The sequence below is a fragment of the Ranitomeya variabilis genome, chromosome 3 (genome assembly GCF_051348905.1).
Source record: "Ranitomeya variabilis isolate aRanVar5 chromosome 3, aRanVar5.hap1, whole genome shotgun sequence".
Classification (NCBI taxonomy): Eukaryota; Metazoa; Chordata; class Amphibia; order Anura; family Dendrobatidae; genus Ranitomeya; species Ranitomeya variabilis.
This window is the reverse complement of record NC_135234.1, coordinates 172,120,910-172,192,998: the sequence shown is the minus strand read 5'-3', so window position 1 is coordinate 172,192,998 and position 72,089 is coordinate 172,120,910. Positions and strand designations below refer to the sequence as shown.

General features: G+C 43.1%; 1 protein-coding gene across 1 annotated transcript; it reads right to left on the bottom strand.

The window, feature by feature from the left end:
• Nucleotides 1–23,631: 23,631 nt before the first annotated feature.
• On the bottom strand, nt 23,632–50,188 carry LOC143815557 (uncharacterized). Its single transcript, XM_077294873.1, has 3 exons — nt 50,034–50,188; nt 32,459–32,989; nt 23,632–27,951 (listed from the first exon to the last, which is right to left on the bottom strand). The coding sequence occupies exons 2-3, from the start codon at nt 32,982–32,984 to the stop codon at nt 27,890–27,892; spliced, it is 588 nt and encodes a 195-aa protein (XP_077150988.1). The 5' UTR covers nt 32,985–32,989; nt 50,034–50,188; the 3' UTR covers nt 23,632–27,889.
• Between the last annotated feature and the right edge of the window lie 21,901 nt (nt 50,189–72,089).

Sequence of the window (72,089 nt, the reverse complement as noted above, 5' to 3'; positions counted from 1 at the left end):
CGTTAGGAGTAGATATATGGTCAACCCAGTTACCACTGCCCTATGAGCTGGATTTTTGTACTTCGCAGACTTACCTATTTCTCTGAGACCCTCGCCATTGGGGTCATAACAGTTTGCCAGGCCAGTATTAAATGTTATATGCATTGCAGAAGCGGGATTATAGGAAAGAAAATTCTGAGTTTTTTTATTTCTCTCTCTCATTTTTTTTTTCTTTTCCCCTTTACCTCTGAGTGGCTCAAGCTTGCTGCAGACATGAATGTCCAGACCTTGATTACAAGTGTGGACCAGCTTGCTGCTCGTGTGCAGGGCATACAAGATTATGTTACCAGAAATCCTATGTCAGAACCTAAGATACCGATTCCTGAATTGTTTTTCGGAGACCGATTTAAGTTTAGAAATTTCAGGAATAATTGTAAATTATTTTTGTCCCTGAGACCCTGTTCATCTGGAGACTCCGCTCAGCAAGTGAAAATTGTTATTTCTTTTTTACGGGGCGACCCTCAGGATTGGGCCTTCTCGCTGGCGCCAGGAGATCCGGCATTGGCGGATATTGATGCGTTTTTTCTGGCGCTCGGTTTACTTTATGAGGAACCCAATCTTGAGATTCAGGCAGAAAAAGCCTTGCTGGCTATGTCTCAGGGCCAGGACGAGGCTGAAGTGTATTGCCAAAAATTTCTGAAATGGTCCGTGCTGACTCAGTGGAACGAGTGTGCACTGGCCGCAAATTTTAGAAATGGCCTTTCTGAAGCCTTTAAGAATGTGATGGTGGGTTTCCCTATTCCCACAGGTCTAAATGATTCCATGGCCCTGGCTATTCAAATTGACCGGCGGTTGCGGGAGCGCAAAACCGCAAATTCCCTTATGGTGTTGTCTGAACAGGCACCTGATTTAAGGCAATGTGATAGAAAAACCGCAAATTCACCTATGGTGCTGTCTGAACAAACACCTGATTTAATGCAATGTGATAGAATCCTGACTAGAAATGAGCGGAAAATTCATAGACGCCAGAATGGCTTGTGTTACTACTGTGGTGATTCTACACATGTTATCTCAGCATGCTCTAAACGTCTAACTAAGGTTGTTAGTCCTGTCACCGTTGGTAATTTGCAACCTAAATTTATTCTATCTGTAACTTTGATTTGTTCACTGTCAACTTATCCTGCCATGGCGTTTGTAGATTCAGGTGCTGCCCTGAGTCTTATGGATCTGTCATTTGCCAAGCGCTGTGGTTTTGTTCTTGAGCCATTAGAAAATCCTATCCCTCTTAGGGGTATTGATGCTACGCCGTTGGCAGAAAATAAACCGCAGTTTTGGACACAGGTTACCATGTGTATGACTCCTGAACATCGGGAGGTTATACGTTTTCTTGTTTTGCATAAAATGCATGATTTGGTTGTTTTGGGGTTGCCATGGTTGCAGACCCATAATCCAGTCTTGGATTGGAAGGCCATGTCAGTGTCAAGTTGGGGATGCCGTGGAAATCATGGGGATTCCCTGCCCGTGTCTATTGCTTCTTCTACGCCTTCGGAAGTTCCGGAGTATTTGTCTGATTATCAGGATGTTTTCAGCGAGTCCAGGTCCAGTGCACTGCCTCCTCATAGGGAGTGTGACTGCGCAATAGAGTTGATTCCAGGCAGTAAGTTTCCTAAGGGAAGATTATTTAACCTGTCGGTACCTGAACATACCGCTATGCGTTCATATATTAGAGAGTCTCTGGAGAAGGGGCATATCCGTCCTTCTTCTTCCCCTCTTGGTGCGGGATTCTTTTTTGTGGCCAAAAAGGACGGATCTTTGAGGCCTTGTATTGACTATCGGCTCTTAAATAAGATCACTGTCAAATTTCAGTATCCTTTGCCACTGTTGTCAGACTTGTTTGCCCGGATTAAAGGTGCCAAGTGGTTCACCAAGATAGATCTTCGTGGTGCGTACAACCTTGTGCGCATTAAGCAGGGAGATGAATGGAAAACCGCATTCAATACGCCCGAAGGTCATTTTGAGTACTTGGTGATGCCTTTTGGGCTCTCTAATGCGCCTTCAGTTTTTCAGTCCTTTATGCATGACATTTTCCGGAAGTATCTGGATAAATTTTTGATCGTTTATCTGGACGATATTCTGGTTTTTTCTGATGATTGGGACTCGCATGTAGAACAGGTCAGGATGGTTTTCAAGATTTTGCGTGAAAATTCTTTGTTTGTTAAAGGCTCAAAGTGTCTCTTTGGTGTACAGAAGGTTCCCTTTTTAGGGTTCATTTTTTCCCCTTCTGCTGTGGAGATGGACCCAGTCAAGGTCCGAGCTATTCATGATTGGACTCAGCCCTCGTCAGTTAAGAGTCTTCAGAAGTTCTTGGGTTTTGCTAACTTTTACCGTCGTTTTATCGCTAATTTTTCTAGCGTTGTTAAACCTTTGACGGATATGACCAAGAAAGGCTCTGATGTAGCTAACTGGGCTCCTGCTGCCGTGGAGGCTTTCCAGGAGTTGAAACGCCGGTTTACTTCGGCGCCTGTTTTGTGCCAGCCTGATGTCTCACTGCCCTTTCAGGTTGAGGTGGATGCTTCGGAGATTGGGGCAGGGGCCGTTTTGTCTCAGAGAGGTCCTGGTTGCTCTACTATGAGACCTTGTGCCTTTTTCTCTAGGAAGTTTTCGCCTGCAGAGCGAAATTATGATGTGGGCAATCGGGAGTTGTTGGCCATGAAGTGGGCATTTGAGGAGTGGCGTCATTGGCTTGAGGGTGCTAAGCATCGTGTGGTGGTTTTGACTGATCACAAAAATCTGATGTATCTCGAGTCTGCTAAACGCCTGAATCCTAGACAGGCCCGCTGGTCATTGTTTTTCTCCCGTTTTGACTTTGTGGTCTTGTATTTACCAGGTTCGAAGAATGTGAAGGCCGATGCTCTGTCTAGGAGCTTTGTGCCTGATGCTCCTGGAGTCGCTGAACCTGTGGGTATTCTTAAGGAAGGAGTTATCTTGTCAGCTATTTCTCCGGATCTGCGACGTGTGTTGCAGAGATTTCAGGCTGGTAGGCCTGACTCTTGTCCACCTGACAGATTGTTTGTACCTGCTAGGTGGACCAGTAGAGTCATTTCCGAGGTTCATTCCTCGGTGTTGGCAGGGCACCCGGGAATTTTTGGCACCAGGGATCTGGTGGCCAGGTCCTTTTGGTGGCCGTCCTTGTCAAGGGATGTGCGGTCTTTTGTGCAGTCCTGTGGGACTTGTGCTCGAGCTAAGCCTTGCTGTTCTCGTGCCAGCGGGTTGCTCTTGCCCTTGCCTGTCCCGAAGAGACCTTGGACACACATCTCTATGGATTTCATTTCTGATCTTCCGGTGTCTCGAGGCATGTCTGTCATCTGGGTGATATGTGATCGTTTCTCCAAGATGGTCCATTTGGTTCCTTTGCCTAAGCTGCCTTCCTCTTCCGATCTGGTTCCTGTGTTCTTCCAGAACGTGGTCCGTTTACACGGCATTCCTGAGAATATTGTGTCGGACAGAGGATCCCAGTTTGTTTCCAGGTTCTGGCGATCCTTTTGTGGTAGGATGGGCATTGATTTGTCGTTTTCGTCCGCTTTTCATCCGCAGACTAATGGACAAACGGAGCGAACTAATCAGACTCTGGAGGCTTATTTGAGGTGTTTTGTCTCTTCTGATCAGGATTATTGGGTGACCTTCTTGCCGTTGGCTGAATTTGCCCTTAATAATCGGGCTAGTTCCGCCACCTTGGTTTCGCCATTTTTCTGCAACTCTGGTTTCCATCCTCGTTTTTCCTCGGGACATGTGGAGCCTTCTGACTGTCCTGGGGTGGATTCTGTGGTATATAGGTTGCAGCAGATCTGGAATCATGTGGTGGACAACTTGAAGTTGTCACAGGAGAAGGCTCAGCGTTTTGCCAACCGCCGCCGCGGTGTGGGTCCCCGACTTCGTGTTGGGGATTTGGTATGGCTGTCTTCTCGATTTGTTCCTATGAAGGTCTCCTCTCCCAAATTTAAGCCTCGCTTCATTGGTCCGTACAAGATATTGGAAATCCTTAATCCTGTGTCCTTTCGCCTGGATCTTCCGGTGTCGTTCGCCATTCACAACGTATTTCATAGGTCCTTGATGCGGCGGTATGTTGTGCCTGTGGTTCCTTCTGCTGAGCCTCCTGCTCCGGTGTTGGTTGAGGGCGAGTTGGAGTACGTGGTGGAGAAGATCTTAGATTCTCGTCTCTCCAGGCGGAGGCTTCAGTACCTGGTCAAGTGGAAGGGCTATGGTCAGGAGGATAATTCCTGGGTGGTCGCCTCTGATGTGCATGCGGCCGATTTAGTTCGGGCCTTTCACGCCGCTCATCCTGATCGCCCTGGTGGTCTTGGTGAGGGTTCGGTGACCCCTCACTAAGGGGGGGTACTGTTGTGAATTTGCTTTTTGGCTCCCTCTAGTGGTTACTTGTGATTTGACTCTGGGTATGTCAGTCATCCCTTGTATGCTCACCTGGGCCGTTAGTTCAGGGGTGTTGCTATATAAGCTCCCTGGACCTTCAGTTCAATGCCTGGCAACGTTGTAATCAGAGCTAATCTGTTGTGCTCTTGTCTACTGATCCTGGTTCCTGCTAGATTAAGCTAAGTCTGCTTTCTTGCTTTTTGCTATTTGTTTTTGTTTGTATTTTTGTCCAGCTTGTACTTAATCTGTATCCTGTCCTTGCTGGAAGCTCTAGGGAGCTGGTGTTCTCCCTCCGGGCCGTTAGACGGTTCGGGGGTTCTTGAATTTCCAGCGTGGATGTTTGATAGGGTTTTTGTTGACCATATAAGTTATCTTACTACATTCTGCTATTAGTAAGCGGGCCTCTCTTTGCTAAACCTAGTTCATTTCTATGTTTGTCATTTCCTCTTACCTCACCGTTATTATTTGTGGGGGGCTTGTATCCTACTTTTGGGGTCCTTTCTCTGGAGGCAAGAGAGGTCTTTGTTTTCCTCTTCTAGGGGTAGTTAGTTCTCCGGCTGGCGCGAGACATCTAGCGACCAACGTAGGCATGTTCCCCGGCTACTTCTAGTGTTGGCGTTAGGAGTAGATATATGGTCAACTGTTGTGAATTCTGTTTGTGGGCTCCCCCGGTGGTGTTTTATGGTAGTGCCACTTATTTGCCTTCTTCTATCCTTGATCACCTGTTGACACCCATTAGGGGAGTTTCCTATTTAAGGCTGCTTGGCTGCTGGTCTGATGCCGGCCAACAATGTATCAGTAGCATTCTGTTGCATTCTCCTGCCTCAAGATCCTGTTCAGCTAAGTTGAATTTTGTTTCTAGTTTATGCTATTTTTGTCCAGCTATTTGCAATGTGACTCTCTGTAACTGGAAGCTCTCGTGGACTGAAATTGCCACTCCAGTGGCATGAGTTGTCACTGGAGTTTTAAAGTAATTTCAGGATGGTGTTTTTGAGTAGTGTTTTGAAGTTGACCGTGAAGTGACTCTTTCCTGTACTTCTGCTATCTAGTAAGCGGACCTCACTGTGCTAAATCTGCTGTTCATCCTACGTATGTCTTTTCCTCTTGACTCACCGTCAATATCTGTGGGGGGCTGCTATCTTCTTTTGGGGTTCATCTCTGGAGGTAAGGTAGGTCTGTATATTCCTCTGATAGGGGTAGTTAGATCTCCGGCTGGCGCGTGGTGTCTAGGGCATCGTAGGAAACACTCCCCGGCTACTTCCAGTGTTGTGTCAGGTTCAGGTCACGGTCACTTTAGTTCCCATCACCCGAGAGCTAGTCCGTTGTTATTTTGATTTCCCTGCCATTGGGAAAATCATAACAGTTTGGCCGGCCAACATGTGTTAAAACTATGCACTAAATCAGGAAAGGATATGAAAAGGTTTTTTTTTTCCTTCTGTGTTTGGAAAGTGCACCTTAGTGCTTATTTGTACTCCTTGCTTAAACTGCAGTCTTCAGCCTTTTTTTTTTTTCCTCTCCTCTTAATCTCTGAATGGCTTTGGTTACACCTGTTTGAATCATGGATCCACAGAGTTTGGTTGCAGGTCTGAATAACCTGGCTACAAAGGTCCAGAACTTACAAGATTTTGTTATACGTGCTCCAATGTCTGAACCTAAGATCCCTATGCCTGAATTTTTTACCGGAGACAGATCCCGTTTTTTGAATTTCAGAGACAATTGTAAATTGTTTTTGTCTCTGAAATCTCACTCTGCTGGTGATCCTGCGCAACAGGTTAAAATTGTTATTTCTCTATTGCGGGGTGACCCACAAAGTTGGGCATTTGCATTGTCGCCAGGGGATCCTGCGTTATTAAATGTAGATGCGTTTTTTCTGGCTTTGGGGTTGCTTTATGAAGAACCTAATTTAGAGATTTTGGCTGAGAAAGCCTTGATAGCTCTTTCCCAAGGGCAAGATGAAGCTGAGATATACTGCCAAAGATTTCGTAAGTGGTCGGTGCTTACTAAATGGAATGAGTGCGCTCTGGCAGCTAATTTCAGAGAAGGTCTCTCTGATGCCGTGAAGGATGTCATGGTGGGGTTCCCTGTGCCTACAGGTCTGAATGATGCCATGAAATTGGCTATCCAGATTGATCGGCGTTTACGGGAGCGCAAATCTGTGCACCATATGGCGGTATCTTCTGAGCAAAAATCTGTGCACCATATGGCGGTATCTTTTGAGCAAAAACCTGTGCACCATATGGCGGTATCTTCTGAGCAAAAACCTGTGCACCATATGGCGGTATCTTTTGAGCAAAAACCTGTGCATCATTTGGCGGTGACCTCTGAAGAGGCACCAGAGCATATGCAATGCGATAGTGTATTGTCTAGAGGCGAACGACAGAATTACAGGCGCAAAAATGGGTTGTGCTTCTATTGTGGAGATCCAGCTCATGTTATATCAGCATGCTCTAAACGCATAAAGAAGGTTGATAAAAAGGTTGATAAATCTTTTTCTATGGGTACCTTGCAGTCTAAATTTCTTTTGTCCGTGACATTGATTTGTACTTTATCATCTGTTACTGTGGATGCTTATGTGGATTCTGGCGCCGCTCTGAGTCTCATGGATTGGTCCTTTGCCAAGCGTTGTGGGTTTGATTTAGAGCCTCTGGAGGTTTCTATTCCCTTAAAGGGTATTGATTCTACACCTTTGGCTAGCAATAAACCACAATATTGGACACAAGTGACTATGCATCTTTCCCCAGACCATCAGGAGATTATTCGTTTCCTTGTGTTATATAATCTACATGACGTATTAGTACTTGGATTACCATGGTTACAAATTCATAATCCAGTCTTGGACTGGAGATCAATGTCTGTGCTGAGCTGGGGATGTCGGGGGATTCATGGGGATGCACCTTTGGTTCCCATTTCTTCATCTACTCCCTCTGAGATCCCAGCATTTCTGTCAGATTTTTATGATGTCTTTCAGGAGCCTAAAACTGATTCTCTCCCCCCTCACAGAGAGTGTGACTGCGCTATTGAGTTGATTCCCGGTAGTAAATTTCCTAAGGGTCGCTTGTTTAATTTGTCTGTACCTGAACATACTGCTATGCGGCAGTATATCAGAGAATCTTTGGAAAAGGGTCATATTCGCCCCTCTTTGTCTCCACTGGGGGCAGGGTTTTTCTTTGTGGGTAAAAAGGATGGTTCATTGAGACCTTGTATCGACTATCGACTTCTGAATAAGATTACAGTTAAATACCAGTACCCGTTACCTTTACTGACTGATCTTTTTGCTCGCATAAAGGGGGCGAAGTGGTTCACTAAGATCGATCTACGTGGTGCGTATAATTTGGTGCAGATTAAGCAGGGGGATGAGTGGAAGACCGCATTTAATACGCCTGAAGGCCATTTTGAGTATTTGGTAATGCCTTTCGGTCTCGCGAATGCCCCTTCCGTTTTTCAGTCCTTTATGCACGATATTTTCCGTGAATATCTGGATAAATTTATGATTGTGTATTTGGATGATATTTTGATTTTTTCGGAGGACTGGGAATCTCATGTTCAACAGGTCAGGAGAGTTTTTCAGGTTTTACGAGCTAATTCTCTATTTGTGAAGGGCTCAAAGTGTATTTTTGGGGTTCAGAGAATTTCCTTTTTGGGATATATTTTTTCCCCTTCATCTATGGAGATGGACCCTGTTAAGGTTCAGGCTATTTGTGATTGGATACAACCTACTTCTCTAAAGAGTCTTCAGAAATTCTTGGGATTTGCTAATTTCTATCGCCGATTCATAGCGGGTTTTTCTGCCATTGCTAAACCTTTGACTGATTTGACCAAGAAGGGTGCTGATGTTGCTAATTGGTCCTCTGCGGCTGTGGAGGCCTTTCGGGAGCTTAAGCGCCGTTTTTCTTCTGCTCCTGTGTTGCGCCAGCCTGCTGTTTCGCTCCCGTTCCAGGTTGAAGTAGATGCTTCCGAGATCGGAGCAGGTGCAGTTTTGTCGCAGAAAGGTCCTGACTGCTCAGTGATGAGACCATGTGCGTTTTTCTCTCGAAAGTTTTCGCCCGCTGAGCGAAATTATGATGTTGGAAATCGGGAGCTCTTGGCCATGAAGTGGGCATTTGAGGAGTGGCGTCATTGGCTTGAGGGTGCTAGACACCAGGTGGTGGTCTTGACTGACCACAAAAATCTAATTTATCTTGAGTCAGCCAGGCGTCTGAATCCTAGACAGGCGCGCTGGTCGTTGTTTTTCTCTCGATTTAACTTTGTGGTTTCATATCTGCCTGGGTCTAAGAATGTGAGGGCGGATGCCCTCTCTAGGAGTTTTGAGCCTGACTCGCCTGGTGATTCCGAACCTACTGGCATCCTGAAGGATGGGGTGATATTGTCAGCTGTCTCCCCAGACCTGCGGCGCTCTTTGCAGGAGTTTCAGGTGGATAGGCCTGATCGCTGTCCGCCTGGTAGACTGTTTGTCCCTGATGACTGGACCAGTAGAGTTATTTCGGAGGTTCACTCTTCCGCGTTGGCAGGTCATCCTGGAATTTTTGGCACCAGGGATCTGGTGTCTAGGTCCTTCTGGTGGCCTTCCTTGTCTCGAGATGTACGTATTTTTGTGCAGTCTTGTGATGTTTGTGCTCGGGCTAAGCCCTGCTGTTCCCGGGCCAGCGGGTTGTTGTTGCCCTTGCCTATTCCTAAGAGGCCTTGGACGCACATCTCTATGGACTTTATTTCTGACCTTCCTGTTTCTCGTAGGATGTCCGTCATCTGGGTGGTGTGTGACCGTTTTTCCAAGATGGTTCACTTGGTACCTTTGCCCAAATTGCCCTCCTCCTCTGAGCTGGTCCCTCTATTTTTTCAGAATGTTGTGCGTTTGCATGGTATTCCTGAGAATATAGTGTCTGACAGGGGTACTCAGTTTGTGTCTAGATTTTGGCGGGCGTTCTGTGCCAGGATGGGCATCGACTTGTCTTTTTCGTCTGCATTCCATCCTCAGACTAATGGCCAGACTGAGCGTACTAATCAGACCTTGGAGACTTACTTGAGGTGTTTTGTGTCCGCTGATCAGGACGATTGGCTTGATTTTTTGCCATTGGCAGAGTTTGCCCTTAACAATCGGGCCAGTTCTGCCACTTTGGTTTCTCCATTTTTTTTGTAATTCAGGGTTTCACCCTCGCTTTTCGTCTGGTCAATTGGAGTCTTCGGATTGTCCTGGAGTAGATGCTGTGGTTGATAGAATGCATCAGATTTGGGGACAGGTTGTGGACAATCTGAAGTTGTCCCAGGAGAAGACTCAACAGTTCACTAATCGTCATCGGCGTGTCGGTCCTCGTCTTTGTGTTGGGGACCTGGTTTGGTTGTCTTCTCGATTTGTTCCTATGAAGGTCTCGTCTCCTAAGTTTAAGCCTCGGTTTATCGGCCCTTATAGGATTCTGGAGGTTCTCAATCCTGTGTCCTTTCGTTTGGACCTCCCAGCATCTTTTACTATTCATAATGTTTTTCATCGGTCATTGTTGCGGAGGTATGAGGTGCCGGTTGTTCCGTCTGCTGATCCTCCTGCTCCTGTGCTGGTTGAGGGTGAGTTGGAGTATGTGGTGGAAAAGATCTTGGACTCCCGTGTTTCCAGACGGAAACTTCAGTATCTGGTTAAGTGGAAAGGCTATGGTCAGGAGGATAATTCTTGGGTGACAGCATCTGATGTTCATGCTCCTGATTTGGTTCGTGCATTTCATAGTGCTCATCCAGATCGCCCTGGTGGTTCTGGTGAGGGTTCGGTGCCCCCTCCTTAAGGGGGGGGGTACTGTTGTGAATTCTGTTTGTGGGCTCCCCCGGTGGTGTTTTATGGTAGTGCCACTTATTTGCCTTCTTCTATCCTTGATCACCTGTTGACACCCATTAGGGGAGTTTCCTATTTAAGGCTGCTTGGCTGCTGGTCTGATGCCGGCCAACAATGTATCAGTAGCATTCTGTTGCATTCTCCTGCCTCAAGATCCTGTTCAGCTAAGTTGAATTTTGTTTCTAGTTTATGCTATTTTTGTCCAGCTATTTGCAATGTGACTCTCTGTAACTGGAAGCTCTCGTGGACTGAAATTGCCACTCCAGTGGCATGAGTTGTCACTGGAGTTTTAAAGTAATTTCAGGATGGTGTTTTTGAGTAGTGTTTTGAAGTTGACCGTGAAGTGACTCTTTCCTGTACTTCTGCTATCTAGTAAGCGGACCTCACTGTGCTAAATCTGCTGTTCATCCTACGTATGTCTTTTCCTCTTGACTCACCGTCAATATCTGTGGGGGGCTGCTATCTTCTTTTGGGGTTCATCTCTGGAGGTAAGGTAGGCCTGTATATTCCTCTGATAGGGGTAGTTAGATCTCCGGCTGGCGCGTGGTGTCTAGGGCATCGTAGGAAACACTCCCCGGCTACTTCCAGTGTTGTGTCAGGTTCAGGTCACGGTCACTTTAGTTCCCATCACCCGAGAGCTAGTCCGTTGTTATTTTGATTTCCCTGCCATTGGGAAAATCATAACAGTCAACCCAGTTACCACTGCCCTATGAGCTGGATTTTTGTACTTCGCAGACTTACCTATTTCTCTGAGACCCTCGCCATTGGGGTCATAACACATCTAGATGCATGTCACATCTATATAGCAGCAGGACCCTGGACACAAAGACACTGCAAGAATGCTGTCTCACAAAGGTATTCCTAGCCCAAAACCCAGGAACTCCCCCTGCAGTGACATCACTTAGGGGCTGAAACCTCCCCTTTTCTTAGAATATGAAAACTATTTTTACGCATATCTCGCTGTATGAATCTCGTATATGAACTACACCAGGTTCCCAAGGTGCACCATGTCGGGGTGATTCGTTTAACTTTAACCACGGCACAACTACATGAACCATTTAAGGAGAAATCCACGCTTTGCCCTCGTTGTGTTTAGCTGCTAGCGCTTTCGGTGAGTGATAGATCTATCGATGGACATCCGGAATATATCATTCTTATATCCCTAGCCCGCATCGGTGCCCATATATCACACTAATGGAACAAAGAATCTCAACAAAGAAAGTACCAGTTTTGGCCAGTAGTTGATGGGAGGAGGGAGTGAGTAGTTTTTGGGAGATTTTTCTGCTGCAGTTAAAAGCAATACAAATTCTTCTGAGAGGGGGAAATGAGGGGTTTAGGATTCGCACACACACACACACAGCAGGCAGAGTGAGAAGAGGGGGGGTCGGAATGGCCCGCAGCGTGTCTTGTAAAGTTAGGTAGATACTCAAACATGGCTTATTTACATTATTGTGACACTGTCCCCCTATGTGGCTTCCATATCGTAATAATGTCCCCCAATTCTGGCCAATAAATTAACAATGCTCAATTATATGGCCCCAATATACTAGTAATTTTCTCCAATTCTGGTCCCCATAAATTATGTCCACAATTCTGACTCCCTCATATGGTAGTAATGTCCCCAAATTCTAGCCTTCATACGTTACGCCCATATACATAGCCTCCATGTTGTAATAATGTCCCACATTTGTAGCGACCATGCATTTTTTGGCCCCTCTAGTGCTCTACAACTCAATCTCTCACCTGCCCATGCTCCGAAACAGAACATGTCATCTTCTTACTATTTCTCTTGATTCTTCAGTTGTAGACCTATCAAAGGCCCACAGCTGCCGACGTCACATCGCAGGTGGCATAATGAAATCAGTCAGCGACATGTTGCAGACCCTGTCTAATCCCATTTTTCTGGATTACTCTGCATCTGTGTACCACCGATAGGCCTGCATATAGAATAAGGGCAGACCAGAATGCCAGTGGCTCTCTCTGCTCTACAATACTTTTCAGCTGGAGGTACAACTGAGGATTACCCATGGGTCCACCCGGGACAACCCTAGTGCCACCCTTTGCATTCAAAACAGCAAATTGTGCATCAATTCCTCTGGGTACACTTGCACATAGTTTTTGAAGGAACTTGACAAGGATATAGTTCCAAATATCTTGGAGAACTGTCTGCAGATCTTCTTTGGATGTAGGCTTGTAAATATCCTTCTGTTTCTTCATGTATTCCAGGACAGAGTCAATGATGTTGAGATCAGGGCTCTACTTTTGAAAGCATCCTTACTTTGCATCATTTTGTCACACACCTGCCTTAAACTACTGCAAAGTACCATATCTGTTTGTTAAAATGGTTGTCCATTACTTTTATATTGATGTTCCATGTTTAGGATAGGTTATTAGTTATAGAATGGTGGGGAGGGGTGACACCCCACACCCCTGTCGAACAGTTGCTCCTGATATTTATCTTCTCTTTTTCTTCTGCTATGTTTTCCTCCTTTCAAAACACACGGTCATAAAAAGAAAAACAAACTATTCCTTAACCTAAAACTGCTAACTATAGACCTATTAGTAATCCCCCTTTGATTCTTAGGCTATGTCCACGCATTGCGTTTTTGAAACGTTTTTGTCTGCAAATTTGTACCCTGACAAAAGTGCTGCAAAAAAGCAGAAAAATGCAGCAAAAACTAAGCAAAACCTGCCTTTGTGAGGCAAGTTTCTTACTGCCAAGAGAGCAGGTTTTGTCTTAGGAAAAAAATGCATCAAAAACGCAACATGTGAACATAGCCTTAAACTCCTGGAATGCTTGGTCTACTCTGTCTAATCCATTATCTTTCAGGTAACCATTAGATTAGGTAAATCTAATGGTCAGTAATATTTTCTGATTCTTCTGGATCTCTCTTCTATGTTAGACACTGTGGATTAACAACTCCTCACTAAATTGCCTTTTATTTGACTTAACTCCTTCCTGACATATGCCGTACATATACTGCTCTGTGTGATCCGTTCTCGCAAAAAGCAGTATATGTACGGCAGCACAATCGCGCATGCTCACACTGAGCGCCACAGCAATTGAGTGAATGTATCAGCTCTGTGTGAGAGCTGACAGCCCGCAATAACACCCACAATTGGTGCTAACACCAATCGTGGGTATTCAACCCCTTTGACGCCGCTGTCAATAGTGAGAGCGGCATAGAGGAGCATCGCGGAGGGGGAGGGAATCACTTCCCTGCGCGCTTCCATCAGGACAACGCAATGTGGTCGCGTTGTCCTGATATTCTTCATGGAGACTCCCAGCCCCAAGATGGCCACGGGGTCCTTCCAGGTCCTGCAGGAAAGGTGGCTTGTGAGCGTCTGCTAGGAGAAGGCCCCGGCATGCCTCCTTCACTGCCTGTCAGATCCTGATGTTATACTCTGCAGTGCAGAATATCAGATCAGTGATCTGATACTGTAGAGTGATGTCCCATCCTGAGACAATGTAAAAAAGTTTAAAAAAAATTAAAAGTGTAAAAATATTTTTTATAAAATCCCTAAAAAATAAATATTTTTTCAATAAATACATTTATTTATGTAAATAAAAAAACAGTAAATGTACACATATTTGGTATTGCCGCATTCATAACGACCCACTCTATAAAACTGTTCCACTAGTTAACCCCTTCAGGGAACACCGTTAAAAAATAAAAAATAAAAAATGAGGCAAAAAACAATGCTTTATCTTACCTCCAAACAAAAGGTGCAATAAAACATGATCAAAAAGACAGATGTACATACAAATGGTACCAGTGAAAACGTCATCTTGTCCTGCAAAAAACAAGCTACCATCAGCATAAAAATAAAAAAGTTATAGCTCTCAGAATAAAGCGATGCAAAAATAATATTTTTTCTATAAAATAGTTATTATTGTGTAAAAGTGGCAAAACATAACCAAACTATATAAATGAGGTATCGCTGTAATCGTACTGACCATAAAAATCAAGCTGCCTTACCAATTTTACCACACCCGGAACGGTATAAAAAAACAAAAAGCAATTCCTGAATTGATGGCTTTTGTTCATTCTGTCTCACAAAAATCAGAATAGAAAGTGATCAAAAATGTTATGTGCCAAAAAATGGTACCAATAAAAACGTCAGCTCGCCCTGCAAAAACAAGCTATCACATGACTCAGTCGGCCGAAATATGAAAAAATTAGAGCTCTCAAAATATGGTGCTGCAAAAACTTGTTTTCGCAATAAAAAGTGTCTTTTAGTGTGTGACAGCAGCCAAACATAAAAACCCGATATACAGTTAAGTCCATATATACTTGGACAGAGACAACATTTTTCTAATTTTGGTTATAGACATTACCACAATGAATTTTAAACAAAACAATTCAGATGCAGCTGAAGTTCAGACTTTCAGCTTTCATTGGGTATCCACATTATGAAGGGTTTAGGAGTTTCAGCTCCTTAACATGTGCCACCATGTTTTTAAAGGGACCAAAAGTAATTGGACAATTGACTCCAAGGCTATTTCATGGACAGGTGTGGGCAATCCATTCGTTATGTCATTCTCAATTAAGCAGATAAAAGGCCTGTGGTTGATTTGAGGTGTGATCCTTGCATTTGGAAGGTTTTGCTGTGAAGTAAACATGTGGTCAAAGGAGCTCTCCATGCAGGTAAAACAAGCCATCGTTAAGCTGCGAAAACAGAAAAAACGCATCCGAGAAATTGCTACAATATTAGGAGTGGCAAAATCTACAGTTTGGTACATCCTGAGAAAGAAAGAAAGCACTCGTGAACTCATCAATGCAAAAAGACCTGGGCACCCATGGAAGACAACAGTGGTGGATGATCGCAGAATAATCTCCATGGTGAAGAGAAACCCCTTCACAACAGCCAACCAAGTGAACAACACTCTCCAGGAGGCAGGCGTATCAATATCCAAATCTACCATAAAGAGAAGACTGCATGAAAGTAAATACAGAGGGTCCACTGCACGGAGCAAGCCACTCATAAGCATCAAGAATAAAAAGGCTAGACTGGACTTTGCTAAAAAACATCTAAAAAAGCCAGCACAGTTCTGGAAGAACATTCTTTGGACAGATGAAACCAAGATCAACCTCTTCCAGAATGATGGAAAGTGAAAAGTATGGTGAAGGAGTCGTACAGCTCATGATCCAAAGCATACCACCTCTTCTGTAAAACATGGCGGAGGCAGTGTGATGGCTTGGGCATGCATGGCTGCCAGTGGCACTGGGTCACTAGTGTTTATTGATGATGTGACACAGGACAGAAGCAGCCGAATGAACTCTGAGGTATTCAGAGCCATACTGTGTGCTCAGATCCAGTCAAATGCAGCCAAACTGATTGGTCGTCGTTTCATACTACAGATGGACAATGACCCAAAACATAAAGCCAAAGCAACCCAGGAGTTTATTAAAGCAAAGAAGTGGAATATTCTTGAATGGCCAAGTCAGTCACCTAAGCTCAACCCAATTGAGCAGCATTTCACTTGTTAAAGACTAAACTTCAGACAGAAAGGCACACAAGCAAACAGCAACTGAAAACCACCGCAGTGAAGGCCTGGAAGAGCATCAAAAAGCAGGAAACACAGTGTCTGGTGATGTCCATGAGTTCAACACTTTAGGCAGTCAGTGCCAACAAAGGGTTTTCAACCAAGTACTAAAAATGAACATTTTATTTAAAATTATTGAATCTGTCCGATTACTTTTGGTCCCTTTAAAAACAGGGTGGCACATGTTAAGGAGCTGAAACCCCTAAACCCTTCATCCAATTTTAATGTGGATACCCTCAAATGAAAGCTGAAAGTCTGAACTTTAACTGCATCTGAATTGTTTGTTTAAAATTCATTGTGGTAATGTCTATAACTAAAATTAGAAAAATGTTGCCTCTGTCCAAATATATATGGACTTAACTGTAAATCTGATATCACTGTAATCGCACCGACCTAAAGAATAAAGTCGTTTAATCACTTATACTGCACGAGGAGTGGTAAATAGTAAATAAAACCAATTCTTCACATGCTGTTGATTTTTTCATTCTGCCTCCCAAAGATCACAGTAAGGCTCGGTGCACATTTATCCTGTGCTCTATGCCGAGTGCTTACACCAGAGTTTCTGTATAAATCTCTGAAATACGTTATTCAGACAGAAGCCCCGGTGGAAGATTCCCTATAATGAGGCAGATGGAGACACTGTGGATGCCGTCTGACCTGTGATTGAGCAATGTCTGTCTTTTTAGGATTGCCACAGTTTTGTGCGCTCCTGAAAAGGACACCACTGAACAGAGGCCAGATGGAGTCCAGAATAACTCTGCCGCCTCATTATAGCGAATGGATCCCTTGGGGGTTTCATCTCAAACACGTCACTCAGAGATTAAAATGGAAACCTGTTGTGAATTAGACTTTTTGGCTCCCTCTTGTGGTTACTAGTGATATGACTCTGGGATTGTCTTTCCTCAGTTTGGCACTCACCTGGGTCGTTAGTCCAGGGGTGTTGCTATATAAACTTCCTGGATCCTTAGTCCAGTGCCTGGCATCGTTGTAATCAGATCCTTTCTGTTTGCTCCTGTCTGCTGGTCCCGGTTCGTGCAAAATTAAGCTAAGTCCTGCTTCTTTGTTTTTTTGGTTATTTGCTTTGCTCTTATTTTCGTCCAGCTTGTACTAAATGTGATTCCTGACTTTGCTGGAAGCTCTAGGGGGCTTGTGTTCTCCCCCCGGGCCGTTAGACGGTTTGGGGGTTCTTGAATATCCAGCGTGGATATTTTGATAGGGTTTTTGCTGACCATATAAGTCATCTTACTATATTCTGCTATTAGCTAGTGGGCCTCTCTTTGCTAAATACCTAGCTCATTCTTACGTTTGTCTTTTCCTCTTACCTCACCGTTATTATTTGTTGGGGGCTTGTATCCAACTTTTGGGGTCTTTTCTCTGGAGGCAAGAAAGACCTTTCTTGCCTCCAGAGAAAAGACCCCAAAAGTTGGATACAAGCCCCCAACAAATAATAACGGTGAGGTAAGAGGAAAAGACAAACGTAAGAATGAAATCATGATTGGACTCAACCCACGTCAGTTAAGAGTCTTCAGAAGTTCTTGGGTTTTGCTAACTTCTACCGTCGTTTTATCGCTAATTTTTCTAGCGTTGTTAAACCTTTGACGGATATGACCAAGAAAGGTTCTGATGTTGCTAACTGGGCTCCTGCAGCCGTGGAGGCGTTCCAAGAGTTGAAGCGCCGGTTTACTTCGGCGCCTGTTTTGTGCCAGCCTGATGTCTCACTTCCCTTTCAGGTTGAAGTGGATGCTTCTGAGATTGGGGCAGGGGGCGTTTTGTCGCAGAGAGGCCCTGGTTGCTCGGTAATGAGACCATGTGCTTTCTTCTCTAGGAAGTTTTCGCCTGCTGAGCGGAATTATGATGTTGGCAATCGGGAGTTGCTGGCCATGAAGTGGGCATTTGAGGAGTGGCGTCATTGGCTCGAGGGTGCTAAGCATCGTGTGGTGGTCTTGACTGATCACACAAATTTGATGTATCTTGAGTCTGCTAAACGCCTGAATCCTAGACAGGCCCGCTGGTCATTGTTTTTCTCCCGTTTTGACTTTGTGGTCTCGTATTTACCAGGTTCAAAGAATGTGAAGGCTGATGCTCTTTCAAGGAGCTTTGTGCCTGACTCTCCTGGAGTCGCAGAACCAGTTGGTATTCTTAAAGAGGGAGTTATCTTGTCGGCCATTTCTCCTGATTTGCGACGTGTGTTGCAGAGATTTCAGGCTGGTAGACCTGACTCTTGTCCACCTGACAGACTGTTTGTTCCTGATAAGTGGACCAGCAGAGTCATTTCCGAGGTTCATTCCTCGGTGTTGGCAGGGCATCCGGGAATTTTTGGCACCAGAGATCTGGTGGCTAGGTCCTTTTGGTGGCCTTCCTTGTCACGGGATGTGCGGTCATTTGTGCAGTCCTGTGGGACTTGTGCTCGAACTAAGCCTTGCTGTTCTCGTGCCATCGGGTTGCTCTTGCCCTTGCCTGTCCCGAAGAGGCCTTGGACACACATTTCCATGGATTTCATTTCAGATCTCCCGGTGTCTCAGGGCATGTCTGTCATCTGGGTGGTATGTGATCGCTTTTCTAAAATGGTCCATTTGGTGCCTTTGCCTAAGCTGCCTTCCTCTTCCGATCTGGTTCCTGTGTTCTTTCAGAATGTGGTTCGTTTACACGGCATTCCTGAGAATATTGTGTCTGACAGAGGATCCCAGTTTGTTTCCAGGTTCTGGCGATCCTTTTGTGCTAGGATGGGCATTGATTTGTCGTTTTCGTCTGCCTTTCATCCTCAGACTAATGGACAAACGGAGCGAACTAATCAGACTCTGGAGGCTTATTTGAGGAATTGAGGTGTTTTGTTTCGGCAGATCAGGATGATTGGGTGACCTTCTTGCCGTTGGCTGAGTTTGCCCTTAATAATTGGGCTAGTTCCGCTACTTTGGTTTCGCCATTTTTCTGCAACTCTGGTTTCCATCCTCGTTTTTCCTCGGGACATGTGGAGCCTTCTGACTGTCCTGGGGTAGATTCTGTGGTGGATAGGTTGCAGCGGATCTGGAATCATGTGGTGGACAACTTAAAGTTGTCACAGGAGAAGGCTCAGCGTTTTGCCAACCGCCGCCGCGGTGTGGGTCCCCGACTTCGTGTTGGGGATTTGGTATGGCTGTCTTCTCGATTTGTTCCTATGAAGGTCTCCTCTCCTAAATTTAAGCCTCGCTTCATCGGTCCTTACAAGATATTGGAAATCCTTAATCCTGTGTCCTTTCGCTTGGATCTTCCGGTGTCGTTTGCCATTCACAACGTGTTCCATAGGTCTTTGTTGCGGCGGTACGTTGTACCTGTGGTTCCTTCTGTTGAGCCTCCTGCTCCGGTGTTGGTTGAGGGCTAGTTGGAGTACGTGGTGAAGAAGATCTTGGATTCTCGTCTCTCCAGACGGAGGCTTCAGTATCTGGTCAAGTGGAAGGGCTATGGTCAGGAGGATAATTCCTGGGTGGTTGCTTCTGATGTGCATGCGGCCGATTTAGTTCGTGCCTTTCACGCTGCTCATCCTGATCGCCCTGGTGGTCTTGGTGAGGGTTCGGTGACCCCTCCTTAAGGGGGGGGTACTGTTGTGAATTAGACTTTTTGGCTCCCTCTTGTGGTTACTAGTGATATGACTCTGGGATTGTCTTTCCTCAGTTTGGCACTCACCTGGGTCGTTAGTCCAGGGGTGTTGCTATATAAACTTCCTGGATCCTTAGTCCAGTGCCTGGCATCGTTGTAATCAGATCCTTTCTGTTTGCTCCTGTCTGCTGGTCCCGGTTCGTGCAAAATTAAGCTAAGTCCTGCTTCTTTGTTTTTTTGGTTATTTGCTTTGCTCTTATTTTCGTCCAGCTTGTACTAAATGTGATTCCTGACTTTGCTGAAAGCTCTAGGGGGCTGGTGTTCTCCCCCCGGGCCGTTAGACGGTTCGGGGTTTCTTGAATATCCAGCGTGGATATTTTGATAGGGTTTTTGCTGACCATATAAGTCATCTTACTATATTCTGCTATTAGCTAGTGGGCCTCTCTTTGCTAAATACCTAGCTCATTCTTACGTTTGTCTTTTCCTCTTACCTCACCGTTATTATTTGTTGGGGGCTTGTATCCAACTTTTGGGGTCTTTTCTCTGGAGGCAAGAAAGGTCTTTCTTTTCCCTTCTAGGGTTAGTTAGTTCTCCGGCTGGCGCGAGACGTCTAGAACCAACGTAGGCACGTTCCCCGGCTGCTGCTATTTGTGGTGCTAGGATTAGATATATGGTCAGTTCAGTTACCACTGCCCTATGAGCTGGTTTATTGTGTTTGCAGACTTAGTAATTATTTCTGAGACCCTCTGCCATTGGGGTCATAACAGAAACCCCAAAGTAAGTGCTCAGCGTAGAGCGCCGGATAACTGTGATCCCAAATGTTATGTAAAATGTTCCCAATAAAAGCTTCAACTCAATCCACAAAAAGAGCAGATCCCCACTCAGATCTGTCATCTGTCAATGAAAATATAGGGGGCTTCCACGTTACTGGTAGCACAAAGGCACTGGGAAAGCTAAATGGCTCCCCAAAAGAATTTCAGCAAATTCTACGCTCCCAAATCCAAAAGCCCCCTCCCTTCCGAGCCCCAGTGTGCCTAAACCACATTTAGTGCCCACATGTTTGGCAAATCTGTAGTGATGAGAGCCATCCTAATTTACAGGTGTGTGTCTCGTGAAGCCTGAGCTAGGCATAATGTACTAGTGACTGCAACATACTGGTCACTACAGCGTACTGGTCATTACAACGGCGGTTTGCAATTTTCACTCAGCAACATCCACTGCTGCCCTTTTCTGGAAAACACCCATGGAGTTAAAATCGTCACTACAATCTGTACATAAATTCCCAAAGGGTTATAATTTCCAAAATGGGGTCACTTGAGGGGATTTTTTGCTTTTCTGGCAGTTAGTGGCTCTTTATATGGAATTCGCAAACTAGTCTAGGAAAATCTGCGCTCCAGGAGGCAAATAGCGCTCTGTACCTCCCGAGTCACTACGTATGGCAGAGTAGTACAGTACAGCCACATATGGGGTATTTCTACATTCAGTAGAAATTTTGGAACAAATTTTGGTGCCATGTTTACCCATTTTCCAGTGTGAAAATGTAAAACTTTGGGCTAACATTAAATCTTGATGGTAAAAATGGTACCGGTGATTATTTTTTCTTCATTGCCCAATAGAATAAAAGTTTGTGACACACCTGTGGTATCAATATAATTACTGCTCACCTAGATTAATTCATTGAGAGGTTTAATTGGTAAAATGGGGTCACTTATGGGGCTACTGCTGTTCTGGCACCTCAGGGGCTCTGCCAATTTAACATGTCACCCTCAAACAAGTGCAGCAAAATCTGCACTGTAATATGGCGCTACTTCCCTACTGAGCTTTGCACGGTGCCTCAAAAGTAGTTTTCGACCACGTATGAGGTATTGGTGAACTCAGGAGAAATTGTGCAACAGATTTTGAGGTCTATTTTCTCCTTTTGCCCTTGTGAAAATGCAAAAAAGATTTTTGTGGGAAAAATGTGATTTTTTATTTTCACGGCTTAACCTTGTAAACTTCTGTGACGCACCTTTGGGTTCAAGATAATCAATATACATCTAGATAAGGTCACAAAGGGGTCTACTTTCCAAAATGGTGTCATTTGTGGGGGGTTTCCACTGTTTAGGTACATCAACAGTAGTCTTACTCCACATTTGGGGCATCGGCGTACTCAGGAGAAATTGCACAACAAATTGTATGGTCCATTTTCTCCTGTTATCCTTGCGAAAGTAAAAACAATTAGGTCTAAAGGAAAATTTTTGCGAAAGAAAAGTAAATGTTCATTTTTTCCTTCCACTTCTCCAAAAATTCATGTGAAGCACCTGAACCATTAATAAACTTTTTAAATGTGGTTTTGAGTACCTTGAGGGGTGCAATTTTTAGAATGGTGTCACTTTTGGGTATTTTCTGTCATATGGGCCCCTGAAAGTCACTTCAAATGTGAGGTAGTCCCTAAAAAATATGGTTTTCCAAATTTTGTTGTAAAAATTAGAAATCACTGGTCAACTTTTAACCATTATAACTTCCAAACAAAAAAAGTACGTTTCAAAAATTGTGCTGATATAAAGTGGACAAGTGGGAAATGTTAGTTATTAACTATTTTGTGCGATATGACTCTCTGATTTAAGGGCATAAAAATTAAAAGTTTGAAAATAGTGACATTTTACAAATTTTCACCAAATTTCCATTTTGTTCCCAAATAAACGCAAGTCATATCGAAGAAATATTACCACTATCATGAAGCACAATATTTTATGAGAAAACATTCTCAGAATCAGTAGGATCCATTGAAGCGTTCCAGGGTTATGACCTCATGAACTGACAGTGGTCAGAATTTAAAAAATTGGCCTGGTCAGGAAGCTGAAAACAGGCTTCAGGGTCAAGGGGTTAAGGGTATTGCTCTCTCTTTTTTCTCTTCTTACCTCTTGCTGCTTCAGTGCATCATTTGCCTACACTTATCTTCCTCTTATTGTCAGGATACTCAGGGTTAAGTCCTAGGTCCCCTCTTATCTCTCTACACCACCCCCATTGGACAAAATATCAGCAGATTTGGCTTTGAGTATTATCTCTATGATGATGACAAGGCAATTATACACATAGTCTCCTGACATCACCCCTGCGCTAGAACAAAATACCAATGATTGTCTGCGGGCTTTCTTTAAACATCATGTTCTCCATGTATCTGAAACTAAATTTTTTCAAAGCTGAACCTGTTTTTTCCATTTCCCTGTGCCCGGCCATCACAACTCCAAAGTAGCACACTCACCGTCTTTGGATTACGTAAATAGGAAGAATTGTAGCACTTCCATACGTTGATAAAAATTGTCAGCTGGTGTGCGTTTTCCTCTCTTTTTCTGTCTTGGGATCTTTCATTCCTATGTCTAATCACTCACTCGATCATCCAGCTGCACCTCTAAAACCTCTCCAAAATCTGACTTTTTCTTACCAATGTATCTGCAAAAACTCTTACTGTCACTCTGATTTTGTCTTTTCTCAACTACTGGAACTCTTTACTAATCATGCTTCTTCTCCAATCTATTCTGATTGCAGCTCATATTTTTGTGCAGCAGCTACACCGATGCCTTCACCCTGTGCCAGTGTTTGCATTGGTTGCCCCTTCCACTTCAGAATACATCATTAACTTAATTGGAACCTCTTACTACCTCCTCCAACTTTTCTCATGCAGCTCCAGTTCTCGGGAGTATAGGTTTGAACAAGCTCTAACAACACATCTCTTTTGGCTGTCACATGCATGTTAATCAATCAGGCGCATCTTAAAAGTGGCGTGTGCCTCTCCACAAAACTTGCTCCAGTCATTGGCTGGGTAGGTTTTCTGATGTAAGGTATGGCACAATTGCTTAAGAATTAGATTAGGTCTGGTGTCATGCCACCATTCGCTCCCATCCTGCCCAAGCTCTGCCCATTTTGGTGGTGCTGGCAAAACTTGTGTAAAACTCCAGCCAAGAAATAATTTCATGAATCGGGGCCCTTGTTTTTCACAGCCTGCATGTGCTTTTCTACATTAGTCTGCTCCAACCTTTAGTGTGAAATGAATCAGATGAGCTCTTATTGATGGTTCTTGGTCTGTAAACTCCTTCTCTGTTCTCCTTACCACAAGTCTACATTGACATGTTGTCAACCAAATATAGTGCACAGTACCGTTTGTCACAATTTACACTAAATACGTTTTTTTTACAAGTTAAATGTACATTTTACATTTAACAAATGTGGTAATTGCTAATGAGAAAAAAATGAATAATTGTCTGGATAATTAAACAACCAGATGGAAAAAGTGAATAAAATACACAATGAATAGTTGTAGATGTAGTTCTTTATTTGCAATAAATAGTTACATTATATATATATATGTTATCCAACCAACTTTTTTAAATCTTATTTACAAATTACAAATTAGTGCTAATAATGTGGCGTACAAAGTGCTTCATAGTAAACAAGGACATCATAGGACTGCAGGAGACAGGAACCAAACATGCCATCACCCATGCACCGAGGTTTCCACAAAATGAAATATATTGTAAAAACTAGACTTATTGGTGCTTCAGTAACTCCAAGGCCTTCAGATTTGGGTTAATAAAACTGTAAGCAAATATCACAGTTTTAAAGGGATATTTATTACACAAATGTGCATATGCAAATGTGCACTTCAATTTGGAAGAGAGCCGATTTGCATCATTGCTTGTGAGAGTACATCTTTTAGTTATATTTCTGAATTAGAATCGATACTTAGCAAAGCTGTGACAAATGTATATATTCTGTATATAAAGTACTTTAACTTTTGCCTCCTATCCCTTAAAAGACACAGTAGAGAATTCAGAGATGTACACAACAGTTACCAATCTCCTGCAGTTTCCAGAGATTCAGACTCAAATATGAGAACTTCACATCTACACTGCTTGCTCCGATGTGATCTTTTTTTAAAAAAATATATATTAATATACAAAATTAAAGGTCATGTACATAGTTGTATATATATTTTACTGAAACTCATGTTGGCTAAAAAATAATTTTGTGTTTTGGTTGTATTACAATTTCCAACTGTCTTGAGTAGCTTGCATTTATGCTCATACATTGCAGGTAGCTGAGTACCCTTCAGTGTGAGATCTACAAGACAAACTCTGATGGCACAGTCTGTAACCCATCTCTCTTCTATGCCGGACACAAATTTAGCTTATATCTTTACAATCAAATAAAGTAGAAATCAATCAAAAAGGAATGTCAGCTTTATAAGAGTTCAGAATCACATCAGATAGATTTCACAACGAACAGTACCGTGCAGCCTGCAATGTATGGGAATATATGCAGGCTTAAAAAACAAAATTATTCAATATTTTTAAATAAAACCCAGATCAAAAATGTAGCCAAATTACGAGCAGTTCAGTAAAAAAAAATGCCCCGATGGTGTCCATATCCTGTGTGCGATTTATTTGAAGTTGATGTAAAATCCGTCATTAAAATTGCAGACACGATTTAAGAAAGGGGTCTGAAAAAAAATGATGTAGTACATAGGATATATCAGTTTTCATGCGCTGCAGCATTTATTTTATTTCACTTTGTTACATTTATATATTTTTAAGTGTATAATTTTGTATTGCACTATAGTGTATATAAGTATTTCTGCCCGTTAAAATAAAGTGCTCAGCCAAAACAAGTCATGGCTAATGGAGATAAACTATATTAAGGAATATTAATAAAACTAAACCTAGTCATAGCGATAAGATTGCTGGCTTAAAGGAGCAAAGGAGATGGATTACTGCTAGACACTTACAGTACGTAGAGTAGCCGGCCAAGAAAAATCCAACCTGCCTGACAGCTGATGGTCAAACAATTATGGGCATCTTTCAAGCTGTTTGTTTTCCATCTATTTCCGCCCTTCCCTGGCTCTATACAGCCAGATCTGTCAATCAATGAAAATGGGAGGGTGGAGAAAGAGGGAGAACAACCAGGAGGGAAGGTTAAATGTTTGGCCCCGCCAAGGGTGCAGTGGGGGCCTGTACTTGGTTGGAACAGTCATTCTGTGTTGATAGAGTCCATTTAAGGAGAATTGCCAACAGTTATGGAAGGTGCATGGCCATCTTTAAGAGAATCTTGTAGCCTTATGTGCCAGTATTATTTTTCGATAGGTATCTGGACTGTCTAATTTTAGTTTTCTTTCAGTTTAGGGGGCTGTAGAAGGCAGAATGTAACTATGCAGTAAGATATGCATAGTTAGTATATACATTCATACATCTATGTTCACCATAATATACTCAAACAAGTCTCAAAAAACAAAAAAAAAATAGAGCACATTAATATTAAATAACCCGTATAAGAAAAACTGGCCCTTGGAGCTTCAGTTATAATGCTGGATCCCACATTATAGATAGCCTTCAGTAACTTATTACCAATGGCATGTGCAATTTAGCAGAATTATCAAGCATCTTGAAGGCTTATTACATGCCCATATTCCCTTGCTGGAATTTCTTCTAACTTTTGGGAATAAAATCATAATACAGAATGTAAGATGGATGTAAAATGGGCTTCTGTAAGCAAACTCATGCACTTCGCAAGCAATGTAGAGATCAGTATCTCAAATTTGAGAGCCCTTATACTTTTATGAGTGCTGCCACAGTCGTAAAAATAATTTCATTAAATTAATATATATTTTCGTAAAATATTCCCCCGTTACCTTATATTAAGATGAGTTTGAAAATTTTACTAAAACATAGAGTTATCCAGTTTATAAATAAAGTCATTCTCAAGTCAGAAAACAATAGAATATACTCTTCCGACAGTAGTTTTACATCGATTTACAGAATTAACAGCTGAAAAAGAAATCTTAAAAGGTTTTTTTCTTCCGTCAAGACTTGTTAATGACTGGTCATCCCAGGGAAAGCTGTAGCACGCCTTACATTACCCCTGCAGGAAAATGTCGCAAATAGCTGGGCATGTAATGTATGGATGGAGCGAGAGCTACTCGGTATTAGAGCTACGCCATGGCTAATAAATGGGACAACCACTCTAAGCCGGAATAAAAGGACTTAAAGAGGTTGTGACCGAAATTTGAAAGTGTTTAAAACATTTTTCACAAAATCAAGATAAGTAATTGTCTATGCTAAAGTAATTGATCTTCAGATGCAAACTAAATTGTGTAACCGATATCAATTTCTAATTGAAGGACAAAGTGTTGGATATGTATTTCCACTAAGCACACTTCATGTGGTTAACTTTTGTCATGGTCCTAACAGAATTGTTTTTACAGTATTCCGATTTTCGAAAAGAGCTTCATTGTGATGTAGTTTTATTATTTCGAGGTACTACATCCCTTTTCATGATGTCACTAACATTCGCTAATGCTTACTATTTAAGTGCGGAAATAATATACAGTTTGGGGCTACACAGTTAGCATTATTATCGGTACCAGAGCGAGTGCCACACTAAAGGAAACGTTCATACTGTGTGGCGTGATGAGATCTGACTGTGACCTCCAACAATGGGCAAATCCTAAAGAGTAATTGTCATTTTCAGTTTTATTTCATAAATCTTATAAGAGGAATCTGCTTTTCTCATCACCTGGATTGATTTTTCACTCTCAATTCATGGGTAAAATCTGTATAATCCGTATAGACAGATTTTCCAATGACTGAGATAGAAGATGACAGTTGGTGCTTTTAAAGTCCTATGGAAATGGGAGGGGGAAAGGAGAGGGAGGAGCTAGAGGTAGACACAGCCATTCTGCTGCAAGTTCTCCTGAAAGGAATGTTACAGTTCTCCATAGAACTTTATGAACACCAACTGTCATCTCCTATCTCAGTAATGGAAACATTTGTATTCAAGGAAAACAGATTATACATGAGAATCAAGAATTTGGGGAAAGAATGATGAGCCCAGAAGGAGGATTTATCTAATAAAGATTCCACTAAGATATATAAAGTTTCTCACTTTCATGTGCTTCAAATAATAGTAGTCTAGACATTCAGCTCTCTCTACATCACACAGATCCAAAATTTTCCTGGATTAGTGTATGTTGTCAATTTTGGTATTTTCATCTCCATTGACTTCATTGGGGAAAAAATACATTGGGGAAAAGACACATTTAAACACAGCACTCATGGTGTGATCTTCTACCCTGAAGAGCTACTTTTCCTATCTTAAGGATTTAGAATTTTTAACTCTATCCTTTCCAAAGAGCGCACTTTAGATTTGGCAGTGGCTGAGAGACAGACAAAATGACAAAACTGCACGTGGCACGAAGCTGATGACATCGCCAACAGGCCTCAGCGTTTCCTTACATACATACAATATATACAACACATTTTCTCTTCATATATACAAAAAGCAGATTCCTTCTCAGCGAAATTTTGTTGCTATGGCAACTAAAGTGGTTAAAGGCTCTCCAGGGCCTTAATGAAGTGCATCAACATTTCCACTTTTCTTACAGTCCAGGTTATGTCTATGGGTCTTCAAATGAAAGATTTACTTCCTGAAACGGAGATACTTGTATGGAAAGTTTTGACTTTTCTTGAGGAAGGACTCATGGAAAACATCATGTGTAGAAACTGGAACTAATCCAGTCACTGGTCACACTGACTCGGTGAAGGAAGCGGAGAACAGCGACGTTTCACTTGATAGTAATCTGTGGAAGCAACATACTAAAAGTTAGGCTCTGCTTCCAATGGTAGGCTTTTCTCATTAATATGAATATAAAATTTATCACCAATCATTCGTTTTCAAGAAATCAGGATAGAAAGCCGTGAAAATACTTGAAATATAAATATAAGGAGATTTCGCGTGTAAATCTGTGGATCTAGTCTCAGTAAGAGATGGTGCACTGCTCTCCTGAGGAGGTTGTGTATAGCAGACACAGGAGACGTGTGAGACACTATAGACGGCTGCAGCTCCGACCGATGGTTCCTAGGCTCATACTGCCAGAACCGGAAAGACTACATAGGAAAATCAGAAAAAACGTGTGTGATATTACTGGCGCTACCAGTGGATGAAGGCTGTCCAGAGTCAGGTAGATGAAGAGGTTTTATTGTATTATGCGCTTCAGAATTGATCCAACTTCTCCTTCAGAAATGTATTTGAGGATGGAGTTGGATCAACTTCAAAACGCATCATGCCACAAAAACTCTTCATCTACCTGACCCTGGACAGCCTTCATCCCCTGGCCGTACCCAGAATATCCAGCAAGTTTTTTCTGATTTTCATAATTAGTGAATATACTTGAAACCTATGCACTCTCCCTTTATACAGTGGCCACTCACCAAGTGGCTTCAGGTATATCCTATTAATGGAGGATAAACTTCTTTGAAGGTGCTAGAATACATGCATTAGTGGCTGCCAGAAGAGATTGTGGTTTAGTGCTGACAACTATAGCAACCCCACTGCATACATGCAAAATAAAATGTGAGAGCAACCTACATGTTTAACAGCACCTTTAATGAAGATAGAAATAGCATAAGCATGGCAATCGTAATTTGAGAATTAACCGTATAATTCATTTTTAATTTCTCAGTTTACAAGCAAGAGCAGTTAAAAGGAATCATCTGTTTTAGACAATTGTCACCATAGAGAGAATCTGTCACCAGATTTATGCTGCCTCATCTGAAAACAGCATATAGAAAGTCATCGAAATTCCAATGGGGTCACTTGCTGGGTTTCTTGCAGTACTAATAATACACCATTTTTATCTGCTGCAGATCTGCTAGTCTTCTCAATGATAAGCTCCTGCTATCTAGTCCTTCACATTGATGAGTTCTGGCTATCATCACAATCCACCACTGATTGGTAGATTTCTGACTTTGCATAGTGGAGTTAGAAAGATATCAATTAATGATGCGGGTGGGATTAGAAGGAGCTCATCATTCAGAAGACTAGCTGACCTGCAGCAGATAAAACAAAAACATAAAGGAATCTGAGTTCCTCTCCCTATTTAACCAGTCCTAAGCTTGGAAAACATAAATGACAGATTCCATTTAATCGATATTTGCCATATACCCTTAAATAGACTTTGTAACCATGTTTATTTTCTACTGAATCATAGAGCAGAATAATTTAGGGGCAGAGAACCTGTTTCCAGCCTTGGGTAACTTACTTGTATGCTTGCCATAGTTATTATAAAGAAGTGTTTTATCAGCAGGAGATTATCACTGAAAGGAATAGCTAACCTACAGTAATGTAGTCCTCCATATTCATGAGCTCTGCATAACCCCCACCGATTGTCAACATTCTCTCTATGTAGAGTGTAAACAGAAACCTTTGAATCAGAATCAATGGTGCATATGGGGTTATACAGAGCTCACTATGGAGGAAAAAATGTTTGATCTGCACCAAATAAAAGAGAATTTATCAAAACTACAGAAAGAAGCCCAGTAGGTGCCCTACTCATGAAAGAGTCCCAGCCCTTACATTATGCTGCTCTCAGATGGGGCTGCAAAACTCACATGTTTTCCCAATTCTTCACCAACTCTTGATTTCAGCATTCTCTTCTTTTACTGCTCATGAACAGAATATTGTTCTCTGCAAGATTGAGGAGTCACAGGTTTCCTTTCTGCAGAGCTGTTATCAGGGGCGGATTATCAGAGGGTCAATATGGGCGGTAGCCCAGGGCCCAGTGGTGTGACTGTGAATGCCCGCCGGCATTTATGTGCCCCCGGACCCGGTGGGCAGAGAGAGGGGGCCCGCATTGGGCCCCTTCTCATCTGCTCACCGGGCCCCTTCCGGCGCTGCGGCGGTTTCCTATTGACGTGCGGGCGCGCGCCCGCACGTCAATAGTTAACAACAGCCGCCAGCCAATTGGAGGCTGGCAGCTGAAGTCGGCCGCAGTGCACAAGTGTGCGCTGCTGGAGGGAGCTCGCCGCCTGGAGCGCTGGTCAGGTGAGGAGACTCTGTTTGTTTTTTTTGTTTTGTTTTGTTTTTTGATAAGCTAACGGTGGATACACTGGGGCAGATGATTGCTGGAGACACTGGGGCAATGCTGGAGACACTGGGGCAATGCTGGAGACACTGGGGCAATGCTGGAGACACTGGGGCAGATTGCTGGAGACACAGGGGCAAGGCTGGAGACACTGTGGCAGATTGCTGGACACACTGGGGCAATGCTGGAGGACACACTGGGGCAGATTGCTGGAGACACTGGGGCAATGCTAGAGACACTGGGGCAATGCTGGACACACTGGGGCAATGCTGGACACACTGGGCAATGCTGGACAATTGGACATACTGCGGCAGATTGCTGGACACACTGGTGGTAATATGCTGGACACACTGGGGCAATGCTGGACATACTGGGGCAGATTGCTGGACATACTGGTGGTAATATGCTGGACACACTGGGGCAGATTGCTGGACACACTGGGCCAGATTGCTGGACACATTGTCTGGGGGCAATGCTGGACACACTGGGGGCAATATGCTGGAGTCAGACACTGGGGCAGATTGCTAGAGACACTGTATGGGGGCAATGCTGGACACACTGGGGCAGATTGCTGGACACACTGGGGCAATGCTGGAGACACTGGGGCAGATTGCTGGACACACTGGGGGTAATATGCTGGACACACTGGGGGTAATATGCTGGACACACTGGGGGCAGGACTGGAGGCATGGGCAGAATGTAGACACGGGGCATGATTGGAGTCACGGGGCAGAATGAAAGACATGGGGCAGGATTGGATCATGGGGCAGGATGGATACAATGGAGACAGATGGGGCAGGATGGGGACATCATATGGGGTAGAATGGATACTCATGAGTGCAGGATGGGAGAACATATGGCTGGAGCCAGGAATGAGACACACGGGGCCAGGGTGGGGAATATTATTCCCATAGGGGCTAATTAAGGGATATTATTACTGCAGTGATGTATTTATTTTATTTTTTGAGTATACTGTTTTTAATGGGGGGGGTGGTCCTGTTACTGTGCAGAGTGACACTATATCACCTTTTTTTCTCCATGTGGTGTAATGTAGAAGTTGTGAAAAATTAAGTAATGTGTTCTGCAAGCAGAGCTCGAGATAACTGTGTTATTTCTTGCAGAAACGAGTCCTGGCTGGAAGAAATCATGGCGTTCTGTGCTGGATGAAAGATGAAGGACTTCACCTAGAGATGTCACTGGTGAGTCAGTGTTACCTATACACTGACACTATACACTGTATACTATATACAGAGGTCCTGTGTACAATGTCACCAGTGATCACTGTATTACCTATACATTATATACAGAGCTCCTGTGTATAATGTCACCAGTGATCTCTGTATTACCTCTACACAGACACTGCATACTAAGTACAGATCTCCTTTGAGTACTGGCACTTATGGTGATAGTATTGTGTTTTTTTTTTAATTACTGATCAGTATTGTAGTATTCAGTCACTATGTGGTGGTAATATGTGGTCTGGAAATGGTGTTGTGGTATTTGTCCCTTGAATGTGCTATTTGGTCACCAAGTGGTGGTAATATGTGGTCTTGACATGGTGCAGTGGTATTTGTTCCTTGTATGTGATATTATTCGATCACTGTGGTTGTAATTTGTGGTCTGGTCATGGCGCGGTGGTATTTGTTCCTTTTATTTAATAGGTTACAGTAGAGTAGGGCCCGGCCATTTTTCTGGAATAATCTGGTTCGGGTATAACATGACCCCCGACACATGACCCCCGTCACATGACCCCTGTCACGTGATCGGGGGGGGGGACCCACAGTGTCTGAACAGCACGGGGCCCTGGCTACCCTTAATCAACCCCTGGCTGTTATATTATTACAGAAGGAAAACCACTCTTTACCTTCAATGTCAGAGGCAGGAACTGGGAGAGCTAAACTACATCTGCTTTGGAAGGAACCCCTATACAACATCCCTCTGTGCTTCCTGGGGCATTGTGAGTATTTTGTAGAGGTAGTAAGAGCTGAGCTCACATGCAATAAAGTTTCAGGGGTTTTTGTGGAGGCATTCGCCAATCACAACCGATATATCACAATATGCACAGTGGATGACCAAAGGGGTGGGGCGTGACACAAGGATTCTCTCTGCAGGTTATTAAATTGCTGTGTAATGCACTGACAACTTTTGCTCAGAGTATTTTTTCTAATAACACCACATTTTGCAGATTGGAATTGGGAAAAACCCTACTGCATGTTTTAATTACCGGTAATAGCCGCTTGCTTTCGCTTGCAACCAACAAGGTACGATCTTGTGTCACCATCCTGTGTCGTCACCTCTTGTTGTGACCCTTCCACACTCTCCTGTGTTGTATTCTCCAGGAGTGGATCTTCCAATACCTCTTGTGTTGTCGTCTCTTGGAGTGGATCTTCCATCACCTCTCCCCTTTTAGCCTCCTGGAGTGGATCTTCCAATACCTCTTGTGTTGTAATCTCTTGGTGTGGATCTTCCATGATCTCTTGTGTTGTAGCCTCCAGGTGTGGATCTTCTTCTCCCTCCTGTGTTGTAGACTTCAGGAATGGATCTTCCACTCTTACCCACTCATATTTCCCCTTCACTGGAATCTCTTTCTTAAAGTCGAAGTTCCATTTGAGTTTGGCTTTTTCCAAATCATCCCTCATATTTGTCTCAAAGTCTTTTTTAAGTTGTTCATGATCGACCTCTCCAAAAAGATTCCGACGAACCTTTTCATTAAAACCATTAGCCGGTAACATTTTCCTGGCAGCTAACATATTCTCTGCAAAACAGAAGAAAATTCTAAATTAAGAATTACAAATATGACATACAGTAATGACAATAATAATAAAAGAGTATGGGAGTAGTAAACTGCTAAGGTCTTCAAACCTGCTATAAACTATATTGGAGATAGTTGTGATCATAAATTCAGGAGAAAAGGAACTCAAAAGTGAAACCCTGACCTATAAGACATTTACAATACACTTTTCAGGTGAAAATACCTCTTTAGGTTTTATCACATTTTATAGAAGTGGTACAATCTGATAATATGGTCCTTGGAACAGAAATAGTTATGCGTTCCTGTCAAAGCTATCAATACTGCAGAAAACAAAAGCTTTAGTATTTACATGCATATATACACTTCATCAAGTTCTGCTAAATTCAAAAACTCAAGGTTGACATTTTCTGTTTTCTGTTACTTAAACTACATGTGCCTCCTTAAAAATGTGGTAATAAACAGAGTTGAATTTGCCATATTCGTACCATATTGGTACCCTATTCGTGCCAAATTTATGTTTGATGATCTGTTCCGAACATATTCGTTCATTTCTACTGCCATTGACTCCAATGATGTTCGGCTGTGTTCGGTGAATATTGCAAAAACAATATTCGCCACCAATCATAATCGGAACCAAATTTTGGAAAATTCGCTCAACTCTTCTAATAAACGTCCAATATTATACCATTAAAGAGGTCTGAATATTTTAGAGGTCTAGAAAGTGGTACAGTGCATTGGTAAGAATGGTGTTGTCTCATGTTTGTTCTGCAGGAGCACACCGCTCCTCTTCCTCCCAGCTTCTGGATTGCCATGGGGCGGTGCCCTCCTGAAGACTGACAATTTGGACCAGTGATGTGGTTGAGCAGCTGCTCCAACCTTCACATTCTCTGATTATGTTAGCAGAGGCAGCTTTGCCTCCAGCGATCTGGCCAGCTTCAGAGCCGTGCTTGCAAACTCCATAACAAACAGCTTGTAAGTATGAGCTCCTTGCCGAGGCAACTCATCATTGCAGGTGTCCGGTAACGAAGGCAAGGAGCTGTAAATTATAAATTATATAAAAAACTCAGTTTTTTGGAACAAGAGGATTTTTAATAAAAAGCAAATTGCAGAATTGCTTGTTCTTACAAGCACTTTACAATTTTAGCCATTTGCGACCATGAGACAAGCACTTTAAGGATGATGAGGTAAAAGTACCACATTTGGCAGCATAGCACTGTGTAGTATTTAGCCAGAGAACAGAGGACGTGGAGCTTTAGAGGATGTGGAGCTCATAGCAATCGTTACTGACTACTGACAGCCTGAGCAGAAGCAGGTCAGCCAAGTATGGAGAACCCGATTGCTTCTGAAATACATATGCCAAACGGGAACCAAACGTGCACTCTTCTGATATCTGGTAATGGAACAACATATATGAGACTTTTCCCAGAAAATATGCTTAACATAGAGCAAAAATGTGATGCAAACAGGAGCCAAACTGCGTGTAAAGGCACTTTCAAAAATAAACTGCAGCAATTTCGTCCTAACCATTCTCCTGGTAAGCATTTACTATTCTGCAGACATAAAGCCTAAAACAGAAACCAGGGCCTGAGTGTGACCATGTCCTCCAGCCACATAATGCTTGTATTGAACCGACTGCCCTTTGTATAGAAAAAAACGTACATCATAAACGTTGTCGTCTGAGAAAAGGAAAACAGACGTGATAAAAATAGTCTTGTTTGCCTGTATCATATTACTACTATCCCCACCCAGAGCTGACATCATTGCACAGTGAGTCAGGCATGTTCTAGCTTGCTCAAACATGTACCTTGTCCTCACACTTGAAGGATCTGAACTTGTCAGTACAAGTTTACACACAAGGCAGGCAATAGTACAAATGCAAGGTCTGTATTCAGTCAAGGTCAAATGTTTTGAGATGGACACAAATTGTGGTTTTCACAAAGTTTGCTGCTTCAGTGGTTTTACATCTTTTAGTCAGATGTTTCTAGGGTTATTTAAGTACTATTATAATTATTTCAGAAGTTTTTAATTTTTTATTGACAACAGCTTGTGCAAAGCCTTAATACTTTCAGTGTTTCAATATCAGCCAATCTTGACTGATGGCAACCCTGTTCTTGTTTAATCAGTGCTTGGAGTTTATCCCAATTTCTGTGTTTTTGTTTGTCCACCTGCTTTTTGAGGATTGACCACAGGTTCTCATTGGGATTCAGATCTAGAAAGTTTCCTGGCATGAACCTAAAATGTCAGTGTGTTCAATCAGTTAGTTATCACTTTTGCCTGGTGAGATGGTGCACCATCATACTCAAAAAAGCTTTGATCAGTACCAAATTGCTCCTGGATGGCGGGGAGAAGTTGCTCTTGGACGATGTTTAGATCCTATTCTTTTTCAAAGCAATGTTGTTAGAAAAAATTGTGAGTGAGCCTACTCCCTTTAATGAAAAGCAAGCCCTCACATGAATGGTCTGAAGATGCTTGTTGGGATTACACAGGGCTCATGGTAGCAATCAACTTTTCTGCTGCACATAATCATTCATCCACATGTCCCGAACAGCCTGAGGGGGACTTTATCAGAGAAAATAACTTTTCAGGAAGCACAGTGATAGGACTGCTGAAAGCAGAGGTAAAATGATATTCTCTGACAAAAGTCTTCTTCAGACTGTTTGTGCCACCTGGAAGAATGAATGTTTGGAGAAGAAAAGATGAGAACTACCATGAGTTGTGTGTCATCCCATCAATAAACCTGGGGTCCACCATGGCTAGGAAATTCCCCAGGTCTCAATCCCATTGAGAACCTGTGGTCAGTCATCAAGAAGCAGATGGACAAAAAAAAAACAGAAATTGTGATAAACTCCAAGCATTGATTAGATATGAATCAGGTTGCCACTGATCAACATTTTGGCCCAGAAGCTGATATCCAACATGTCAGGGAGAATTGCAGAAGTCTCGAAAAATAAAGGTCAACACCGTAAATATTCACACAAACTCATTGTCAATAAAAATTTTAAAACTTCTGAAATGCTTATAATTATACTTCAGTAACCATAGAAACATCTAAATAAAAGATATAAAATAGCAGTAAAGCAGCATTGTGAAAATGAAATCTTTTGTCAGTCTAAAAACCTTTAGCCACGAATGCAGAGCTCCCAGTCTCTATGCCCCCAGTTTGAAACCCATGCTTTTGGGTGTGTAATATAAGAACACTATATGTAGCATATACACACTGTGTAGTGGAGAAGGTGGTTTTCTGATTTTGACTAAAGAGCCCTCACTCAGCGATATACACCTAGATGACAGTTATAATAAACAATCTGTGTCTGAAGCTGACCTTCAGATTTCTGCTTTGAATGTGTTGTAGATACGCTCAATGATTAGCCACATTTCTGGGCAGAACCTACAGAAATATACAGATGCTCATTATCTTCTGCAGTGTAGGCAATGTCCATCTTTTCCAGAGCAAGTGAATAGGGTTACATCAACTGCGATTGGAATCGAGGTGGATTTTGGCACGGAATCCGCACCAAAATCTGTTTTGGATATTTACTACCATATGTGTTTATGCAATCCTGCGGTATCAAGGTCATTCCCCCAACACACATGGCAATATGCAAAGTATAACACATGATGATCGGAGTAATAAGACTATATTGTGAAGACAAGAGCAATATTAGGCCAAGTCTATGAACCATCAATGAATCAATACTTATGTTTGTACATGTAGTTTTATTACTGATGCTTATTACTAGCAGAAATAATAGAAAACCCATGTAGCAAGAACATTTGTAACAGACACCATATAGAATCCCGGAGGAGCTGTACGTACCCAGACATATTTATATCTATAGTAACCAAAACAGCTGCAAGCTATGGAAACTCACACTCATGTCTATGATAAACTGGAACTTTCTGGCGTTATGTCACTCGACAACCTTGAGATACTTGTTTTCAAGTGTCTATAAGGAAAGGAAATGTAGAATATACCATTTCAATGACAAATGGGCAGATTGTTAACTGAGTAAATTGTGTATGTACTCCAATTTCTGGATCAGGATCTACTGGATTGCTGACAATAGCTATTTGACCCCTTTCATGGAGGTTCATTTATATGGCAATGCAAATACTTGCTGCCACAATACCATATTATATCCTAGGAAGAAAAGGCTTCAAGAGTCTACAGCAGTTTTTGGATGAACAGCCTTGGCGAGATGCCATTGACCAGCAATCAAACTCTTTTACGGCTGGATTTTTAGGAATGTCAAATGTTAAAATTATTAAAGCTTCCACAAGAAATAGTAATTTGACCATTTTTCCTTCTTAACAATTTATACATTTAGAAATTAGATATTTGAAACTAATTTTAACTAGAAGTGACAGATATTACAAAGACGGTGAAAAAACACAACTACTACATAACATTTTCAATAAAATATTTTATAGGCAACAATTACAAGAAAATATTCCAGATGTTACTAGATGTTTTCATACCAAATGAGTTGCTGATATTACACCAGTAAGGGAATCAGCCTATGAAGTCTTGTGAGGTTAAGCTGTGGATCAATTTTCCCGGTACTGCTCTTCCCATCTGGGCCTAATGTGATGCTCACAGCAAGTTATGTTACAGGCCAGTTAGGCCCCTCTAACCAGTCCAAAAGCCTGAAGAAGCTTTCCCATAATTAAAAAATTACTATCTATCCTCACTTCTGGTCACCAGTACAAACCAAAGTAAATGTCAACGGTTCAACCACTGGGATCCTCAATTTTGAGAACAAAGGTTACACGTCTAGCTTTGATTGGAGCCGTCATCAAGAATGCAGACTCTGTAACTCCTTTTGTACACTATAGGACCATCGGAGATAGCTGAGTTTTCTACTTGGCTATCCTTGGCAGTCCTTTAAATGGAGCACCAGTGGACTCGCTTGAACACCACTGCACCAAACAGGATCCACAAAACCAGTGCTCTCATAATCGATGGTGGTCCCAGCATGTGGATGACTGGCCTCTACTTTCTAGGGCTATGTTCACACCAGTATTGGAAATGTCCATCACAGATTCTGTCATATTTTTTAATGTAAAATACTGGACATTATGGCAGAAATCCAATAGATCCATTTTAAGTCCATGTGGTCTTCCAGGCACCCTTAGTGTTCAACAAGTGGCAGATCTGTCCCCCGCTTACATTTTATTATTGCGTTCCAATTATGAAACTGAAAAGTGGAAATCGAAATAGCAATTCTGTTACAATGTGAAAATGAGATGAAAAACACAAATTTGGGGCATTTTTTCTACTTCTCATTTTGCTATAACAAAATACATAAAAACAATGAAATACAATAAGTTGCTAAGGGCGCACACACCAGATTTTTTATGTTCAACTCTTTTTATAGAAAAACAACCCTCATTATTATACAATTATGCTAAATATCATTGTTAAATTATACAAACAAACCAATGGTCATACACGACCTCGAATCAATAGTGTGTCAATGAGTGTCGCAGTATAGAACATGTAAATATATTTCCACCAAACCAGGAGATAAGTCAGACAATTGTCCCAGCCTGTTTCCATGCAACACCAAAATGAAAGCAGGGACCTCAAGAGGGAATCCCTTCAAGAAGGAAGAGAAGGAAAAAGGAAAAAAGTAAAAGAAGGGAAAGAAGAAGAAAGAGAGGGGAAGGGCAAGAAGAAACGATATTCCATCACAAACCCAACAGCACGAATCTAGGCCCACCATAACAAGGCCCTGGAATCTCTCAAAATATTCTATGAAAATCCAACGTTTGAACTTGTTTTTGAAACACGTGGGTGATGTCAATATCCGACTTTGCCCACAAGATGGCAATACATTGTAGCAGAATACAAAATGTTAACATTATTAATTAGAAATGCGCCTTTTTTTTCCTGATCTGTTGACCATAGATGGACACCAATATTCATATTACGGTAGATTTGGCAAACACTATGTCTGCACAAATTTTTGAAATCCTCAATTGCATATGTAATGAATAAAAGTAGGAGATTATGATTTTGTGACTCATGACATTGTATGATATTACATTATGATTACACATATATTTGTTATCATCTATAATTCACACTGGTATGTCTGTATAGATGATGCCATCAGGTCATATCATCAAACGTCTCAGAACTTTTACGCAATTGCATTGTTTCACTTTCTACACTTTTACAATATGTAATAAAATTTCTCGGAAAGCCGAAACTCAAAAATAGAGGGAATAAAAGAGGGAATCTGGAAATAAAGGGACGTGGTGGAGCTGTCTGTCATAAACTCTATCTGTCACTCATTACAAGGAAGAAAAAAAAATCCGGTAGGATTACAGTTGTTTACAACAAAACCCAAGTTCTTATCTCCACTTTGACCTTGGACTCCAGACACTTTCTGCTGCGACGCAGGGAACACTATATCATAGTAAATTGCACTAATAACAGATGCTGCTAACAGTTAATTATGGTGGTTTCTTTTTTTTTCAACCTTGCAATTCATATTGTTCCTTTCCATTGAATGACTTATGACCGCTGACCTGGGATGACACTTTCAGATCCCAATAATGCATAACTATTGAACAGGACTGATCACGAACACATGCCCATTTTATATAAAAGGGCCTTTCCTACTTAGCACCTAAGCCACATTAAAAGAATCCATTGGGTTTCAATCAATGATAACATAAAATAAAATTATATATGTTAATAGTGTATCATAAATGTGGCCAATGTCATGAACATTGTCCCAGATTCATCAAACCAATTTCTGGGGTAAATTGCTTTGGAGCACTATTTTTACCGAAATACAAAAAATATTAAGTACAAGTAAAAGCCTAAGTTCACCGACTTGAGAACTTTATTTAATGATTAGCAAAGTTAAAACATCACTTTTAATTAGAATACCTACAACAGAATATACACATATAAAGAGATACAAATATATATGGCCAACACGATACTGCTTGTCTGGTAAGGTCAAAGGGAGCATACAGTGACCCTATCAAGATACTGGTGTCTCCTATTATGGTGGGGATTGGCACCCTATACCTGTGAACATGGTGCCCCGCTCATCGTCGACTCTCCCTATCTAGTCCTATAAGGCCTGAGGAAAGACAAGAGTCGACGATGAGCCGGGGCGCCATGTGCGCAGGTATAGGGTGCCAACCTCCGCGGTAAGGTCAGGAGACACAAGTATCTTGATAGGGTCGCTGTATGCTCACCCTTTGACCTTACCAGATAAGCAGTATCGTGTTAGCCATATATATATTTGGTCCCACGGCAATGAGCTGATCACCACAATGGCTTTATTAAAGGAGTTGTCAGTGAAGAGTTAACCTCTTTAAACAAACTACAACCAATTATTATTGCTTCATCTAAAAAAAATTAAGCAAATTTACAAATAGTCTTGGTTAAAAAATATCTCCTAGGCAATGCAGACCAATTTGTCTTTATGGTAAAATACTACTCGCACAAAGAAGTAGGAGACGCATGAAGGAGTCCATTACTGTCAGGTGAGATGCATAGGTCTGCACAGGAGCTATAGGCAAAGAATGTCAAATTAAGGTAGTTTTTTATTGTTTATTTTTTAAGTACATGTTTTTTTTAGCAAACAAAGGCTACACCCTTTACATTTAAAACTGGCGAGAATCCTAGGAGTCCATATTTTGTGATAAAAAATAAATAGCTAATTTTTCCAGATTTTTTTTTAGATGAAATTGGCGGGCCACATACTTGGGCGCAGGATCACTGTGCCTTTCCTTATGATTACTGTAGGAGCTCTTTAGTTTTGCATCCCTTGCACTATGTAACTATGAGGTAATTGGCAATGTAATGGCATCTCGCCCGTGGTTGAGTTTTTATCTCGCGAAGTTAAACAGTAGGGTGTATTCCATTTTCTGTTAACTCCTTTAACACAGATAACATTATCAGACTTTTATTACCAGGAATTATAATGAAAGCCCCTAGATGTCAAACACTTTTTCAGATTACTTTCATAGAAATCGCAAATAAGGAAAAGCAGTATTCAGATTGTCATGTGAAGCTTGTTAGTGAAGGGTGCTGGCAGACTAACCTTAGCCCTAACCTTCCTCTCTGCCTATGTATCCAGACGGAGAACGGGGCTGGCTTAGTGATTGATATTAGTCAGTTGGCCCAACCACACATTGCTTGGGTCACGCGCTCGCAGGAAACACTGTTCCATTTCAAACACAACCGCAAAGAGTATGTGCTCAACCGCTGCTTGTAAGTGCAGGTTCCAGCATCTATTTTCAGGGGTGTACCGCTACCCAATCAGCTGACTTCCTGCATGATGGGGGACTGTGCTCTCCTGATTGATAGCTTGGACCAACCACACCATTGACCGCTGGCCTACACTGTGCATTCTGGTAGTGGCTTAGCATCTGCAGCATCGGTCCGGCCAACTTCAGAGAAGCGCTTACAAGCTTCAATTGGAAAGCTTCTTGGTTAGTTACAGAAGATGAGAAAAAAGCATAGGTCCAGCAAGTTCAACCTTTCTCCACCAGTTACACATTTTCTATCGCTAGATTATTTATGACCCACAATGCCATTTGTTGCCAGAAGAGCATCCAGGACTTTTTAAAAAGCTATGACTACCTCTTGTGGTAGGGAATTCCACAGTCTGACCGCTCTAACTGTAAAGAACCCTTTCCTAGATAGCTGCTTTTTTTTCACACGTAATAAATGCCCCCAGCTATCTGTTTTTTAGGAGATTGGCCAATACCGATACTATTCAGACCAAAGAGGATTATTAATAACAAATAAACTACGAAGTCTCAAACTAAACACGACTAGCGGATATTCTACTGGTAGTCTTTTTCCATTCTATATACTATACTACCTTTGATTTATTAGGCTTGTTTATATAGCGCCAACATATTCCACAGCACTTTACAGACATTATTGTCATGGTCCCCATTGGGGCTCACAATCAACGTTTCTTATTATTATATCTTTTGCTTGTGGGAAGAAACTGGGACAAACATGGGGAGAACATGCAAACTTCATGCAGATGTTGGACCATGGAGGGAGCTGAATCTAGAACCCCAGCAACTTCGTCAAATGATCAAAACTTACATCATACCTGCACCCAGATTTATAATTGAACAATAACCCGTGGATATATAAATGTCCTGGATGGGAAAACCCTTTATAGGCTAAAAAAAACCACATTTTTAGAAATATTTGCAATAGAAAACCAGTCCTGATATTCTTATTACTCCTTCATAGAAATAGAGATACAACAGCTTAAATGCAATAAATATAAAAATGTCATCGACTTGTCAGCAGGAGAAAACTAGATAATGATGAAAGCTTATGAAAAGTAAGAGACATATAAAATGCTGGAAAATGGTGATTAAAATTATGTTGTAAATACACAACTATGGCTTCTTCCTCTCACTGCTCCTATAATAGGGAGCTTTCCCATGTCGATGTGAAAGCCTGACTCAGCTAGCTGCAGGCCAAACCACAGCGTCATTCCCCGTCATCCTGGTCCCAGTTTAGTCACACTTCGTAGGGAGGAGGGAGACAATGTCTAGGGCATGTCCAAGCATATCCTTCTGCACACATACACGAAATAGTACAATCCTCGCAAGTCTATTCCAAGGGCACCGTCATTATATGTAACTTTAGAGTAAAGATCATTGTTTCAGTATAGATTTTGTTCATTTTCATATTTAGTTTCCAAATTTAAAATATAAAAACTGGAAATCTACATTTCACAGATACTTCTAGTCGTTTTATTAAAGGGGATATCTTATCTTGTTAAACGGAACCTGTCGCCACTAAAAATGTAATTTACCTGCAGATATAGTGGAAATGTGCGGGCAAATCGCAATTAAATCATCTGACTACCTTACTGGTGCAGCAGCTACAGGGAGAAAATTACGTTTTATTCTCCCTGCAGCTGCTTGATTCCAGGTGCTGTGCATGGAGCACTCTGGAATCACTCTAGTTTAAAGCCTGCTCTCCACAAACATGCTGATGACCAGGCTGTCATACCAGTGTTGTTGGATGTCACAGGTTTCATTTAAGGGATAATGTTGCAAAATGTTTGTAATAACAAGCAACTTTGCAATTTACTTCTAACTGAAAATATTCTACATTTTTTATAAAATAGTTTACTGCTTGCTGCCTCCGTTACCTTCCACAGCAGCAGTTTATCAGAGGCAGTGAATAACCTAGGCAAAGAGCGCATACTTGCAAGTGCTGATCTGAAGCTGGCCAGGTCGCAGAAACCAGCCAACTCCACTGCATTCCTTTGATGCTGCTGAAGCAAATCTGCCTCTGCTTGCAACAGGGCAGAGCATACATCTCGGCCCAATGGCACAAACATGGCGCTGGATTGAGCTGTCAATCTTCAGTAGAGCACCGCCCACTGCAAGCAGGGGAGCAGTGTACGCCGAAAAAAGGCAAATGAGAACCCATTTAAATGTAGTCATTTAAAATCAAGTGATTTAATTTATATCCATGAAGACTAGAAATTTCGATAATGTTATCCTTAAATGCACCAGTCACAGGTGTATAAATAAGTAACGATTACAATATTAACATTAAAAGTGGATCGCTCACAGATTTGAAAAAATTAACTGCAGGGACTATTAAATAGATTTGTTAGCACTGACAAGGCTGGTGTACTTTCTTTGAAAATTCATGTCAGGATTGCTGCATGATCATTTGTAAAAAAACAAAAGTTTCCTTGCCTGAAATTAAAATGAACATTTGATAAGGCCAAGTTTAACTGGACTCATAAAATGGTCATTTAAATATCAGCATTATACAGTCATACTGACATGGATTTTTTCACAAAGAACAACAGCCTCATCAGGTCTAAGAGTTTCAATTAATAAAGTATGTATTTTGTATTGTGAAATCTGGGGATAGATTTGCTAATTTATTGATTATCTTGAAAATCACTTCATATTTCTGCAGTCAAGCAACTAAGAATTTCTTGAAGGGGTTGCCCACTACTAGGACAATCCCTTCTCATTCCCCACGCTTGGTCCCGATAAAATAAGAAAGCCTATGCTCACCTCCCTTGCTGGCGCCGTTCCTGTGGTGTTGGCACTCGCGGTCCCAGAGTTCTCTTGCGGTTGTATGACACATGACTCCAGCACCCAATCAGTGCTGGCGTCACCGTCTCCTCCTTCGGACAAATTGAACATGAAGAGGAAGTCCCCAGCAGCTGCTGCTTTCTGACTTCCTCTTCATCTTCAATTCCACGGAAGGTGGGGACAGTGACGTCACCACTGATAGGGCGCCGGGCACCATGTATTATAGAGCCACAGACGAGCCCCGGGACTGCGAGTGCCGACACCGCTGGAACGGCGCCAGCACGGGAGGTGAGCATAGGCTTTCTTATTTTTCACACTGGCCACTAAGGCTGTCATAGTCTCATACTTTCTGTTGTTTCAGGGAATCAATAAGTACGTTAGCAGGAATAGACAGACTCTGAACTTAACTTTTGTGTTCAAGCATCTAATGAGCATGTGCAAAAGGACGGCAAGCACGGGGAGATGTAATATCACCAATTGTGAATGGTGGATCTTGAGTTTTAAGCTAAATTATCAGCTGTGTTACCTTTCATTGTAATCCTGTCTCTGATGATAGTGAGCCTACTGAAAACTACCTGAAAGCATGAGTCTAAAATATATCCAGAGACCAGTGTAAAAAATATCAACATATCTAATTTAGTTTTTTTTTTTAATAAAGATCATGATCCGTAAAAGCAAAAAAACAAACATAAAAAACATAAATTTAAAAAACACAAAAGTCTGATTTTTGGATGACACATTCCCTATAAAGTTTCTGATTACTCAGTACTCTTACCTAGTCCAGATGCAGAACTAGCCTACTTAATAAGGAACCCAATCTAAGACAAGTATATAATATCTATGAATCGCACAATGAAACTGCTGCCATGTCTGGGCCGGATTAAAAGCACCTGCTATTAGATGTCTACTGAATATATAATGAATACATTGTGCCATTGTGTGGAAATCAGCATCTCTAGGGAGGAGACTTGTCTCGTTAATCTAGTCTTACAATTCTCACAGATACAATCTGCAAAGCTGTAAATGACATGTTTATGATGGCGTGCACAATCATTTGGTGTGTCACCTCTAATTAAGGCTTATGCATAAGTGGCCATTAAGTTTCTACAAGCCACAGGAGACTCGGCGCTCGCCACAGCCCCTCCTTAGCTTCCACTTAATACTGTGTATGGCCATGAAGATCTATCGAAATGATGGGTTATAATTACTAAAAAAAAGTCTAAGGTTAAAATGTAAATGAGAGATCTGAGGTTGTGGATGACGGACCTGTGCAGGATTGATGTTTAGTATACACTGAGAAAGAACGCCGAGACACGGAAATATCTGCTAGCATGAAGGAAATCTTGAGGTTTACAAGAGGCTTGCATGTGAGGGGAAGACTGGGATTTTTATAGAAACCACACAACGTCTCAGATATTACACAACGGCACGTTCAGAACCTGCAGAGGAACCAAAGTCAACCTTTCATCCTGAAACCCATTCATTCCCATCTTTGATTTGTGGCTCGGTCACTTTTACATTTAGTATCTTATCCAGCAGCAACTAGGAGCAAAATGACCTCATACAAATGACATCACCACTCGTGTCCAATTATTGCAGCTATTGATAAGTCTACAGAAAATTGGCGTAAGAGCTCTGGATATTGAGAAAAAAAACAGGAGAAATCCAGCAGGCTTGTGAATTCAGAAGATGAATAAAATCACTTCTATGTTTTCAGAGAAAGAATATTAAAAAATCCTGCACATGGAACAGGAAAGAGAATCTCACGCGTTTCAAGCCCGCTGTGTCCTCTTAGTCATAGAATGCTCGAAACGCGTAAGATTCTCTTTCCTGTTCCATGTGCTGGATTTTTTAATATTCTTTCTCTGAATACATACTGTAGAAGTGATTTTATTCATCTACTGAATTTACAAGCCTGCTGGATTTCTCCTGTTTTTGCTCACTACTGACAATGTCACAACTTATCCGTGCCCCTGTTCCCTAGATGAGCTGGCTATACACCCGTTTTGTGCTCTGGGTATTACCCTGTTTCTCAACCAATGTTCCGTAGAACCCTATCAGGGGTTCCTCGAATAAGAACATTCTCCTTTAGAATTGTGATGCTGTAGTCATTGGAGTTCCCCCAGAATAGGAAAATTAAGTATTAATTTAAAGGGAATCGGAATGATACTCCCATCCCCAAAAGTGTTTATATGGCCATGCTGCTCTCTGAAAGATAATGACATCCACACCTTTACTTATGCAATTGCTGTTTCGCTTCATATGCAAATGTGGATCTACTTAATGCCCTGGGCATGATCCGAGCACTTCCCAAGCCTCTGTGCACCTAGCTCTATGCCCAACCCAGCCCCACCTTCCTTTGCTTGACTGACAGCACAGTGGCTTGCTTACACAGATGGTGAGCTGTCAGTCAAGCAGAGGAAGGTGGGCTGGGTGAGGAATAGGGCCAGGGTTGGCAGTGACTTGGAAGTGACATTGAAGCCAAATTTGAACATTAATTAAAACAATGATTTTATAGTCAGTGAGCAACAGATTGCATAAGTAAAGGTATCTTTCAGAAAGCTACATGACCATATATACAGTTATCGTTCTGATACATTTCCTTTAAGGGTTCCCAGTGTAGAGACTGCCTTAGGGGTTCATGCAGACAATAAAGCAGATGCACATGGCCTGTATTACAGCAAATGGAGTTCTAGGGGTCCTCATTACAATGCATTAGGGGCTCTGCGTGCTACTGTTTCTCCTGTTCCCCAGGAGAATTACATCTAAACTATAAAGCAGCTGTTCTAGAGGAGGAAGTTTAGCAAGTAGAGTTAGGTGTAATGAATTAGGGAAGTAAGGGGAAGGGTAGAAAAGTAAAAGGAGAAGAGGTGAGGTTTGCAGAAGTCACAGAGCAGAAAGCTCGTCCCTTGATTCCCTTCATTTTACATACAGACTGTTGATGTTACTAATTGGATTTAGTTCCAGTCTTTCTAATTGGACTTAGTTCCTGAAGATAACTGGTGCTTCCAGGGATGGACTTTAATTGGAGATGTTCTGCTAATTGCCTTGGTGGATCTCCCTTTTTATTTAGAGATGCAGTCATGTATGTTATGTCTTTTTACATAGCAAAGTTTATTAACAGGAAGGAGGAAAATAATTGGCTGGAAATAAGATTGGAGAACACTAATCATTCCATTCCATTTCTGGTCCTCAAATGTCAAAAACATCCACCCAGTCTGAAAAATCAACATTGTGTACATTTCCAGTCCTGGGACACCCCTAATGGCATCCCATCACCGAGTTTATTCATGGCAAATGTAATGTAAAATCCTACTTATACAAGAGCCTACCAATGACTTCATGACTGGGTCACTTTGGGTTGTGATGGAGGCAGCCTACCCCACCACTGGCTGGGAGTAATGGCGTCGCTTGTAGGCAGTCACAACACAAGGTGCCATCACCTAATGCCTAATCTCCATACCTTGCTAGAAAGTTATTAAGCCGTCATAGTTACAAGCCAAGACATGCCTCAAGGGGGTATATAATGTTTACGAGCAATCAAATGACAACGGCGCCTTGTAAAATAGTTTCTTTATAAGAACACAACCTTGTCTCCAGAAAAAAATGGATGAAGTGTATACAATGGCGACAAGCGTTCGGAGAAGCAAACTGTTAACCTTTGATTTATGTCACTCGCAAAAATGAGGAATCAAGTCATAATAGCTTTCAACTAGACATATCGTTATTCTACAGACCAAATGTTTGTAATGCCTCGTCACGCAAGCTGCGAGGTGTGGGATTACCTGACCTCAACCCCGATACCTGAGTATCATGTGCATTACTCCTGCAATAACATTTTCCACCTGACTGTTGACAACAGGTCTGGAAGCTAAGAAGATTAGCTCATGCCTTATCTTTATGATGTGCGCTATATAGCCAGCAACAAGTCAAGGCAAATCCTGGCTCTACTGTTGTGGAACCACAAGCACCAGTGTGCCTGAGCTGAGAGTCCTGTCATACCCCATGGGTCAAGAGGATGCAATAACCTTCCCTTATCTATCTATCTAGAACTGACTAGCACCATACACTTATAAATCTTTAAGTCTGCTCATAAATTACAGACACTATACATGCTGCAAATAAATCTAGTGCCTTACTAAAGATTATTGCTCTTTAGTAAACATAAAATAAGCAATAGAAGCAAAAAATAACCTTGTATAATAATAAGAATAACAATAAAATATTGAAATTCTAAATAAAAGTAACTGCACTGTCTGGTTCATGGTAACAGCTTTTCTATGATGTAGTTCATTCCTTAATCAATTATATCTATCTATACACAGATGTAAATATATATGTACACAAGTCTAGTTATACGCACACGAGCATGGAACTGGAATTATTGTCATAGGCATTACTTAATAGGTAAAGTACATTTTCTGAGGACTTGCACTATTTGTCTATACTTTAGTAGAGGAGAGTTATCCAGGCTGAAGATGTAGCAGGTAATGTCCAAGATGACGGGGCAGTAATAACACTAGAGAGCTCAGGGGCAGCAGTCATTGTCTAAATTGAATCACCAGCAAGTAGCAAAGTGAAGAGGTAGCAAGAACTAAGCAAAGCGAAGGGACAACAAGATCTGATTAAGAACAATAAGAACTTTACTGGATCAAGGATAGCAAGACCTTTCCTGGATGAACAACAACAAGAACTGTTCTAGATGAAGGACAACAAGAACTGTCCTGGATGATAGTACTGTCCTGGATGAAGGGACATCAAGAACAACAAGTTCTTGTTGTCCCATCATCCAGGATAGTGTGTGTTGTCTGTTCATCCAGGACAGTTCTTGTCACTTCATCTAGAAGAGTTCTTGTCCCTCCATCCAGAACACTTCATGTTGTCCCTTTATCAGTACAGTTTTTGTTGCCCCTCATCCAAGACACTTCTTGATGTCCCTTGATCCAGGAGAGTTCTTGTTGCCCTTCATTGAGGACACTTCTTGTTGCTCATCAATCATCCAGGACACTTCTTGATGTCCCTTCACCCATGACACTTCTTGTTGCCCTTCATCCAGGATAGATCTTGTTGCCAATCATTCAGGACACATCTTGATGTACTTTCACCCATGACACATCTTGTTGCTCATCATCCAGCATAGTTCTTGTTGCTCATCATCCATGACAGTTCTTGTTGCCCTTCATCCAGAATAGTTCTTGTTGCCAATCATTCAGGATAGATCTTGTTGCCCTTCACCCATGACACATCTTGTTGCTCATCATCCAGGACAGTTCTTGTTGCCCTTCATCCAGGATAGATCTTGTTGCCAATCATTCAGGACACATCTTGATGTCCCTTCACCCATGACACATCTTGTTGCTCATCATCCAGGACAGTTCTTGTTGCTCATCATCCAGGACAGTTCTTGTTGCCCTTCATCCAGGATAGTTCTTGTTACCAATCATTCAGGACACTTTTTGTTGCCCCTCATTCAGGCCAGGTCTTGTTGCCCCTTCAATCTGCTGAGATCCTCTTACCCCTTGACTTTAGCCACTGGGAAGGGTTGAATACATCGCTGGCTGTGGAAGGTAGGAGAACGATTCTGGTTGACAGACGGTGCAGCGATCTGTGATGGGGCTGGGAGAACAGTCCAGGATCAGGGGCAAAAAGCACAGAGCAGGGTGAGGTGGGCAGTAAGGGTAATATCAGGTAAGGTGGGCAGAAAGGGTAATGTGGTGTAGAGGGCAGAATATTATCAGCAAAGGAGGTAGGAGGGAGGCTTCTGAAGATCCCAGAGGAGCTCTCACTAGGCAGATGGGTGCAGGCACCCTCATCAGCAGCTCCTCTCCTGCTGCCCACCTCCACAGCTGTCAGCAGCAGCACGATCAGGTGTATGATGACCCTGGACCACATCCATCCAGGCGCCTACTGGAGAGACCGCATCCGCGCTGCACAGCGCCCGACGGTGAGCTATCCGCACTGTCACAGCTCCTACCTGTCAGAGGATCAGCACTCCGCGGGTGATCCACAGGATCGATCCGTTCTCCAGCCCTCTCCGGATTCCGCTGGCCGCTGTGTGTGTGGACGTCCTCACTGCCGGCTATTTAACTGAGGATTACGTCAGATAACTGGAGATCCCGGGAGGGCGGGGCCGTGTGTGGGCGTGGCCTGTGACGCTCTGCCTCTGCTTGTGAGTGACGCCTCTTGTCACTGGTGTCAGTCTCGTCCGCAGTGATGTGCTGGAGAGCACGGCACAGGCTGCAGGCGGTCACTGCTCGGGATTCCATCACCTACACCCTAAGTTCTGCTCCTTATTACAATATCACATGATTGCATGGTGTGGAGGGAGGAGGGAGAGTGTGATGAAGGGGAGTTTCCAGGAATTTAGAAAAGTTGTACAAGGATAGGGAATGTAATAAATTGAAGCATTGGCTTCTGTTCACATGTCCAGGCAGTGTCGGACTGGGTGCTAAGGGCCCACCAGTGATATTGGCTGTGGGGGCCACTTTTCACCTGCATACAAATATTACACTACCCTCTTTCACAAATGTACCTATATCTCTAAATAGTAATATACTGGGTAGTTTGGCTAATGATTACGATGAGATGCTGTTTTTTTTATTTACAGAGAGAATCAAATGAATTATGCCAAGTACTGCCCATACAGTGGGGTTGGGGGCCCAGGTCTACACAGGGGCTCACCGGGGGATTCCGCTGTTACCCTGTGGGCCAGTCTGAACCTGTGTCCAGGTGTCATGCACCTTTAGCTGCCACAGCATTAGAAATAATGTGCGTTTTGAGTTCCATTTTCTATCCATCTTTGCACTGGCCCCTCTAATGTTCTGCTATGATCTGAACTGCGGATCCGTTGTCGGAAGACATAACGATGACCTGTTGGGATCCGCTTCCCATAGTTTTTAATGTTAAAAAAAAAATGCTTTTATTTGGGCTAAAAAACAGCAGTTGGAAAGGAGACAAACGAGACATTTTGCTGTCTCCAGTCCCATTCAAATGAATGGATCCTGTATTGCAACATTTCTGTTCTTAAGATCCTAAAAGGAGTAAAAAAATAGAAATAATGATTGCACTTGTGCTCACAGCATCACCGATTACCAGCGCTGCAGTTTGATGGAAGCATATATGGCTGGTGACCACTGAGGCGATGACACTGGAGAGTTGGTGGTTCAACAAATATATAACAGTTATTACCTTATTTTATAGCATTCTTTACTTTTCATAGAGCAAAATCCTGAGTATTCAGGAGTCTCTGTTACACTCCATGTAGTTTGTCACCCATCTTTCTTGGGACCCTGAATAGTAAATTTGCATGTCCAAAGTGAACTAGAAAAGTGGCAGGCTGGAACCATCTTTTGGCACCTGAGGGGCAATCCTGGGTGGTTTAAGGGGCATGACTTAAAGGGAACCTGTCATTAGGCATTTAATATGTGAGATATAGCCACCACCTTTCAAGCCTGATATACAGCATTCTAATATGCTTTATATCTGCCCCCAATCCAACCTACAAGACAAGAAAAATACCTTTTATTATACTCTTCTGCGGGGCGGTCCGGTCTGATGGGCATCTCTGGTCTTGGTCTGGCACTGCCTCTCTTCTTGTGATTGCCATCCTTTATGTGGGTTACACGTGATTGCCATCCTTTATGTGGGTTACACATCCTATGTCACCTACACAGTGTCCTGCATTGCACTCCTGTCGAGTGCAGCGTAAAGTACTGCAGTACACATGCGCCGGCGCTCTTTGACCTGTGCATTGCAGTACTTTGCTCTGCAGAGAGGCATGCTTGCACTGTAGCACGATGCTGCACACTGTGTGGATGATTTAGGTTGCCTCATGAAGCAGAGAAGGAGGAAGGCAATCATAAAAAGAGAGGAGGTGCAAGACCTAGACCAGCGATGACCATTGGAACGGACCAATGTAAGACATTGGTGATACTCAAAACAAAAAATGCCGCCCTTCATCTCTCGATCACATAGTATAAGGGCAAAAGACACTGCATACTGCAGCTCCATCTTGTTGTCCCAGAGTTTGTGATCCTAAACAACAAGTGTTTCAAACTATTGCAGGGTTCATCAACGTTACCAAGCAAATTTGGATTTCAGCAGTCTGAGCACTTGGTCAAATATTTTTTAAAGTGCATGTGTAAGGAGATGGACTTATTGCTCTGTTCCCCCTTGAAGGCATCAATGTTATGGTTATGATGTAAGGTGTAATGTGTTTCACTGTACTGTGACCAAGCTGTGTTCTGGCCAGCAACAGACAGTGAGTAGGGTAAGATAGAGTTAAGAGTTGGGACTAGCCTAGAGAAGGAGGGTCTATGTAGCAAAATCAGATAGGACTTCCTGGCAGTGAGTAAATCAGACAGAGTCTAGCTTGCAGCTAGAGCAGATGTCTCCTCTGATTGCTCAGCAAGGCTGCATGATGTGGGTGTTCTGTGTCATGAGGGAAAGGAGACCGGGGCAGAGATAGCGTGATCCTGAAGAACAGACTGAGACAGGAAGAGAGAGTTACAGAGATGCATTTGTAAGAGCTCAAGAGCAATAGATTGGGTAACACTGCCCTACAGTTTCCCACCATTTACTAGCTGTATGTCACTTTCACAGTTCCTTTCACCATTGCTCTCTAGGGCATTGTTTTTCCTTACATCAATGTGCTGCAGCTTAAAATGTGTCTATATCCTTACCGTCATGCAGATCCTTGAGGGTTCAAATCCTGAGAACCCCACAGATCACTTAAAAAATACTGTTTTTGTTGTTGCAGGGCAAAGAGCTGATTCCAAGAGGCAGAAGCACTAAGCTCCTGTATGAGCATGTGCACCAGGGATATCTGGGCTCACATACTTTCTACCTAGCCCACATACCAATCAACCAGACCTATAGTGGGCACGGAAAGTATTCAGACCCCTTTAAATTTTTCACTCTTTGGCTCATTGCGGCCATTTGGTAAATTCAAAAAAGTTCATTTTTTTTCACATTAATGTACACTTTGCACCCCATCCTGACTGAAAAAAATCAGAAATGTAGAAATTTTTGCAGATTTAATAAAAAAGAAAAACTGAAATATCACATGGTCATAAGTATTCAGACCATTCTGGGCAAAGGGCCACTCAAATCAAAGATCATAAACTGTACTAATGAGGTCTCACATGTATCACACCATTCTAGCTGGATTTCCCTTTGAAGGTAAATTCGCCGTTTATACTTGAGTATAAGCTGACCAGAGTATAAGCCGAGGCACCTAATTTTGCCACAGAAAATTGGCTAAGCTTATTGACTCAAGTATAAGCTGGGTATGAAGAAGAAAGGAGATCCAGCTCAACGATGTAGTGAAAAATCCATAGCTTTATTTCACTTCAAAATAGCATCGTGAAAGGATAAAACATCAGCACATAAGAAGATTAAAAACCAAGATCAACGCGTTTCCGGTGCCTAAGCACCCTTAATCATGATCATGATTCATTTTGAAGTGAAATAAAGCTATGGATTTTTCACTACATCGTTGAGCTGGATCTCCTTTCTTCTTCCTGTTTATCCACGCCCTGACACAGCGGTTCCGTGCTCCGAGACCTGGGGAATGTCGGTATGGTGAGCTGGACTTTGTTTCTATAAGCTGGGTATGCATTGTCCCCTCATCCCTGCCCTGCTCTGTGTGGGTCCCCCCATCCTGTCCTGCAGTGTGTGGCTCCCCCCATCCTGTCCTGCACTGTGTGGCTACCCCGGTCCTCTCGTATGCATGGCTCCCCCCCACAATTAGCAGAGGAGGCTGGTGGGGGACAGAGAACCAGAAGAAGACCCTGCCCCGAAACACACACAGAAGCACAGAAGATGTAATTTTATGAAAATTTTGTAAGGTGAGTATTCTTCAGTCACTGAGCGGATCCCTTTACATTAGGTATCATATTAATCAGCATCACAACCCCATTATTTCGATGCCTTTAGTTTGTAGGGCTAAGTCCTGCTGACAAGTTCTTGTTACGTGGTGAAAAAAATTCCAAAGTTTGTAAAAAAAAAAAAAAAAAAAGGCACCTATACGTCATAGGTCGTGAAGGGGTTGACGCATTAAACAGTTTTATTTTACATGCCTTCCCTAAAAAAAACAACTGTGTGGCCGAAAACCATATTGCATAAAAATGACAATTCTTGGGAATAATGTGTGGCTTTAATGCTTATGCTGACGAAATTCACATTTAGGCCTCATTAAGACGTCCATGAATCAACTACATGTTCTATCAGTGTTTTGCATGTAGCCATTATGTTCTATGGGGCTGTCCTCATGTCAATGTTTTTTTGCGGATCAAGAGAAATTTACCCATGGTTTCATGCAAATGACAGACAGCACATGGATGTCATCTGTGATTAACATTTCTTTTTTAGTCATATGTGAAAAGTACTGATGAAAGATTGATAATAAAAAGGGACCAAACACTGATAAAACCAAGATCCAAGACACAGGTTAACAGCGGTCTGATATTTTTACATGCCTGCCAACTTTTTTGTCCTGCTATAAGAACTATCTTCATAAGGCCTCATTCACACACCTCCTTCTTATACATTACGTTATATCTATTTGATTCATGGATAGAACACATACCCATTATAATCTATAATGCTACTCACATGTCTGTGAATGAGGCCCGAAGGAGTCCTGAAAGTGAATGATATTGTATAGGGTGGGCCATTTATATGGATACACCTGGGTTGGCCATTTATAAAGTTGGATCTAAAATGGCCGACTTCAAAATGGCCGCCATGGTCACCAGCCATCTTGAAAAGTTTCCCCCCTCCCATATACTAATGTGCCACAAACAGGAAGTTGATATCACCAACCAGTCCCATTTTATTAGGTTTATCCATATACATGGCCCACCCTGTGTTTATATGCCCCTGATCTCAACATCATCAAGTCTGTGTTGAATTACCTTAAAGGGTAGGTTCACATGACTGTCTCAAAAAAATCGATCAGAGTTTCATTCAGAAAAATGGGAACATTATTTTCACTTGTCATTTGTATACAATCCTTTTTTTTACAGCAGGGGGTATTAACCATCTAAAGTTTACTAAGTTACAGAATTGCAATGTATCCATAAAAATCAGATGTTATTCTCATGATCCGATTTTTTTTCTTGCACCCAGAGACTTGAATGTGAGTCTCATCCCAGACTTGGAAGAAAGTAGTGCATGCTGCGATTTCTTTCTCACGGATGCCCGGTCCTAGAAGATGATCAAGCATTTAAAGAGCCCTATTAAATAACATGGATCCGTGTGCTAGCCAATAAAAAATCAGATAGCACACGTCCGATTTTTACGCTCGTCTGCATGAGCCCTAAGTCTATGTAGAAGAGCTGATGCTGTTTTCAAAGCCAAGGTCGATCACATCAACTATTGCTTTCATTTCTATTTTGTTCATTCATTTCCATTTTATTAGCTGATAAAAATAAACTATTAGCATTTCTATTTTTGAAAGTATTCTTACATTGCAGCATTTTTTTTTCACCTACATAAAACTTTTGCACAGTACTGTACATGGGAATCTAAATAAGCAGAATGTAGATATAAGGAAGAACATTTCAGCATAATACAGTATATGGTTAAATGGTGGCGTTACGGAGAATTTATGTAGGTGCCCACAACTCTGACATCATGAAATGAAAATGAAAGAATGTTAGTTATTTTTTCTGTTTCTACACAGCAGCTGTGCTGCTCATTTCCTTATCTTCAGTTTATGACTTCAGATGAGAAGTTTAAGGACTGACAATGACAGCGAGTGCAGAACATGCCCAGACCTATTCCTTTCAGTGTATATAGTCAGCTGTTACAGCTCCTTGGCAACTGTTGTATTTCTGTCCCAGTATGTATGATCCCATTCATTTATACTCGTGCAGCAGAGATGAACTTGTCAGTGGTGTACCGAGGGCGGACCGGAAACTCTATTCTGAGGGGGTGCAAAATTTCACCCCCACCATTCCCACTGCCGCTTCTTCTTGCACAGTGAGCACCTGTCCAGTGAGTTAGATAAGCAATGCAGCCATGGGCAGAATTGACATCTTGGTCAATGCTGCAGGTTCCTATTGATAGTGCTGCTCTCAAGATGAGTTTGTCATTGGTTACTGCACTCTGAGTTTATCATCTTGGGCTCTGCACGCCTGAGATGACAATGGCGGTACGGTAATCTACTAGGGCTCCCCACTTCTCTCTCTCCATTCCCTGGACAGCCACGTTGTTGCTCATTGTTGATAATAGCCAACTAGAAAAAATCTGAATGTAGAGCATTTATGCTCCAAAATTTCCACATTGACCTAGTGATTGCCCAGTTCACGATGGTTTAACTCTTGCCAAGTGTACTTTGGGATAAAATAATTCAGAATAAAGAGACTGTCTTGGCATATAACATTGATGACCTATCCTTAGGAGGGATCTTCATCAATATCTGATCTCGGGGTCCAACACTCAGCACTAGTGATGAGCGAACGTGCTTGGATAAGGTGTTATCCACAGCATTCTCAGGTGCAAACGAGCGTCTTTGGGGTTCTCAAGTCCCCGACACTGCATGTCTCATGTCTGTTCCACAGCCACAACACATGCAGGGTTTACCTGTTGCCTATTTGTTCCTTCTGCTGTATCACTGATCAGTAAATGTCTCTCAGTATGGGGGTGTTTAGTGTTGACGGTAGGTCCGTGCAAGGGTTCTCTTAACCTATTAGATATGCCGTAACAAACACCAGTAAACTAGATAGCAAATAAATTAGCGCTGTTTTACATTTCCATTTATATGTAGCAATTATCTCCATGGGCAACTTTACCATCATTTACAATACAAAAATCCAGACATTTAGGCACCACCATCAGGAAAGCCACAGAATACCTCCAAAATGCCAAGGAATGCCCCCAAACTAGCATTGTGGGTTTGATATTCACATCATTTTGCAGAATGGTTCATAGTATTTTCCTGGCAAGTTATTATTATTACATTTTTATAGCGCCATTTATTCCATGGCGCTTTACATGTGAATACAGGGCAAATATAGACAAATACAGTAAACATTAGCAAAAAACAAGGCACACAGGTACATGAGGAGGGAGGACCCTGCCCGCGAGGGCTCACAGTTTGCAGGGGATGGGTGAGGATGCACTAGGAGAGGGTAGAGCAGGTTGTATGGCGGTTCAGTAGGTTGAGGATCACTGCAGGCTGTAGGCTTGTCGGAAGAGATGAGTCTTCTGGTTCTTTTTGAAGGTTTCTATGGTAGGCGAGAGTCTGATGTGTTGGGGTAGAGAGTCCCAGAGTATGGGGGAAGCACAGGAGAAGTCTTTGATGCGGTTGTGGAAAGAAGAGATGAGAGGGTAGTAGAGAAGGAGGTCTTGAGAGGATTGGAGGTTGCGTGTAGGTAGATACCGGGAGACCATGTCACAGATGTATGGAGGAGATAGGTTGTGGATGGCGTTGTACGTCATTGTGAGAGTTTTGAACTGGAGTCTCTGAGCGATAGGAAGCCAGTGAAGGGCTTGGCATAGGGGAGAGGCTGGGAAATAGCAGGGAGACAGGTAGATTAGTCGGGCAGCAGAGTGTAGGATGGATTGGAGTGGTGCTAGAGTGTTAGAGGGGAGTCCATAGAGTAGGAGGTTGCATTAGACAATGCGGGAGATGATAAGGTCATGCACTAGTGTTTTTGTGGTGTCGCCGTCAAGGAATGCGCGGATCTGGGAAATATTTTTGAGTTTGAGATGGCAGGAGGAGGCAAGGGCTTGGATATGTGGCTTGAAAGAGAGGGCAGCGTCGAGGATCACCCCGAGGCAGCGGGCGTGTGGTACTGGGGAAAGTGAGCAGCCATTGACATTGATGGATAGAGTAGGTCTGGTGGAGGGGTAGAGTGAGATGGGGGAAAGATGATGAATTCTGCTTTGTCCATTTTCAGTTGTAGAAAGCGAGCAGAAAAGAAGGCTGAAATAGCAGACAGACAGTGCGGGATTTTGGTAAGTAAGGAGGTGAGGTCAGGTCCGGATAGGTAGATCTGCGTGTCATCGGCGTAGAGATGGTACTGCAAACCATGGGATTCTATGAGCTGTCCAAGGCCAAAGGTGTAGATGAAGAAGAGTAGGGGTCCTAGAACAGAGCCTTGAGGAACACCAACTGACAAGGGGCGAAGTGAGGAGGTGGTGTGGGGGAGGGAGACACTGAATGTTCGGTCTGTCAGATATGAAGAGATCCAGGATAGGGCCAATTCTGTGATGCCAAGAGATGAGAGGATCTGTAGCAGAAGGGAGTGGTCCACAGTGTCGAAGGCAGAAGACAGGTCCAGGAGAAGGAGGACAGAATAGTGTTGCTTGCTCATGGCAGTTAGTAGGTCATTGGTGACTTTAGTTAGGGCAGTTTCAGTTGCGTGATGGGGACGGAAGCCAGATTGTAACCGATCAAAGAGGGAACAGGAGGAGAGGTGGGAGGACTGTTCAAGAGGGACGTGTTGCTCCAGTAGTTTGGAGGCATAAGGGAGAAGAGATATCGGGCGATAGCTAGACACAGAGGATGGTTCGAGGGAGGGCTTTTTGAGGATGGGTGTGATCTTGGCATGCTTGAAGGTTGAGGGTAAGACACCTGTTGTGAGTGATAGGTTGAAGAGGTGTGTTAGGGTTGGGATGAAGACCGTGGAAAGGTTAGGGATTAGGTGGGATGAGAGTGGGTCGAGCGTGCAGGTGGGGAGGTGTGATCTTGACAGGAGGGTGGAGTGCTGATCTTCTGTCATGGTGGAGAAGCTGGTTTTGGAGGAGCAGGGTTGAGCAGCTAAGAGGGGCAGTGGGCGCTGTGGGCCAAAGCTTTCTCTGATCGTATCGATCTTCTGTTTAAAGAAAGAGGCAAAGTCTTCAGCAGAAATGAGAGGGGAGGGAGGGGGTGCAGTGGGACGGAGTGGAGAATTGAAAGTATTGAAAAGCTGTTTAGGGTTGTGAGACAGGGAGGATATGAGAGATGAGAAGTAAGTTTGATTTGCGGCAGTGAGCGTGGACTTGAAGCTGGCGAGGGACTGCTTGTATGCAGTGAAGTGGTCGGCAAAGTGGGATCACTTCCTTCTCCGCTCAGCGATCCTAGAAGCCCGTCTCAGTTCTTTGGTCAGGCTGGTCAGCCAACGCTGCCTGTTGAGTGTACGAGTTTTGCTATGCATGATCAGGGGCGGCCGAATTGAGTGTTGCTGTTATTGTGTTATAAAAAGTGGCAGCAGCATCTGTGTCATGAAGGGAGGCTATGTATGTAAAGAGGGAGAAGGGACTCAGAGAGTGATTGTAAGTTGAGATGTTTGAGATTTCTGCGAGGGTGAGTGAGTTTGTGGAGTGGGCGTTGCACACTAGGAGAGGAGAGGGAAGAGAATGTCAGTAGGTTGTGGTCAGACAGGGGGAGGGGTGTGTTAATAAGATTAGTAAGGGAGCAGAGGCGGGTAAAGATGAGTTCCAGCGTGTGGCCATCTTTGTGAATGGCCTCAGAGGACCATTGAGTGAGGCCAAAGGAGGCAGTCAGTGATAAAAGTTTAGAGGCAGCTGAGGTGGAAGTGTCAATGGGGATATTAAAATCACCCATGATTATAGTGGGGATGTCAACAGAGAGAAAGTGAAGTAGCCAGGTGGTGAAGTGGTCGAGAAAGATGGAGATGGCTAGTTCTGGGGGGCAGTAGATGACAGCCAGCTGGAGGTTGGAGGGGGAATAGATGCGGACAGAGTGCACCTCAAACGAGGGAAGAGTAGCGGAGGGTGGTAGCGGGATTGGAGTGAAGGAGCAGGTGTCGGACAGGAGCAAGCCAACTCCTCCACCACGTTTGTTGGTGGAGCGAGGGGTGTGAGAGAGGTGGAATCCGCCATAGGAAAGCGCAGCTGGAGAGGCCGAGTCAGAGGGGGTGAGCCAGGTTTCAGTGATGCCAAGGAAGGAGAGTTTAGTGGTGATGAAGAGGTCATGGATAAATGGCAGTTTGTTGCAGACGGAGCGTGCGTTCCATAGTGCTCCAGGTAAGGGGACCATTTGAGACAGATGACATGCAGGGACTAGTAGAAAAGTATATGAGCAGTCATAACGACAGTGTTGGCCCTTTACAGTTTTCAAATTCTCTGCAGCACATCCCTTTTTTACACGAGGGAATATGCTGCTGACCAAACAATGATTTTTTTGCACTATGTAAAAGACAAAATCAGGCAGCAAGCTCTTTTGTTGACTTATCGCTGACATGTTTACACAGAATGATAATTAGGAATGCACGTGCTTATGAATGTTCATTTGGCCGATCATTAGCCCGTGTAAAAAGGTATCTCCTCATACTTCACATTCTACTGCTGCAGGGAGATATGTACCTTTCTGGTCATATTCCCAGGTTGTGGTCCTCAGCATAGTCACCAATCTGTGGTGAGCCCACTGCAGCCAAGAACAAAGCTGATGTTGACAAAATAGCAGTCAAGATGCAGCAATCCAGAGTCTGGGACAGTTATGCAATCAGAAAACAGACCTGGGGTCGAAACCAGAAGTCGAATCACAAGAATAAGACAGGAATCCAAAATAAGAGACAGCAGCATATATAGGATGAGTGCCAAATTCATAAATTGTGTGAGGAACAGAGCCAGGAACAATACAATGGCCAAGAAAGATATACATTTAACTTCAAGCAAGGATCCATGGCGGCTTCTTCACTGCTGATGTTTGAAGGTTTGAAGTCATCGATGGCTGCTGGTCACCATTGCAACCAGGTGTGGCCGACAGAAATTAGTAGGGAAACTGAAACTAGGGTGTCACTATAATGAGGGATAAAAAGGGATTATGAACATAATGATATAGGACTTTGAAATGCTTTAAATTGGACTTGCAAATAATTAAATTCTAACGTGTCAAAAATAAGTACCACTAATATTGTATTTTACTAATATTATATTACCAAGGGGTCAAAGCACTTTCTTCTGCCAAACACTGCTAACTAGAATAAAATAAAATGGTCAGGCATGCATATTTGTTGGCGTTGGGCAGGGATGGAGAACTTCCAGCCATGGGCTGAAAATGGCCGACAATGTCATTTAATCTGGTCTTTTTGCATTGCAGATTCGATGAACCGCAGTGCTTGGGTTAACGTCCGGAAATTTTTAACACTGGCTTACGTCCAACACTGGTCAGGATGAGGATGTTCTTTGTGGGCATAGCTAGCGTAATTTGCACTTCGACCTATGACATGTATGCAGCAATCTCCTATGTGATGTATGCAGGTGTCATACTGTTTCCTATGTGATGTATGCAGCAGTCGAAGTGTCTCACTTATATTATGCATATACAGCAGTCTCAGTGTCTCCTATCTGAAGTATATACAGCAGTCTCAGTATCCGACAGCAGTCACAGTGTACCTTATATTATTTATATACAGCAGTGTCTCAGTGTATCCTATGTAATGTATATGGAGCGGCTCCCAGACGCAGGGCAGTGGGGTACTCGGTACCGGGTCTCTCAGTTCTGGGAATGTCATGGTGGCCCGAACCGGTCCGTGGCCCTGCTAAGGGGCGCCCAATAAAAGGAGTAGGTGGTGGTGTAGGTTGCAGTAAATGACAAGGACACAGGGTTGCAGTCTCTTTACCTCTTTACTGAAGGCTTCGGCATCCGCAATCCAGAGCACTGCTAACAGGGCTGGCTGAGACCGGCTGGTCCGAAGGCACATCCAGAGTTCCCTTTGCAGGTGGAAATCAGTAGCCTACCTACTAGCGCCTGGGTGTTGTAGTACTTCCCTGCTGAGCACCACGGGATAGTCCTCACAACTGTCGTGTTTGTTTCTGTTCTTTCCCTCCGTCCCCCAGATGATATGGATAGGACGCACCCGTATGACGGGGTAGGCCTGGAGTTATTTTATAGGTACCCTAGAGACACCCCTCTCTCACAATTGCCTCCGTTGTCTTCATTAGGTGTAGAAGGTGAGACAGCCAACCTAAAGTTAACTGCCCTGCCGTAGTTCGAAGTAATGCGTAGAGCCTATTACTTCCACGGCGTTCCGGCCGCCGGCTACGCGCCTCAGAAGGATGTTGCCGATCTCGGGGCACGACTCCTTCTGGTTCTTTCGCCTTTGTGCTGTGATCTCGTTTCTCACTTCTCCACAATATACCTCGCTTCGTGTCCTTTCTGAAGATGCCGCCGCAATGAGGTGCAGGCGCGGCTCCGTAACGATCTGTCCTTTTGGTAGGCCACTGTCAGGATCCCACCCCTGACAGGGACCCCCCTGGATCTTCCCAAGCAATGCTCTCCTCTCACTAGATGTTACCTGGGCAAAACCCAGTCAGCTTCTCCCTAACTTCCTATCCAACCCCCAGTTTTACCAGAGTGTGAGGAGTGGCCTAATACATAGAACCCTTTGCTCCCCCTGGTGGCCAGAGTGTGAAGTGTAATGTGTGACTGTGATACCTGGTCAGGTGAACTCTTTTAGTGCAATCAGACGTACTATCACTCCCCTTAGCGGCAGAGCAATGATACTGTAACGACCAGGACTCTGGGGCGCTGCACTCCCCCCGGTTAAATCCAGGACTCCCTGACTGGGAAAAGAAGAACAACAACACATGTTAGCAAAAGACATACAAAATTTTAGAATGCTGTAAACAAGTAAATTTTAACAGTGCTTCCCTTTATGGGAGGTGAGGACGCTTGAACGTTACAAACAAAAACATATTTATATTGGGCTTAAGTTTTTACATAACACTTATGATTAACTACTATAAATAACCATCATTACCCAGCCGGGCATTCTATCTACTAAGTGCAAATTCTGAACAATAATTTAACTTTTCCTTTAAGGGCATGCAGGCTTAACCCACTAAAGGCTTGGTATAAAACTCTACAATATAAATTAACTTTTTCTTTATTTTCTCTTTCCTAAGTGCAAAATCTACCAACCATCTCTCTATGGCTTTCTGGAGGACTCACTAACCCCTACGGGTTCACTTTATTGAAAGTCAGCTTTCAATTCTCTCTTGTCCTCAATCTCTAAGGTTCATCATTAACAATTCCTATCACTATCTAACTAACTACATATTATTCCTATGTAAACATTATTACTATTCAACTTTCTTAAGGCACCACTATGGCATAAACTAAGTGCAACGATTAAACATTCCCTTTAAGAGGGACCCAAGTCTCTTTGAGGTAGTGCAGAGTCTCAATCTGCAAGTCCGTTTAAAAGCAAGAACTTCTGTGCTGTAGCCAGGAACAGTCTCTTCAAAAAGCTCTTCTTTTTGTAAAACCAGTAGGGGGCACCTTTAAGAAGGTGCAAACTATATACAACATCAGTTTGTGAATCATTCACTGTCCATGATTCGGCAATCTTTGATAAACGTGGAGAACTTGTGCAAAAACATAAAACAATAGGGATCCCGGGTCAACAAAGGGATCCCTTTAAGAAGTAACCCCGGTCGGGTTTAAAGCAGCAAGACAGGAAAAACAAACATATAACTATTTACAGTTGTTCCAGTTCTGAGGTCTCTTCTCATAGTAGGTTGCAAGGCATCAGTCGGTAACGGACGCTTCCTCACTGGGAAAGCTTCGATTCCGTGTCCTCATCCGATGCAGTGTCAGTATCAGTGGTTCGTCTCTCAGGTGCGGTCAGGTCACCAGGGGTCTGAATTCAAATGTCAGCTTTGGTAGCAAGTTCAGTAGCGGCAATTATGCACACAGTGGTGATAGTAGTAGAATTTGTCAGGTCAGAGTTAGGCGTAGTCAGGACAGCAGATGGCGCCACTGCAGGCTCGTATCGTTGGACGTTCCGAGCACACCATCCTTGCGCACTCCGATGGCGAGTGTAGGTCACCTGGTCTCCTTTACATAGTAGTGGATCGTCACATCTGTTGCGGAATGGGGTCTTCACATTGTAGCTGGTAAAGAAGACTTCAGTCGGCAGTCCCGGTTCTTGTATAGAGCCCCAACCCCGTTTCGGGTGAAAGGCTAGTACAGTCCCCTGTTTTACCAAATTCTTCTTACCGCGCTCAGTCTTTGAGTTTTGTACTTTCGGTGGGTCACTTTGTTCTGTCTCTTTTCGGTTTTTCCAGTGTAGAATTAAGCATTGTTTATATTGTTGCCAGGTGAGCACAGCAATGCTGAGGCCCTCCTGCCTGGCCCCGTCTGGTCCAATCCTTGGGGTATCCCATTGGAAGATCACCCCTCTGAGCTCACATCTAGCGGTTCTCCCATAGTTGTCGGTAACGGAGGCACCAGCTTCTCCATAGTATCGGGGGTTACCACTACCAGCTCAGCGGCAAGGAATCGGTCACTGTCGGGATGGGGAGCGGTCACGGGAGCAGGATCGGTCGGGCGAGCAGGGGCGCTTTCCATACCTGCATCTGATGTGGTTCCACCGATGCCGTTCTGTTCCACTGATGAGGACACTGGAGTCAGCAGCGGTTCGGACCGCGGTTCTTCCAAGGCGACCCTCTGGGACAGCCCCGACTTCAATTGCTTCACATCGGCTGGCTCCGTGTCCGGGATAGGTTGGCTCGGCTCACCCGTCTGCGGCTCCAAGAAGTTCGGATCCTCCAGCTGTGGTGGGTTCGGCTCCGCTTCCTGCCGGTGGGGATAATCCGGGATCACTTCGTTGTCGTTCAGGTACTCGCTGGTCACCCTCGCTGTTTTGAGGTCGGCAGCTTCCCCTTCCCCCTGGCTCTGCAATTTTCCGAGGGTGGAGCTCCTTCTTGTCTTGGTTCCCGCCGCAGCAAATCAGGGGGCAGTCCTCCTGTACTTCGGGGTACGTCGTCTTCTTGCAGCAGTAGTCGGAGGGGGTGGTCATCACTTTTGGCGCTGCTTTGATAGTCTCCTCCCATGGCACGCCCTTCTTCTTCCTCTGCGCTCCGCGTTGCGCTGTAATGGCAGCGGTTTTGGTGGGAACTTTTGGCGGCAAATAGCAATACACAGTCTTTGCAATAAATCATGATTCAAGCACAATTCAGTCACAGTTCCAAGGCACACATGACCTGATTCTTCAGGCTTAAGTAGATCCTGTTCGTGACGCCAAAATTTGGAGCGGCCCCCAGACGCAGGGCAGCGGGGTACTCGGTATCGGGTCTCTCAGTTCTGGGAATGTCACGGTGGCCCGACCCGGTCCGTGGCCCTGCTAAGGGGCGCCCAATAAAAGGAGTAGGTGGTGGTGTAGGTTGCAGTAAATGACAAGGACACAGGGTTGCAGTCTCTTTACCTCTTTACTGAAGGCTTCGGCATCCGCAATCCAGAGCACTGCTAACAGGGCTGGCTGAGACCGGCCGGTCCGAAGGCACATCCAGAGTTCCCTTTGCAGGTGGAAATCAGTAGCCTACCTACTAGCGCCTGGGTGTTGTAGTACTTCCCTGCTGAGGACCACGGGATAGTCCTCACAACTGTCATGTTTGTTTCTGTTCTTTCTCTCCGTCCCCCAGATGATATGGATAGGACGCACCTGTATGACGGGGTAGGCCTGGAGTTATTTTATAGGGACCCTAGAGACGCCCCACTCCCACAATTGCCTCCGTTGTCTTCATTAGGTGTAAAAGGTGAGACAGCCAAACTAAAGTTAACTGCCCTGCCGTAGTTCGAAGTAATGCATAGAGCCTATTACTTCCTTGGCGTTCCGGCCGCCGGCTACGCGCCTCTGAAGGATGTTGCCGATCTCGGGACACGACTCCTTCTGGTTCTTTCGCCTTTGTGCTGTGATCTCGTTTCTCACTTCTCCACAATATACCTCGCTTCATGTCCTTTCTGAAGATGCCGCCGCAATGAGGTGCAGGCACAGCTCCGTAACGATCTGTCCTTTTGCTAGGCCACTGTCAGGATCCCACCCCTGACAGTGACCCCCCTGGATCTTCCCAAGCAATGCTCTCCTCTCACTAGATGTTACCTGGGCAAAACCCAGTCAGCTTCTCCCTCACTTCCTATCCAACCCCCAGTTTTACCAGAGTGTGAGGAGTGGCCTAATACATGGAACCCTTTGCTCCCCCTGGTGGCCGGAGTGTGAAGTGTAATGTGTGACTGTGATACCTGGTCAGGTGAACTCTTTTAGTGCAATCAGACGTACCATCACTCCCCCCTGTGGAAGAGCGACAATACTGCAACGACCAGGACTCTGGGGCGCTGCATATACACTTCACAGTTTCAGTGTATCCTATGTGATATATAAAGTAATGACTTCATGTCTCCTATTTAATGTATATAAAGCAGTCTCAGTGAATCCTATGCAATTTTATATGTATTTATTAAGGCGGTCTTGATGTATCCTATGTGATGTACTGTATACATCACTTCATATACTGTCTTAATGTACCATATGTGATATATACTGTGGTCTCAGTGTATCATTTGTGTTGAAAACAGCATAGACTTAATGTCTCCTATGCGATGTATGTACAGAATAGTCACAGTGTCTTACATGTGAAGTATATATAGCAGTCTAGGAACCTTCTATGTGATGTATTTGAAGCTGTCACAGTGTCTCCCATATAATGTATACCCAGCCGTCTAAGTGTCTCCTATATGCTGTGTGTATAGCAGCTTTAGTGTATCTTATGTGATGAATATTTAGAAGTCTCAGTGTCTTCTATGTGATGTACATACAGCAGTCTCAGTGTCTCTTACGTGGCAAAAATTTATCGTGTGAACATACCCTTATTCCAGGAGATGACAAGTAAAAGCTTTTCTGAAATGTAGAAAAAAATTATGTCATATTACACACCTTTACACGATGCTATTTGAGTCATTGCCCTAAATATCAGGAGTCAGGACATGTCTATAAGTGTTTGAAAAAAACAAAAAAACAATGACGAACATAATATATCCATATTATAATGGCCAGAAATCTCTTCCTAGCTATATAACATTTACATCATGCCAGATTACTCACTAAGTAACCTATGAGCCCGTGATAAGCATGCAAGTGAAGAAGCAGGGACATGACAGCATTACAGATGTCACTGTACTTTACTTGGTATTTAGCTGGGCTGAGCTATATTATTTGGATAAGTTTTCAGGGTGTTGAGTTGAACTTGTGAATTGATCTCTGGAGATGTTCAAATATTTCTTACATACAAAAAAAGTTAAAGCAATCATTTGAGGCTCTGTCTTCAAATACTAATGTACTATTTAAGTGCAGCATATTATCATTATAGATGTCCTTTTCTATAAGACTAAAGAGCGGCAAAAAATATATGCCTTTTGGTTTATTAGCTTAGTTACTAGACTGCTATTTTCATAGGGAGGGTGCTACACCCAATTTCTCTCCAATTTGGCTCAATATTGTTTGTGTTTGAACTAATAGCTCAGCAGACTTATCCTGGTAACCTGCTCCTTTTTGTCCCTGGATCGAGGTGTGTGATTGGTATCTCTTATATTGCTGTTGGATCCAGTAATTCAATAATTGTGTCCTATAGGGGTTAAAAAATTCTACAGGTTACGAAATGTAAAGACAGAAATGAGGTAAAAGGTTTTAAACATATTCCGTTTTGAAGGCCTGAAGATTCAGCATTGTGGGATGAGGTAATCAGGTTAAGTCATAGTTGGCAGGCAAAGGCATATATGTAAATTAATAAAATATCTGAAAATACAAGATGATATACATACAATTTAGGACAGGCAGCCCCCAGGTTATGAATTAGATGTGTTCTGTAGGTTTGGTTGTGACCTGAATATGTTTGCAATTTGGAACAGGGGTGAAAAAAAAAATACCTCACCAACGACTGCTCTGGATTTCTCGCTGCTCACTATCTATCCTCTATTGGTCCTCTTCTTTCCGCCGTCACCTGCCGCATCCCCAGCCTCTTCACCATAGGCCAGAATTTCTGAAAGCACCAAGCCCAGAGGTCACTGTGCATCATATGGTCGTATTGTCACGTTGTGACCTTATGATGCACAGTGACATTTGGGGATGTATGTGACCGGAAGTCTTGGAGGCGCAGCATGAGAAATCAGAAAGAAGTATACCAGACTGTGAGCAGCGGGGTAATCAAATAGGTGAGTCTTAGTTTTATTTTTAACTAATACCATTCCGACTGTCATCGCCTCTATGTAGCACAGCTGATCGGGCTATGGAAGTTTCTAGTCTCCTATGGAGACTATTGAAGCAGGCCAAAAGTTAAAGAGAAATGTTTTTAAAAATATTAAAAAAATAAAAAAATCTAAAAGTTCAAATCACCCCCCTTTTGCCCCCCAAAAAACAAAAAATAAAACAAAAAACAAAAATCAAACATACATATATTTGGTATAGTTGCGTTCAGAATCGCCCGATCTATCAATAAAAAATTATTAACCTGATTGCTAAACGGCGTAGCAATAAAAAAGTAAAAACGCCAGAATTACGTTTTTTTGGTCGCTGCGACATTAAAATGCAATAACGTGCAAGCAAAAGAACGTATCTGCAACAAAATAGTATTATTAAAAATGTCAGATCGGCAAGCAAAAAATAAGCCCTCACCCAACCCGAGATCACAAAAAATGGAGACGCTACGGGTATTGGAAAATTGCGCTTTTTTTTTTTTTTTTTTTTTTTTTTTTAAGCAAAGTTTGGATTTTTTTTCACCATTTAGAGAAAAAAGAACCTAGACATTTTTGGTGTCTATGAACTCATAATGACCTGGAGAATCATAATGGAAGGTCAGTTTTAGCATTTAATGAACCTCGCAAAAAAGCCAAACAAAAAACAAGTGTGGGATTGCACTTTTTTTGCAATTTCACCGCACATGAAATTTTTTTTCCATTTCTAGTATACGACATGGTAAAACCATTGGAGTCGTTTAAAAGTACAACTCGTCCCACAAAAAATAAACCCTCACATGGCCATATTGACAGAAAAAAAGCTCCGGGGGTGAAGGGGTTAATATTAGACCAAGATAACACAAGCAAACACAAAATGCAGTTTTTAAATGAAGGTCTTTATACAAAAAGAAATCCAAACCTACAGGGCCCTGTGTGAAAAAGTGATCACCCCTAAACCTAAAAACTGGATGGACAACCTTTAGCAGCAAGAACTGCAATCAAGCTTTTACAACGCTCTGGAAGAATTTTGGCCCACTCATCTTTGCAGAATTGTTGTTCAGCCACATTGGAGGGATTCAGAGCATGAAATGCCTTTTTAAGGTCATGCCACACCATCTCAATCTGATTAAGCTCAGGACTATGACAAAGCCACTCCGAAGTCGTAATTTTGTTTTTCTTAAGCCATTCAGAGGTGGACTTGTGGATGTGTTTTGGATCATTGTCCTGCTGCATAACCCAAGTGCTCTTCAGCACCAGAAATAATTCTGGTAACCTGCAGATATACAGTTAATCTGCAGGTTAACAGAGTTATGATGCTGTCCGACGCCTGCACACAGCCGAATGCAGCGGGGAGAAAATGATCTTTATTCTCCCTGCCAGCATTCAATATTCAGTCATAGGGGCGGGGCTGGTTCAGTCACCACTCTGAGTATACCGAGCAGCCGCTGTAACCGCACCCCAAGCCCTTACTGACAGCCGGCCATAATGTAGAGCCAGTGTCATTCAGGGCCAGGGGCGCGGTTACAGATGGATATTATAGATGCGCTACAGCATGATCACATCTATAATATCCATTTATTTTATTTGGTGATATAAATTTATTCAGAAAAAGAAATTCTCTCTTAAAATGGGGCTGGAGGCGCCTGCACAGTAGCATCTATCAGCAAACCCATAAATGTGGATCAGTGACCTGTCATAAGTAGTGTTGAGCATTCCGATACCGCAAGTATCGGGTATCGGCCGATACTTGCGGTATCGGAATTCCGATACCGGGATTCCGATACTTGCCGCGTATCGGATACCGGAATCGGAAGTTCAAAGATTCAAAATGCAGAAATTCAGCCAATGAGAATGATTCCAAGTGTGGGCACATCCTGTTTAGCATGGAGGGCATGAAACTACTGGCAAGGCTGTGATTGGCTGCTGAAATGATGTCATGCTGCAGTTTAAAAGTCGCTGGCGCCATTTTGCGATCACTCTGCTGTGAATTCAGTTAGTGACAGGACGCTGTTTGCTGACTGAGGGACAGTTTAGAGATAGCGATTTGCTTCTTTGTGCTTTCCAAAGGCTAATTTAGCAACCGCTGTGTTCACCTACTATTCACCTTGCTTTTGCCTTGTAGCGCTGTTTTCACAGCGATCTGCAAGGTCTGTGTGTGTGTGTGTGTGTGAGTGCAGCCCACTCTCTAGTCTGAGTGCAGCCACATAGGCCATCCATAGCTGGTTGTATTCAGTTCAGGGAGGGTGGTTCATTGCCTCATACTGTTCTTTTTTTTTTTTTTTTTTTTCAAGTAGTGTAGTCTGCTGCTAATTTATTCAAAAAAATCCTATTAGTGTCTTTCCACCCGTCTCCAGCTAATTTGTGGAAAAACACTACATAGGATAAAGTAGAGGAGGGTTTTTGGGCCTTGCAGCGCCGTTTACGGCTGTCTGCACGGTCTCCGTGTGACTGCAGCTCGCCCTGTAGTCTGTGAGCAGCCATAGCCTGGTTGTCTCCAGCTCAGGGTTGTTCACTGCGTCATACCGCCAAATCAATTTTAATTTTTTTTCAAGTAGTGTAGTCTGCTGCTAATTTATTTAAAAAAATCCTATTAGTGTCTTTCCACCCGTCTCCAGCTAATTTGTGGAAAAACACTACATAGGATAAAGTAGAGGAGGGTTTTTGGGCCTTGCAGCGCCGTTTACGGCTGTCTGCACGGTCTCCGTGTGATTGCAGCTCGCCCTGTAGTCTGTGAGCAGCCATAGCCTGGTTGTCTCCAGCTCAGGGTTGTTCACTGCGTCATACCGCCAAATCAATTTTAATTTTTTTTCAAGTAGTGTAGTCTGCTGCTAATTTATTTTAAAAAATCCTATTAGTGTCTTTCCACCCGTCTCCAGCTAATTTGTGGAAAAACACTACATAGGATAAAGTAGAGGAGGGTTTTTGGGCCTTGCAGCGCCGTTTACGGCTGTCTGCACGGTCTCCGTGTGATTGCAGCTCGCCCTGTAGTCTGTGAGCAGCCATAGCCTGGTTGTCTCCAGCTCAGGGTTGTTCACTGCGTCATACCGCCAAATCAATTTTCTTTTTTTTTCAAGTAGTGTAGGTTGCTGCTAATTTATTTAAAAAAATCCTATTAGTGTCTTTCCACCCGTCTCCAGCTAACTTGTGGAAAAACACTACATAGGATAAAGTAGAGGAGGGTTTTTGGGCCTTGCAGCGCCGTTTACGTCTGTCTGCACGGTCTCCGTGTGACTGCAGCTCTATCTGTTGTCAGTTCAGCCCCCAAAAAAGAAATAAATAATAAAGTTCACCAAACACACCAGTTACACCACTTTACATTTGTGTAGGCCACATTAGCTCATATTAAAGTCTAGTCCACACTTTAGAAAATTAGTGTTTCTTATACCTGTTAGGAGGAGTTGCTCAGGAATAAGCACACAAATCCGTTAGTACTTTTCTGCTTATCTTTATCAGTCAACCAAGATGAAGAAGGCAGTGAGTAAGGCACGTGGGCGTGGGCGTGGGCGCAGAGCAGGGAGGGGACGTGGGGATTCTGTGCCTGCTGCGGGCACCGGTGACTCATCAGCACCCACTTTCACCAGGCAACAGTCGTTCATGCGCAGCTTTGTGTCAGAGCGCCGTACACCGCTGCTGCGTCAAGAACAAATTGAAGCTGTTGTCGGATGGATGGCAGCTAATGCATCAACTTCCATTAGTGCCACATCCTCTCAGACACAGAGCACTGGAGAGCAGCCATCTGTCTCTTCACCACCTGCCAAATTGCCCAGGCAGACAGAGAGCCCAGGACAGGAGCCGTCTCTACTTCTGTTCTCTGAATCTCTTGGCTTGGAAACAGGGGGCCAGCCAAGCAGCATTGGAGAAATGGAAGAAGAGGCAGGGTGCAGTGATGCCCAACAGCTTTTTCTGTCTTCCTCTGAAGAGGCGGGTGGGCCAGTGGCTCCGGTCACCACATCGCAGGCCGCATCAGCTGATGATGACACTCAGGTGCCACTTACTGGTGCGTGCTCTGCTGCTGAGACTACCCAGGAGGAGCAGTTGGGGGCAGAGGGTAGTGTAGATGATGAG

Bases quoted from the DNA above. Each gene is read 5' to 3' on its own strand.
- LOC143815557 (XM_077294873.1), bottom strand. From the start codon at position 32,984: ATGTTAGCTGCCAGGAAAATGTTACCGGCTAATGGTTTTAATGAAAAG. The intron at 27,952-32,458 runs GTAATTAAAACA...TTGCTTCCACAG, and splicing joins AAAGCAAGCGGCTATTACCG to ATTACTATCAAGTGAAACGT.